The following is a 72,089-nucleotide window of genomic DNA, read 5'->3' as shown; positions in this document are numbered from 1 at the left end:
AAGTTTGCTCTGAATTATTCGAAATGTACGAATTTTTTTAAGCATTATATCGTTTCTGTGCGGAAATGATATTTGGAATTCATCGAACGCTTTCTCTACATCAACAACACACAACTTATTTCTTTCGTTAGTTTCAAATGTAATGTGTCCAGTCGAAGGAAGTAAGTTTCCTATGAGGTTGCTAAGTTCTTCGTATCTAATTTTTATATTAAACACCAATATCAGATATAAAGTAACAGTCATCATAATGTACAAGTAACACAAATGAGACAGTGAAACAGAAGCTACAAGTCGGAGTGATTTGTAAAATGCGTACAATACAGCAATTGGTAATTGTGAAGTGAATATGTGCACGAAGAAAATAATTAAAGTGTATCTTCTAATGCGTCTGTATATCAAGAGGAGCTTTCCTCTTTGGTATAACATTTGATCCAATTCAGACAAACGTAGTAATATTCGAGAAATATGAAATTTCTTTCTACTAATGAACAATACCAGACTGCTAAACACAGTAGCATAAATAGTGATACATTCCAGACAGTCAACAACTTTTATTCTAGACACATTCGACACAACAAAAAACATGTTGATTCGAAAGCACAATGTCACGGTGCATCCTATGATCCATAACCCAGAACAACATAGGTTTAAAGATACTTTTGTTTCTTTTGTTTTCTGCAGGGGATATGCCAATCCCAAGAAACTAGAAATGTAATAAAGAAGCTTAAATGCAACTTGAAATTCATCATCCACCCACGATCTCTTCATGTTGAACACCATACGTATACTAAAACAAACCACATTACAATACCTACTTTTCTTTTGAAAAATAATGTGAATAAAAATCGACTTAAGTTTTGAACTTTGTAAACTCTGTAATTCTTTGCCAGCAATCTATCAACACTCCAACTTAAGAAAACTGAAATGTGTCTCCTTTCACATGCTAATGTCAATAATCTATCAACATATATTTTAAGTTTACAAGCAACAGAAAAATATATTACGTTTTTTTGAAGATAGTTTATCAAATAACTTGTACGACTCACTATGTAAAAAGTTATGGCTATAATGTATTTCAAGCCATTTAGTTAATATGCCTTATGTTCTTCATGACTACAATATTGTCTGGACACGTGTAATAATTATTTAACTTACCATAACTAACAGTGGCTGAGTTTTAATATTAGACCTAAGCAACGTTGCTTAAGGTATACATCAACTCTAGAAATGTCAGATTTCTTCAAAAATATTCGTAAATAAAGATTTTATCTCATCTGGAAGCTCATTTCTTCCGATTCTAAAAATATATAACTTGTACCCATTATCTCAATAATTCCATAATTATTTGGGCATTTATAATATAAGTCCACTATATTTTTATACCTTATGCCGTATTCAGTGCCTGTTTTCTTCTATTTCACATTTTCCGACTTTACTATCATTCCGACGGAAAAAAGTAAACTTCCAATTGGGCAAAAGACTCCAAGTTAAAGATTAAACATGTGGCTATGTAGGAAACTAAGAGCATTATATCCAATCAATTGTTTATCAAAAAAAATATACAAATATATATATATTTTTAAAGTGCTTATACAGGGACATCATTTTATTTTTACTTCAATTTTTATTGTACTCGAGTTTTTTAATGTACTTCACTCCCACCCGTTTTACTAATGAACTTCAACCGTCCTCCACACAGATCCAAGACCGCATATGCGGCCATAGTAAACAGTACGTTCCAAAATTATGTTCGCGTTTTCCAGTGACGAAAGAGCTTTCAATATCGAATAATTTTCGCACAGGTACTGTCGTCCGTTTGCCTACGTCGCATCCCGGTTTCCCCCACATGCTTCTATTCGCCTCTCTGTAAAGGCTAGTGGCTGGACTGTCTTAGCTCTTTTCTGAGAACTTTAATTTTTGTTATGAATTGGACGTCTACGTAATATTATACCCAAACAACTGTTTAAAATAACTTAGATAAAAGGGCCTCGTTAAGTAATTAATGTCACGTGATTTCCCCCCCCCTCTTTCTACGACCCTGCAACATAACCACTTGGACGGACAGTAGATAGCATGTCTGAGTAATTTTGTCTTTTCGGATCGGGCAGAAGTGAAGATTGAATTTACAGTACGTAATGTACTCTTTTATAGAGTAGATTCAGAATTATTTCGATCTTATATTGTTAAACTGTGGGAGAGAGAGACATGGCCTATGACTAGAATAAAAGAGCCATTGTACTGCAAAGGTTATATGACAGCGGCGCGCTATGTAGTACAAGCAACTGCCGTTCTGCGAACAAAATGGTCTGGTAATAAATGAATATCTAAGTAATCACTTTTCGTAATTATTCCCTAATTGTGAAAATGTGTTATTCTGATATACACTTCAAAATGATAACTTTATAATTTTTTTATTTAGGCACACGGTAGACATATGCTGTGTTTTTAATTGGTTCATTTACGACGCTTTATCAACTCTATGGTTTCTAGCGCCTGAGTCATATGAAGGTAATAGTGCCGGAAAAATGAGTCCAGGGTCCAGCGCCGAAAATTACCCAGCATTTGCTCTTAATGGATTGAGGAAAAATCCCGGGAAAATCTCAACCAGGTAACTTGTCCCGAACAGAATTTCAACCATGGCCCGCTCGTTTCACAGTCAGGCATGCTAACCGTTACTCCACGGCAATGGATATTCTGCTATTATGGAATATGTAATACTGCTGTAAATTTAGATCCTTCAAGCGGAGTTTGTGAATTCAGTAACACTTCTTGACAATACCATATGAAACTTGAGAGAGCCATTGGCAGTCAGGTAGCTCGGTTGGTAGAGCAATTGGGGTAGGAACTGGAAGGTCCCGGGTACAATTCTGGGTGGTGAAGAAAATTTTCTGGTTGCCTAAACTTCCAGAATGGCCTCGAGATTCACTCAGTCCCCTTTCAAATTGAGTACCGTCATTTGCGGAGATAATATCGGTCGTAACGTGGTGCCGACCACCATAACTGATTCTAGTGCCAAGGTCAAGAAAGCATGGAGGTCTACCTCCACGTCGCTCAGCACCTTCATAGTGTGTAAAGGGAATACCTTTACTTTAACTTTACTTTAATTTACCTCCTCTTTTTAATGTCTACTTGCAATCAAATCCTGTACGCCAACATTGTTTCAAGAATAATGGGAATAAGAATCGATTTAAAAATGCAGTTTTAAAAACGTTGTAATTCCCTACGAGCGATCTATCATTGCTTGCAGTAAACAAAACTGAAATGTGTCTTCTTTCACATGCTAGTGACAATTTGTGAGCAATTATTTCCACATCACAAGCAACAGAAAAATGTATTGTGTTCTTTTAAAGATAATTTATAACACTGCCCATTAGCTTCTTTGTGTAATATACAGTGTGTCGACAGAAACATTCCGTGATTATAAACAGTTGTAATTCTGTAACTATGCGTATTATGAAATTCATATCGATGCCATTAGAAAAAACGGCTCTAAGAATTTCAGGGGATTTGTAAATGTAGTTGTTGGCGGAAAACAACAGATGGCACCATAATAAGAAAACGAAAATACACTCTTCCCGCTATTTCGCTTGTCATTGTGGCGTTGTTGGATAGAAGCAAATTGTGTTAAATGGCGTGAATGTTTGCATTTCATCTCAGTGTGAATTCTGTAGCATTTAGAGAATTATGTCGAACTCACAGGAACATAGTTGATGTGTATTCGAATACCATAGCAAACGGAGTGTAGTGAGAGTTCAGCGTGCCTTTAGGCGAGAATTTCAACATGAGGCATCTACTGACAAGACACTGAGGTGGTGCAATACACACCAACTACGTTCCTATGAGTTAGCCATAACTCTCTAAATACTACAAACTTTACAGAGTTAAAATGTGAACATTCACATCATTTAACATAATTTTCTTCTATCCAAAAATGCCACAATGACAACGAAAGAACGGGAAGACCGACATTTTTTCTTCTTACGGTGCCATCTATTTTTTTCGCCAAAAATTACAATTAGCCTACATATCCCCTGAAATTCTTTGAATCGTTCTTTTTAAATTATAGCAGTTTATAATCACGGAGTGTTACTGTGGACATAGTGCATTATATTTTTATTTTAGTAGGTTATTTTACGACGCTTTATCAACATCTTAGGTTATTTAGCATCTGAATGAGAAGGTGACAATGCCGGTGAAATGAGTCCGGGGTCCAGCACCGAAAATTACCCAGCATTTGCTCATATTGGTTTGAGAGAAAACTCCGGAAATACCTCAACCAAGTAACTTGCCCCGATCGGGAATCGGACACGGGCAACCTGGTTTCGCGGCCAGACGCGCTAACCGTTACTCCACAAGTGTGGACCACACATACTATGACACAGTACACGAGGGTAGGCCAACAAAGGGGAACACAGTAGGTAGAATTGAATCCGTTGTGGCTTAGTGGATAAAGTGCCAGCACGTAAAGCTGGAAACCCGGGTTCGAATCCCGGTGTCGGAGAGAATTTTTCTCCATTCTAACGATTCTTCAGCATAAAAAAAATATGCCACTTCTCTTAAAACTCTTTCACAAAATATCACAATGATAATAATCTTGCCCTAAATAATCCCTCAAAGAGGACACTATTTAGTTCCTTTCAATAAAATTGTAGATCCCTTTAACGTAGAATATCAGAATCCCTACACTGTTGGATATCACACCGCTAAATGATTCACAGGAAGGTGTGCAGAATAGAAGAACACGGTCACTACAAAATGGGAAAGATATTTGAACCAGAGTTATTAAATTCAAATCTTTACGATATCCAATATGCATTCAAGACTTTATTCTGAAATTTATAGTAATGAAAGGAAGCTGCGTAGTGTATTTGGGAACATTACGAAGAAGTGCATGCTACAGCACGGAGATACCACACGGGAAGGGCAACTGATTTAGGGTTCCCAGACGACCGACACCAGAACATTTTTTTCTTCATCGTCCAGGGTTCCAGATATGCCATATTTTACATCCTGAAACTGCAGACTAAAGCCCATAAATATTTGTAGCTGTCACCCTATTTTCATATTTATTTTTTATTCTGCTTCTGAAACATTCTCGCTTGCAGAAACGAGAAGAGATGTAGCAAGGATTTTTTTTTCTTTTTTGTAATCTGAATTTATAACACGTACAGAGATACCAACATACGTGTGACAAGTTGCTGATTGGCTACTCATTTTCTGATATATTCTTCGATCGCATCTCTTGCATGGATATTTCAAGCATATAAATGTTATATCGGGAGAGTTTTCTGGCTATTTTTTCAAGTTGTTTATGTGACAGTATGTAACGGAAGAGCAGGAACACAAAAAAATGAAAAAGGAAGAAGAGTAGTGCAAAATGCAGGAGGAGGAATAATTAAAATGAACAATATTGAAAGCTGAAAGAAAATGACGAAAAAGAACACAAAAAATACATCACACTAAAATACGAAAACAAAAACACACATAAAATTGCAACCTCATTCAAGAAATTAAATTACAACATCGCATACAGAACAAATAACACTCTACAAAAACAACTGAATACAGAAACAGCACAAAGAAACAAATACAACCACACAGACGTATACAAACTGAAAGTAACACCTGCAACAACTTCTACATAGGACAGACAGGCAGATCGTTTCAAACACGTTACAAAGAACACATCACAGCCATAACAAAATTACAAAACACCTCCATATATGCAAAACACATCACAAATGCTAACCACATCCACAGAGACATCAACACAGACATGGAAATACTGCACATCCATCCAAAAAGCCAGAAACTAAACACACTAGAACAATATGAAATATACAGACATATGAAAACACAGCCCAACGAAATTCTCAACACACAACTCAATTTCAGAACACACACTCTCTAACTCTATATTATACCACACGAACACACCCTCACAGGAAACAAAACAAGAGGCGCCAAGACCAACAACGACCAGTTCTGAGGATGACCCATAAATAGGTCGAAACATGTAAACAAGGTACGAGGCGCATCCAGAAAGTAAGTTTCCCTATTTAAAAAAAAAAAGAACACACTTTCAGGAAAACATTTATTGGCAACAGGTACAGCAATGTTTCAGCTATTTTTCAACATAGCCACCATCAGAATTGAGACAATTTTCGTATCGTGGGATCAACTTTTGTATCCCTCTGTCGTAGAACTCTGCCGCCTGTGAATGGAACCAGCGTGTGACAGAAGTCTTCAGCTCTTCGTCGTTGCCAAAACGCTCACCGGAGGACAGGAATTTCTTAAAGTGCAAGAGAGAGGGAGTGAGGGAGAGAGGGAGGGAGGGAGAGAGAGGGAGGGAGGGAGGGAGGGAAGGAGGGAGAGAGAGTGATATTCGGCCCGTAGACCTGACAGAGCTGCCGATGAATTTCAATTTGCGCAATGATTTGTTCATTAAAGAACTTTATCACCGACCGAACCTCGCAGGCGGCGGGAGAAGGAATAAGAGCTTCCATTTCGGACCACTGCTGCCACGCTACTGGCACCAGGCGGGACCTTTCCGCATGCGCAATTGACACGCCTAATTACGTTCACTTTGAAATGGAAAAAATCGGGAAACTTACTTTCTGGATGCGCCTCGTACGTTAGAATTTAACACAAGAAAGTCTTATCATACATATTCCGACATTACACAGTGTTAAACGTTGTGTAATCAAGATGTGAAAAGATATATTGAAAATCTCAGAAAATTTACCCGGGATAGAACTGTTGTACATTTTTTTATCAGACAGCGTCAACAAAATAAGTAGCACTAGGTCGAAAGTCTTATAACTGTAACTACACCGGAACTCCCTATACCAGAATAACATTATTTCAATCACTAAGAACATACGAAAATGTCATAAAGTCTCATGAAGAGAGAAGGAAGGCGTCAGCCAAGTGTGAAATATTACGTAATTTTCTCACGGATGAAGTGCAACACCTGAATATCTGAACGAAGTATTTACGGTACAATAACTCTAGAGAATTCCACAATGGAATGTAGAGAGCAGAAAAGTATGAGAACAATTCTGAGAGAACATTCGAGTGCAACAGACTACAGTAAGCAATGACGTTTAAATGGAAATATACATGTAATCTCTCTCATATACTCAACATGATAGTTTCAAATGTACATTTCTGCATCACTAAAAGAACGAAGTAATAAATTAATTAGAATTAATTAATGAAATGGAAAACTCGACTGAAGTAAGAGGAATATATAAAATAAATAAAAGCATGATCTAATGAAACGGATATTCAGTTAATTATTACAGGGTTTATTATGCACATTCATTCATTCATTCATTCATTCATTCATTCATTCATTCATTCATTCATTCATTTACCTATTTACTTATTTACTTGCTTATTTTCTTAGTTATTTTTTTATTTATTTACTTAGTTGCTCAATTACTTAGTTACTTAGTTATTTACTTACTTACTTGCTTATTTAATTAGTTCCTTATTTATTTATTTATTTATCTATTTATTTAGTTATTTATTTATTTACTTATTTATTTATTTGTTTATTTATTCTATGGTGTAGTTATGGTCATCAGGAGTTCTCGCCCACACCTCTAGAAATACTACTACAATCTATACTAATAATAAATCTGTAGCGAAAATTTTTCTGGTAATTTTCGATTTTCCAAAAATAATTGGTGTTAACATGTATAATTAACCATCCTGAAACCGAAAATAGCTTTTTTTTTTAATTTTTGTTTGTATGTCTGTCTGTCTGTCTGTCTGTCTGTATGTTTGTTACCTTTTCACGCGAAAATGGCTGAACGGATTTCGATGAAAATTGGAATATAAATTAAGTTCGTTGTAACTTAGATTTTAGGCTATATGGCATATAAAATACATTATTTAAAAGGGGGTTATAAGGGGGCCTGAATTAAATAAATCGAAATATCTCGGTTATTATTGATTTTTGTGAAAAATGTTACAAGTTTCTTTAAAAATGATTTCTGATAAGTTTTATTCTCTTGAATTATTTGCATAGGACTGATATTTAATGAGATAAATGAGTTTTAAAATTAAAATAACTGCCATCTAAGGCGGTGTATTGAAATAAAAAACAAATGACTTCGTATATAAGGGGCCTTGGACACAACAATCGAAAGCTATGAAACATAGCCTACAGACAATGTTTGTGTGTTTGTATGAAGTAATATAGGAAGCTAAATTAACCGATTTGTATAATTAATTATTATTTCATCATTGGAAAGTGTAGTTTCTCTGGATGGACATTATGCTATAATGTTATTACAGTAACTTGTGAGTGAATTGAGGACAGGTAAGATTAAAATAGCTTCTTATGCACAGAAAACTTGATAGGTTATTCTGTATATTCATTTCCTGTATTTCTTAAAATAATGTTTATGAACATATTCATTTTTATCTCTTAGAATTAACGAACAACGAGAGTGTATTGATTTAGTATGCAGTACTAGTACGTTAGCTTAGCAATCCATTATTTTTATAATTCAAATTTTAACTATGCTCAATTGAATCGTGTTAAAATACATAAAATATATATGCAATAAATGCAATGCAAAAAAAAAAATGGGTAATGAGCCAAGCAGATTATGTTGCGCTGTTGTAAAAGCTGTTCCTCCTGAGATTCAAGAGCTCCCACAACAAATTAAAAACTTTCTAATTCGAGTACATCCGTTATCAACACACTTTTTACATAATATAATATAATATAATATAATATAATATAATATAATATAATATAATATAATATAATATAATATAATATAATATAATATAATATAATATAAACATAATAATAAATCTGTAGCCAAAATGTTTCTATTAATTTTCGCTTTTCCAAAAATAATTGGTAAAAACAATTAATAACATGTTAAAGGAATTGTCATTGCACCAAATGAGTGGTCTCTGGATCAAAATGATCGCATTTTAATATTTTAAATACAATTTAAATTCAGTGACATATTAAACGATTTATCCTTCTAACAAACACGAATGTTCCCTGAATCAAACGTCCTATTTTAATTATGTAATTACTTTATATTTATTTCTAACGGGTGCAGCGGAGCGCACGGGTACGGGTAGTAATAGAAATAAAAATAAAAATTACTCCATAAACAAAGTAAAGCCACAAAAAATATACACAGGTTGCAGTCACACTAGCTTTAAATGAGTGAGGAAGGAAGAAAATAAATAAAAAGAATATAATATAAAATGACCATAAATATCTGAAAAGGTTACATTAAAATTTGAAACAATGACCAAGATTTAATAGTGAAATACAAACAAATTAATAGTACAAGTCCATGTGTGAAAAATACATTCTCAACAAACTCAGTCACTAACTGTTGCAAAAAACGTTATTGCTTTTTTTCCTTCCGGCATTTTTTCGTCATCACTTGTGTAACACAATATGCTGACTGCGGGCACTGAGGCTGCAGTAGCTGTTGTGATGCATTAAATGGCGGAGAAGCATGTAACACACGTGACCAGAAGTCAAAGCAGATGCAAATTATCGTCGTTCCTGCAATAACTCCTATGTGCAAAATATAAATTTTTTCCGTAGGAAGAAAAAACACATTTATTCATCCTATAGCAGCCGTACATAGAACACTGAATTCTTACATTTTCGAAACAAAGAAATATAATTACATATAGGAGATTTTATTATTTGCTGTATCACTATTTAAGTTATTTAATATAGCAAAAATCTAAAAATCGATAAATATGTCACATAGGCGTTATTGCAGAAACGACGAAATGAAAATTATTCTTGTAAGACGAAATCGAATTGCGTAAGCAATTTGCAGTAGGTTCTCAAATATAGACGAGTATACCGTAAGAAAAGTTCGTTCATAAGCAGAAAAGGAAAAAAATACAACAGAAATTAGAACATATCCTAAGAAATTATCAACAGACATTAAAAAGACCGAAAATGCAAGAAAACGCAAAATAAAATTAGGCTATATTAGTTGAAGTGAAACGAGTTTATATTGTATCCTGCGTTGTCTGTGAAGTCTCAGAAAAATAATATGATATTTCATCAACTTCCGGCCCCTAATATTATAAGTGAAAAGCATCAGGGAACTGACACAACGCGATGCCATCGGAAGAACATTACTGACGTCAGAGTTACAGACGTTCCCATTGCTTACAGCGCCATATTTTCACATGGGGATAAGATTTGAAACTATTTATTTTTTTGGCATAATACCACCTCTTAAATTGTGTTTGAATTGAATTTTATTTCGACATGTTCATAACGATAGTAGTTAGCGAATTTCAGAGTCTAGGCAGGGTTATTTTGAAAGAGGATGAGTACGAACAGGTGCAATGGGATAGTATACACTTCTGTTTAAATAAAGATTTCGTGTTATATGTAGAAAAATATATTTTATACTTAGTTCCCAGTAGTGTACGTAAGATTGTTAGTTCATGTTCTCTGATGGTAGAAGCAACTTAAAATTCTGAAGACTATACTTCGCACGTGTTAGACCGAAAGTGTGAAGAGACCCATGTGGATTGCATCTCTAAGTTCCTCTTGGCAAAAATCTCAACTTCTACAGCCCTCTTTCTATCCTTCTCGTCTTCTCGTCTCTTTAAAGTTCTCCACATAAGCTTACGCAGACAGGAGCATAAAAAAGTACAAAAAGACAGACGAAACGTAAGTTGTTTCTGTATTACCCTTCCCGCCACACATATCTCATTTTCATATTTATTTCATGTTTAAAAGTTGTAAAAACGAATTGAGGAAAGAGGCACAAACATTTCTTTTTTCCGTGAGTTGCCTTGAGTTGTAAAGTTCAAGAGGTGTGGTTGTTATATGCTATAAACACAGTAGGGAAATTTTCTAGCCTCGGAGACTGGGTAAGAGCTTGAGAAGTTTTCGAAATGTGGTTGATCTCATGGGGATCGGAGGGGTAAATGTGACGTAGGGAAATATCAGATTTACAGTAAACTGACTCCGGAATCTGCTTATAGAGCCCAAATGTGCTTTTAGGTTCTGTGTAGGAAAAATTTTAAGCTAGGTTTCTTCTCTTTTCAGTAGGAAGATTTTGTGACTTTTCTTCACCCGGAGATAGAAATATCAGACGTTATACTCAACCTATTACAGAGGATTCTAGTTCGTTCAGTAGTGGAATATGGTGCTGCATGTTAGGATCCTTACAGATTAGAACATATTAAGACACTGAAAAAGATTAAAAAACGGGCTCTCAAGCGTTGTCGTAATAATTCACCATTAAAATGTGACACACTCACGGAGAGGAGAACGCGAATTCGATTATGCGCAATGTTCAAAATATATAGTACAGAGGTGAGCCTGCCTGGAGAGAAATAAAAAATTGGTTGCAGCGCCAAATAATTACTCTTCAAGGAACGACCAGTCATATAAATTGAGCGAAAGAAGACAGGACGGACACTGGAAAATTTTCTTTTCTCAATCGTACTATCAGGGACTGGAATGCTTTATCCGCAGACTTACTAAAGGCTTTACAAATAACCACATATGTATTTAAAATAGGCTTAAGGAGTTACTAATAAACAGTAGTATATTATGCACAGTATTTAAAGGATGTAATTGATGTTTTGTTATTGAAGTGTTCTATGAGTGAAGTATGTTGTGCCAGTCAAGTGTGTTTGTGTCAGTGTAGTTTTATAGTTTACTAGCTGAAAGCACCCGGCGTTGCACGGATTTTCCTTTCTGCTTCTATTTTTAATTAGCCTAAACTGGTTATTATATTTTCGGAAATCTCGGAAACCTAACTAAACACAACCAAAACGAATTGTCTTTACTAAGCTAAGATGAATCTTTACTTAACGTCACTTAATGAATTGATGAACTCCTTAGCGAAACGCCTGCCAGAGTTAACTCAATATAAAACAGTTCTAATCAAGCACCGAAAAGAAAACATGTCTCATGTGGCTGACGTTCAACGGTTTTTTTAATTAATTAATTTTATTTTTCTTTTATGTCAATCATTCATTCATTCATTCATTCATTCATTCTCGTGTAGTTAAGGCCATTAGGCCTTCTCTTCCACACCGCCAGAAATACAATTGAAATAATAGAAAAATCAAGCTATGAACAAAGTAAAACCCCCAAAAAAATATGATTCCTTTTCCTCTTTCTGATCAGTTTCAGCATCGAATCAATATGTAGGGCCTACTTATTGCACGAATTATTTAGTTTTAGACTTCATGATGTGTATCAACAATGTTATTTAATTTCGTGTTATAATTTCCATGGTCTCGTGAAAGTCGATGTTCAGTACAACAGACAATAATAAAAAAACGACTATAGAAGATTGCATTTTAATATTACACATGAATGTCTGATCGTATTTATTTTTATTTTTTATTTTTTTTTTATTAATTTAACGTCCATTTGCACAATTATAATATAGCCTATGTTTTTCTCCTGGTTATGAAGGTTAAATGTACAAACTTTGGCATATATCGATTAAAGAGTGCAGATTTGTATAGAGAACATACATACATACATACATACATACATACATACATACATACATACATACATACATACATACATACATACATACATACATACATACATACATACATACATACATACATACATACATACATACATACATACCCACATTCACTTTTATATAAGTTACCTATTAGATACTGGTAGAGCAAAGTATTTGAAAAGTTGCTAAGAATCTAGGCCATTAGCCTGTCACGCCAGTGGTACCGATTCGAGTCACGGACAGACAGAAGGCAAGGAAAAGCATGGAGAACAAGGGAAAGACAAGGAAAACTGGGCGAAGACGAAGAGAACAGGGAACAAAACAAGAACAGAAAAAGAACAAGTTAAATGCAAGGTAAACAAGGGGAATACATAAAAAACATGAGAATACAGTGAGAAAAAGAAGGCAAGAAGAAGAAGAAGAAGAAAAGAAGAAGATAAAGAAGATTCGGAGAATGCAAGGAGAACCATGAAAGTAAAAGGAGAACAGGAGGAAGACAAAGCTGACAAGGTAAAGGCAAGGAAAACAAGGGGAATACAAGGAAACCAAGAGAAAGATAATGAGGACAAGGCAAATGCAAAGAGAACAGAGGAAATAAAAGGATAACAAGAGGAAAAGAAGGAAGATAAGGGAAACGCAAGAGAAACAAGGGGTATAGACCTACAATAAGAACAAAAGGAAGACAAGTAGGGGAAGAGAAATGGAAGCAAAATAAGGGGACGAGGAAGACAAGACAAGTAGGACAAGGAGAATGCAAGGATAGCAAGGGAATAAAAATAGGGAACGGAGAAGGTAAGGAGAGCAACGGGAAGCCAAAAAGGATAAGGGCAATGTAAGGAGAGGAAGGCGAAGGCAAGGGGAACACAAAGAAAGGTAGAAAAATGCAAGGATAATAAAGAAGAAAAGAGAAAGATAAGGAGAAAGGAAATAAGCTATAAATATATAAAAAGAATACAATGAGGAAAGGGGGAAGGTAAGGAGAACAAGGTTTATTCCTACCTTTACATAAGGGTATTGGCATCACGACCATGTTTTTGCCTCGGCAAATATTTTGATCTCTTTTACTTGACACCTGACGACAGAACTGTGAAATACCTTACACGAAATGTCACGACGGCATTGTGTAGACTATGGATGACAGAAATAAATGTACAGGCGTAAATCAAGAGACTGAAAAAATAAATATTGATAATAGTATTTGAAAATATTTTCTTCGGGGAAGAACAACCTAGTATAGCCATTTCTTAGACATAACTGTGTTTATAGTGAAGTTTACAATGACATGACGACGACGACGACGATAAATTACACTGGCTACTACTGACAGATCTCTGAAACGAAACGTCGTTCATTTCTTCTTTAAAATATTTGTATTTAATGTTGTCCTGTAAAGGTTTCTTTAGCACGTAATACACATCAATTTTGTAAACTTTCTTGTAGCCTTCGACACCAAAAGCAAGCACAAACAAAAAGTTATAAATGTACATACCCATCGCGAGGATATCACAAAGACAATTGAGTATCCTCAACGCCAAGAACGAAGTCCTTACCTGGAAAAAAGAAAGAAATTATTATAGTGACAATCTATTAACCGCGTATATTGCTATAGACAAATGACATACCAGATAACAGTTTCCCTTTTATTGATATTCCGAGATTAATGTTTTATGAATTAAATAACAGAGGACATTCATTTTACTAGAAATACATTTCTATTTATACATTTTGTCCCCAAATTCTCCTTTTGCCATGTTATTTTTAATAATAATAATAATAATAATAATAATAATAATAATAATAATAATAATAATAATAATAGTAACAATAATAATAATAATAATAATAATAATAACAGACCTAATACCTATAAAAATGATAGAGGAAGCAAACATTGAGTTAAAATAGAAAATAGTGCGCACGTGGATAGCTTGGAAAACACCAAAAGTCGGTAAACCTAACCCAAATTTTGGCTATACTCAATAATGACAATATAAATGAAATTCGAGACAAATTATTCACTCTTAAATATAACATAACTGTAAACCTGAAGGTGAACAGAATATTTATTAATTAATTAATTAATTTATTTATTTATTTATTTATTTATTTAAACAAATGGCGGGTACACTGAACAACAAAATCATTGTCCCATAAATCTCATCATTTTAACTTGAGCTTTCCAATATCTCTGTTCTTCTGTAGGACTTTGCAAGGCCCGGCATGTCTGAAGGCGGTGTCTGTCCACGTCGTCCCGGGAATTGCACAACATGCAGGATGGTAATGGCAATATTCCAAAGCGGTAGAGGTGTCTCCCAAGGCAGTCATGCCTATTGCTGAGGTAGAATGTTAATCCTGCTATTTTCCTTGGCTTATCTGGACTGTTATTGAGTGCAGTTTTCCAGTGTTTCTATTTAATTCTGTCTTTCAGTTCCTGATTTGTAGTATGTATGATTGTGTGTTTAACTATCAATTTTTAAGATTGATATGACAATTACACTTTTACTACGTCATGCTACTTTTGTCCGATAAAACGGTACGAAAGGACGCGTTTCAATCAATCATAACTGTTTATCGCTACAAATGTATCATTTCCCTAACATTTGTTTTTATCACTTCCCTAGCATTTATTTTTTTGTTTTTCAATATTTCAAACTGAAAATTCTTTACAGTACTATGTAACATGCTTTGCGATCGTCATTTGTTTCCCGTATAGATACTCGACTGAAAATGGCGGCTCCGATCAAACGTTTTGATGAAACTAACATTAGTGAAATAGAATTTTATTAAGTCAATTAATATAAATGTTATTGTATTAGAGTACTTTATTTCTTCTAATACTTATATACTTTCTTCTAATCGTGTAACAATCTATTAAATCCCTCGCGAGTTTGTTTTTATCTGGATAAATCAAAACTTCTAGTGAGATTACTGTTGACTATTACACTACGTCATACTACTTTTGACCAATAAAATAGTATGAAAGGACGAATTTCAACCAATCATGGCTGCTTATCTCTACAATTTTATATCTTCCCTAGCATTTGTTTATTTTTATTACCTCCCTAGCATTTGTTTCTTTGTTTGTCAATATTTCAAACTGCAAATTCTTTACGGTACTATAAAACATGTTTTTATATCGTCATTTGTTTCCCGCATAGCCAGCCGACTGAAAATGACGGCTTCGTTCAAACGTTTTGGTGAAGCTAACATTAGTGAAATAGAATTTTAGTAAGTCAATATTTTATTGTATTAGAGTACTTTATTTCTTCTTATCGTGCAATAATCAAATTCCTCTCGAGTTTTGATTTTCTCTAAATGAATCAAAACCTCTAGTGAGATTACTGTTGACAAAGCTTTTGTATAAAAAGTAAACAGAGAAGCACCTTTTATTGTCTAGTTGGCCTGCCCTTTCATTTCTAATGATTTCACAATGACCTTAAATCCATTGTAGTGGTAAAGATTTTCCATGTGAGTCTCTGAATTGATTAAAGTTGTAAACCGTGCTACCAAGCTAACAATATCTAACAGATGTTTCATTATGTTCTTTCATTAATAACTAAAAAACTAAGGATTTTCGTACATATGTTTATATGAATTTTTTTCTTGTTTTGTTGTTAGGAACATCCCCAAAAGTTTTCTCAAAGTGTTTCTGACACACTCTGTATATTATGTACAGTATTTTGATCTACTGAGTGTAATAGCCTTGGGGAGAGAGAGCCTAATTGCGTAAACTATTGAATTAATATTTACTTAAGTAATAAATTATTAACTTGACGCAGTGTTTTAAGTTAATATCTAATTAGTTTGATGTGTAATTAATTAATTAATGTGTAGTTACTACACTTAGAAATTCAAGTCCCAATGGGATAGATACAGGTTAACTAATAGCAGAGTATTGGGAAGAGGTGGGGGGTAACAGGATAGGCTTTATTTACTTTTTGCATCTTTCGGATCTATCCACTATCTGTCTGTCTACAACTGATTGGAAGTTTCGTACGTACTAGCACTGAAGCTGAGACAGTTTGTACACATCAAGTCATTGCGATGTCTATAACAATTCAAATTGAACAAATTTTAAAATATTAATTATTACATTCCTTCTACTAGAAAAAACCTTACAAGTAAAAATAAGCAAAATTTTATTCGAAAAGTTAAAATTCGTCACAAATGCTAGCAAAAAATACAGCATTAATTATGAACTAAACATTTATAATGACATGATTCTGAAGTACCGGCATCTATCTATATTAAGAAATTATAACGTATAAATCATACATAGGAGCTATTTAGAATATGTAATCTAAATAAGCATTAATATATTATCTATAATAATATTATCTATACCGTAATGTAGAGTTTAAATAAGTATCTTGAGAATTTGTGATAACGGTAGGCCTACTTCATTTTAATTCATATGGTTCTCAGTTTACTATATTTTGTTATCTGTTATGATGGCATAACTATTGCCATAAAGTTAACATTATGAAGCGATTTGCCATGCTATAATATTTAATACATCATTGTTGTCATAGCAACCTCTTTCTTCATAGACAGTGATATCACACTACCCAACATTACAAATCTGATGTTATTTGTTTATTAATTGTTTTATAATTGTGTCGCACAAAAAAAATCTTATGAAATACATTAATAATGTTATTCAATTATTGTATTCCTCAAAATTAGGATAATCGCTTCGCTCATTCCCTAAAAATTGACTCATGCCATAAAGTACAGGGACATCATTTTATTTTTACTTCAATTTTTATTGTACCTGAGTTTTTGAATGTACTTCACTCCCACCCCTTCTAGTAATGAAGTGAAACCGTGCTCCACACAGATTCAAGACCGCATATACAGTCATAGTAACCTTACCGTCACAGTACGTTCCAAAAATATGTTCGCGTTTTCCAATGACGAAAGAGCTTTCAATATTGCATAATTTTCGCACAGGTAGGCTACTGTGGTCCATTTGCCTACGTCGCATTCCGGTTTTCCCCACCAGCCTCCATTCGCCTCTCTGTAAAGGCTAGTGGCTGGGCTGTCTTAGCTATTTTCTGAGAACATTAATTTCTATTAGGAATTGGACATCTACGTAATATTATACCCATACAACTGTTTAAAATAACTTAAATAAAAGGGCCTCGTTAAGTAATTAACTGTCAGGTGATTTCCCTCCTTTCTACGATCCTGCGACATAACCACTTGGATGGACAGTAGATAGCATGTCTGAGTAATTTTATCTTTTCGGATCGAGCAGAAGTGAAGATTGAATTTACAGTACGTAAGGTACTCTTTTACAGAGTAGGTACAGAATTATTTCAACATGAGTTAGGCCTACTAGTACGAAGGACGAAACTGGTAATTGGAATTACACACATTAGAACTGAAGCCTGTATCGAAATTAACCGCCACCATTTTGAAAAATGTGTTTAAATATCCATATTATGATTATTTTTCAATTTAACTTCATTCCCTATAGTGTACGTAATGTGCTATAGACAGTATAATATACACTGTATAATGAATATGTCCATATGGACAGCTCAGTTCGTGAGTAAAAACACTCATTGTTAATACTGTACTGTATTCTGATTAAACAAAAACCTAATGAAAATGATGAAACTCAAAAGCGTGATATTTCCTAGTTTACGTAAATGGATGAACTACTTTTCTTCCCTCCTATACCTAGTAAAGTGATTTGTTTGTATATTACGCCATCGAACTCCAGTCTTGGAAGGGGGTAGCAACCTTTGATCCAAAGGTATAGCCAGGTTAATATTAGAAATATTAGTAAAAATAAAATGATGTCCCTGTATAACATTATAAACTCGTTCCATAATATAGTCTACTATTTCTTTAATTAAAAATGCTGCCTTTAACTAAGATACTTTTCAATTTCAGGTTTCCATAGATTCTGAAAATTATTATTACTATGATTATTATTATAATTATTGTTATTATTGTTATTACCATCATTGTTTTCATTTTATTATTATTATTATTATTATTATTATTATTATTATTATCATCATTATTATTGCTTTTGACTCTGAAATTGCACTCAAGTAGTTTTCACAAATCTCTGCATAGCGATAACTATCAGCTATTACTGGAATTGCTTTATACAGACGACACGAAAATCTAACGATCTCCACACTTCTAGAAGTTTCTTACGGTATCTCGTTCGCCCATTGACACAACTCAATCCCATCGAAGATGTGAATGTAGGTAGGGGAATGGGAAAGGAGGAATAATGGTATTGCATCGCTCGGACCTAGGGAATCGTAGGGGAGAAACGACCAAAAACTTAACAGAGCGCCGCTTTGGGACTGCAAGTGGCTGTAGGAACATTGGGAAACTATTCGTCACACGATCACAGTGCTCAGCGCCAGAAAACGATGGCGGTGACGTGTAGAACTACAATAACGATATCGTACCGTGACCACTTCGAAGACTATCATTAGTAAGAGATCTATACTAATAATAAATCTGTAGCCGAAATTTTTCTGGTAATTTTCGATTTTCCAAAAATAATTGGTCCTAACGTATACAATTAACCACCCTGAAACCGAAAATCGCTTTTTTGAAATTTTTGTTTGTATGTCTGTCTGTCTGTATGTTTCTTACCTTTTCACGCGATAATGGCTGAACGGATTTCCATGAAAATTGAAATATAAATTAAGTTCGTTGTAACTTAGATTTTAGGCTATATGGCATTCAAAATACATTATTTAAAAGGGGGGTTATAAGGGGGCCTGAATTAAATAAATCGAAATATCTCGCTTATTATTGATTTTGTGAAAAATGTTACATAACAAAAGTTTCTTTAAAAATAATTTGCAATACGTTTTATTCCTTGAAAAATGTTGATAGGACTGATATTTAATGAGATAAATGAGTTTTAAAATTAAAATAACTGCCATCTAAGGCCGTGTAATGAATTAAAAAACAAGGGGCCTTGGACAGCAACAATCGAAAGCTATGAAAGATAGCCTACAGATAATGTTTCTGCGTTTCTATGAAGTAATATCGGAAGCTAAATTAATCGATTTGTATAATTAATTATTAATACACCATTGGAAAGTGTAGTTTCTCTAGATGGACATAATGTTATAATTTTATCACAGTAACTTCTGAGTGAATTGAGAACAGGTAAGATTAAAATAGATTCTTATGCACAGAAAACTTGATAGGCTATTCTGTATATTCGTTTCCTGTATTTCCTAAACTAATTTTTATGACCAAATGAGTGGTCTCTGGATCAAAATGATCGCATTTTAATTGTTTAATTCAATTTAAATTAAGTAACATAATAAACGATTTATCCTTCTATCAAACACGAATGTTCCCTGGATCAAATGTCCTATTTTAACTATATAAATAAATAGAGACGTAGATGGGAGGATAATATTAAAATGGATTTGAGGGAGGTGGGATATGATGATAGAGATTGGATTAATCTTGCACAGGATAGGGACCGATGGCGGGCTTATGTGAGGGCGGCAATGAACCTTTTGTAAGTAAGTAATTACTTTATATTTATTTCTAACGGGTGCAGCGGAGCGCACGGGTACGGCTAGTAATATAATAAAAGTAAACATGCTAATTCTAAATGAAGCAGTACAGCAAGTGGACAGCTTCAGATACTTGGGATGTGCTATAAGCAGTAACATGAACTCCTGCCAGGAAGTCAAAAGGAGAATATCAATGGCAAAGGAAGCTTTTAATAGAAAAAAGGAGCATCTTGTGCGCACCTTTGGAAAAAGAACTGAGGAAGAGACTAGTGAAGTGTTTTGTAAGGAGTGTGGCACTATATGGGGCAGAAACATGGCCATTACGACCAAAAAGAGAAGCGACTAGAAGCATTTGAAACGTGGATTTTGGAGAAGAATGGACAGACAAATAAGAAATGAGGATGCTTTGGAAAGAATGGGTGATGAAAGAAGAATGATGAAACTGATCAAGAAGAGAAAAAGGAACTGGCTTAGTCATTGACTGAGAAGAAACTGCCTTCTCAACATGCACTGGAAGGAATGGTAAATGGGAGAAGAGTTTGGGGCAGAAGAAGATAGCAGATGATAGACGACATTATGGATCATATGAGGCGACAAAGAGAAAGGCAGAAAATAGGAAATATTGGAAAATAGGAAATATTGGAGAAAGCTGGGTTTGTAAGGAAAAACCTGCCCTTGTTACATTATATGCACATATACATTTTAAAATTTATTTTACATGTCTTTAAACTATCTCTATTTTATGTAGTTATTTATTTAGCTATCTATCTTGTACCGACAATAAAAACATGTTTTTAATTATTTTTAATTTGCACAATCTTCGTACCTAAGTACTTACGCGGTATTCTGAACTATAGCGGATTTTTTTTTTTTTTTTTTTTTGTAGAGATGTAGTTGATCCTATATACAAGGCATAATAAAAGCCCAAACGAACCAAACCTAACCTATCACATGTTTGTACATAGGCTATAAAGTGTATAAGCGGATTACGAAAGGAACCTCAGTGCTAGTTTAGCTAATTTTTTTAATTATTGTTTGGAATACACCATGTACTGTAATACAGTATCATAATAATAATAATAATAATAATAATAATAATAATAATAATAATAATAATAATAATAGTAATAGTAATCAGTTCATAACCTGAGTTACTGCCAATCTTTCAGCTGGAGTTACTGGGGTCTGAACAAAATTTGTATGTAATTTCACATTGTCATTTTCAATTAAACTCAAAACATAATCAAACTGGTCAGGTGAGAGTCTGAAATATCCCTTACATTTTGTAGCGTTTTTATAAAGATGTCTCATTATCAATGTGTTAAAACAGGCTTCTGTAAACCTATTCCTGAATATTTCATTAGTCTGTAGCTTTTTCCTTTTATAATATGCATGCTCGATAGTGATATCGTCATCTCCCTCTTCTAGAATAAATAGCAACTTCATTATCTTGCATTTATTCACATAATTTTTTGGTTTTGTCCGTGGCCTACATTAATTTACTTGACCATACGTAGTAGATGAAGGAATAAACAAATGAGAATCTACAGCGATGTGCGTCAATAAAGAAACCACTTCTCGGCGATCATCGCTGGCGATGTGCGTCCGACGATGATCGCCGTAAACAAACCGTACCTTTAGAATTCTTTCAGCCATTTTCCCGTAATTACCAGTTCAAATTATATATATATATATATATATATATTAACCTATTGTATCCTATTGGATACTTTGTGAATTTAAGGGTTAATTCTGTGGTATTCGGGTAAAGAGGGATAAGTCATTTTTTTGTGCAGATGGAATTTTGTTACCCAGATGAACAAACAAGTTAAATTTTACAAGTGGGTGTGCAAAAATCAAAATAATACTAGCAGTTGATGTGTTTTATTTGTGTAGAAAATTATTTACAATAAGAGTCCGAAGTTTAATTTTCACCTATCTCCAAACTCATTTTTATGACATTTCACTTTACCCGAACAACAGACAAATGGTTCAAAATATCGATTTTTTATTTTGTATGAAATCTGGAGTATAGAATTTTCCCTTTTTGTTTGTGAAAGAATTTTATAAATATCTTAATTAGTTTCCGAGTTATGGCAAAAAATATGCAGCAGGGGAGTTCTAGATAACACTGCCAGCCAATAAGTTTTTCGCTCGTTCTCCGAAACTTAAAATTTTCAAACCATTTTCCTCATAACTAACAAACAATTAAATATATAATTGCATTAAATTTTGGGTTATTGTACAGACCAAGAAACAAAATTTGGGCCACCTAATTTTACTAAGTTCCAGATACAACGCATTGCACATGTGCAGTAAACAAGAGCGCCTAAATGTATGCTACTTATGAACAGTCTTGCGAAGCTTGTTGTCTACATAGTGGAGGACTACTACCAAGAACCGGCCCATTTTTTCCTTTTTTTAATTCCGTGTATGTACAATGTGAATTAACATATTTATATTATTATTAATAAAAGAATTATAAAAAATATTTATGAGTGAAAATGTTTAGGACAATTAAAAAATTATAAAAATATTGCCGCTAACACTGCAAATAATTGAATGATATTCATTCACGGTGTTGATACAACCTTCTAGAATAGGTCGGATAATAGAGATTTTTCATGATGTTTATATTTACTATTACACTTTCACTACGTCATACTACTTTTGACCAATAAAACCGTGCGAAATGACGTGTTTTAACCAATCATGGCTGCTTATCCCATAATTTTTCATATCCCTAGCATTTGTTTCTTTGTTTCGCAACATAGTAATTTCAATAATTGTAACTTTTCAAATGATTTATGTTTATTTCATCATCCACAATTAAAAATTTTCTATCATTTAACTTGTTCATATTATTTACGTTATGTTACAGCTTCTGCTGTATGAGTTGATGGATGGTCACATATCAAAGATTCTTTAATATTGTATTCATAATTGAAGTGGAATGCAACTGTTTTAATAAAAATTAAACTGAATCAACAAAGCCTTCTTCACTAGTAACTGTCCATAGAGTTCAATGAAGATTGTATAGTAGGCACAACTGGTGGCAAGAGAACAGCTGATCATAACACACTAGTGCCATCCAGCAGAATATTTTGTAATGATGAGATGGTGCAATAATTCCTTTTCAAGACAGTTTAGTATTCTGACAAGGCAATTAATATTTTATTGTATTAGAATAGGTACTTTATTTCTTCTAATCTCCATATTATACCTTTTTCTAATCGTGTAATTGTCAATTAAATTCCACTGGAGTATTGATTTCCTCTAGAGAAATCAAAATCTCTAGTCAGATTACTGTAGGTAATAACGATGCTCATGTTGTTGATTATGACATTGAAGTTCACGAGTGTTAACATACTGTTCCATTTCACGTAATATTTACAAAGCAGATATTAAAGCACTAAGGAGGGGAAGAAGATATCATATGATGCAATATATTATAATGTGGTACAGCCTAGGGGGTAAAAATGATAATATTATGTACACAGTTTAGCATAAAAAAGCAATCCTACTGGAACAAATGTGGTATAGGCTACATTTTAAAACTTCGATAATTTATTCATAATATTCACTCAGCAGCTAAACATTTTCGGGAAACATCAAGTATCGAATAGTATGCTCACCGACAATAAATTATAAAGAATAATACTAATAGCGATAAAATTTCCTATTTCAATAACGTGACACGTTGTGACTTTTCTTAGCTTTTTAATATTAGAGGAAGAAGTGAAAGTTCTTTTTTTTATTACTGGTTCAGAAAAGTTAAATCTTTAAATCAAATCACTTTAATGAAAGTGGTGTATAGTAATTGAACTTTCCGTCGCACTTGTAACAGTCACTTGATCAGTGCTGCCAACTTATTCGCAATGAACAGTCCTAAATATAGAATTCTGTGGTGTTTGAAAAATGGAAGTAATTTTGTAAAATAATTTCCAGACTGTAAACAATATTCATATTAATTGCCTATCACTTGTTAAAAATATTTAATTTTAAAATATAAATAGAATAAAAAGAAAAAGAAGAAACGTTCTGTAGACAAATTAATAAAATGTACCACACTATCAAAATATATTAGCACGCAAGAAAGCAAGCAATCAAGACGGTATTGATAGTGAACTAATGAGAAATAATTACGAACATACTGTATAAGGAACATTCTTCTATTGTTTCTGAAAATTATTTTCTATTTCAAATACATTGAACGGTATAATGATCAATCAGTAAGTGTATTGACTAATGTTAAGTTGAAGCAATTATCATTCTCTCTATTAGTGAATATTAAGAAAAAAAAATAATATGCAATGAAAGTTCTGGAGTTAATATTTCGCATTTTTTATAAGTAACATCTGTAGGGCATACCAAAATGAGCGTCTCCAATATTCGTAAGTTGGTAATTCTTTGGTATCAACGCCACCTAGTATGACGTTAGACGTTCAACGTAACAACATGGCGATGTTATTATGGAACAACTCAACAACGGCTCCCATCACTGTCGCTGACCAGCAAGGCGTACGTCTAATACAGATTTGCTTTTATAAGTCTGGCCGACTCAGATGAAATTTTACGACAGAATGAATTATCAATAAATAAAGAAGCATATTACAGCTATAAGTAATAAGCAGTGTAATATACTAAAGTTTAAATGTATGGTGAGACTATTATTTACATCTTACCTCGCAACCATAACTTACAAAGAATATACGCTGATTTCTCCTCACTATGCATTTGTCCTAAATACTGGTGCTATTTTACTTTCTTCGAAAACATTTCTAATTGCACAAATGTACTTTTCAACACACAATATGAAGACACTGAACATAGCTAATAGAACAGCGAACATAACGGACCGCACTTTTTACTCACTGGCTTCGCTTCTACTGGGACTGGGCAGGAGAAGGGAAGAGAACTAGATTTTCTGACGTTATGTGACTTGGAGGGGATAAGAAAGCAGTTCCGATTAAACCGTAACTTTGACTACATACTGTAAACGTGTTGTATGAATATTTCACATAATATTTTTCCGATTAGAGATACTGTATGAGATTTAACAGTGAGTAAAACACATATTAATAATTGTACTATATAAAAACGAAACAAAAAACTTTAGAATAATAGTGAAAATGTCATAAATTAGATACAATTTCTCCGTTCTATTAACACAATCAACAGCATTACAATATCATTATTATAATAATCACTATCATAGTGTATTCTTCATACCACCATTATCATTACATCATCATTCATCATTAATTATCACCATCGTTATTAATATACTCATCACTAGCATCATCACCACAACCATCATTATCAACTATCATCATCATCATAATAATAATCATAATCATCATCACTACAAAGTTCACACATCACCTTCACTATTTAAATATCTTGAACATTATTAACTTCACCACTGCCATCCTTCCTAACATCTTCATAATCATAGCTGTCACTAACATCTTCAGCATCTCTATATTCTTCACATCATGAACATTATCAATATTACCTATAATATTATTGAAATTCACGAAAGATTTGAAACTCCTCTAACTTTGTTAAGAAGTAAGTTTCTAAAAAATTATTAGTTGATAAAAGAATGGGGTTCATTCAAAACTCAGGGAAAGTTTGGAGGTCTTCTAACATTGTTAAAAAGTAAGTTTATGTAATAACAATAATAATAATAATAATAACAATAATAATAACAATAATAATTTACTTACGGCTTTTAAGGAACACGGAGGTTCATTGCCGCCCTCACATAAGGTCGCCATCGTTCCCTATCCTGTGCAAGATTAATCTACTCTCTATCACTTCCCTCAAATCCATTTTAATATTATCCTCCCATCTACGTCTCGGCCTCCTCAAAGGTCTTTTTCCCTCCGATCTCCCAACTAACATTCTAAATGCATTTCTGGATTCGCCCATATGTGCTACATTCCCTGCCCATCTCAAACGTCTGGAACGTTCCTAATTATGTCAGGTGAAGAATACAATGCATGGAATTCTGCGTTGTGTAAGTTATTGCATTCTCCCGTAACTTATTGTGTAGTTTCTTAACTAGCTGTTATTTATGGTGATGGGTTCTTAGCCCTTCGCCCAACCCCCAAGCTGTCCATGACTGCTTATTCAATACATTCGCAGTTACCCTCCATATCTGGAGGCCGTCTCCTTTATAATAATCAAAGCTCGGAATTTGGGGACTTGTGTCTTTACACGTGGTTAAGCGACCGGTCCCCAATATCAACAAACTCCCGCTTCCAGCACGGAGGTACTGTCAGGTCCGATGGAAGAACATATTGATAGTATTACGGTAGGTTGAAACACGTAATTTTTAGCATATATTATATAATAAAAATAAACATGAGAAATATATCAACTTGATTGTTCTCCTCTGTACATTTTATTACAGTGTATTTGAATATTTCCGAACCCATAACTTCTTCATATGATATGAAACGAGAAAAATTTATTTCCACATCATGTGAAGTGACGAGAGCAAACTTAAAACACTGAATGTTTTCACTGTCACTGTTTTCTGGTCGATTTTCAGCCTTGCTAGCTGATCTCGTATCTGAGAAAAATAAGTAGGTCTATATCCTAAATTTTTCTCGAAAATAATTTTCAATTTGTGTGTCACTATTAGGGCAGGCTCCATGGCTATGAACAGATTTTCCACTAATTTAAGGGACTGCAATGTCTTTCAATGAATGCCTCTAATGTATGTGTGGAGAGTTTATATTTTGTAAGTTCAAAATATAAACTCTCCATTCGAAAACAAATAAGGTATCTCCTCCGAATTCCTCGACGAATTCTGTATCTAAAGTTTAAAAAATGTGTTTTTAAACTTGTATAATATCCATTCGCATAACACGTATTTTCTAATTCTTCAAACAGACCGTTTTCCTGTAATTCTCTGAATGTCACTGGCTTCGAAATGACACAGTTTCCCCATCCGTCTTCCTGTTATTCGATGTGACCACTTTCTTAGTACACACGACTGTCCCTGAGCACTTGCAGCGTGAGCTTTGTATACATCGTACCTTAAACTTACTCATGCACACGACACACAAGTTCCCAAGTTCCGAGCTTTGATAATAATAATAATAATAATAATAATAATAATAATTATTATTATTATTATTATTATTATTATTATTATTATTATTATTATTATTATTATTACTTACAAATGGCTTTTAAGGAATCCGAGGTTCATTGCCGCCCTCACATAAGCCCGCCATCGGTCCCTAATCTGTGCAAGATTAATCTAGTCTCTATCATCATCCTCAAATCCATTTTAATATTATCCTCCCATCTATGTCTCGGCCTTCCAAAAGGGTCTTTATCCCTCCGGTCTCCCAACTAATACTCTATATGCATTTCTGGATTCCCCCATACGTGCTACATGCCCTGCCTATCTCAAAGTCTGGATTTAATGTTTAACTAATCCATGGCGCCACAACCCTTGAAGGGCCCAGACCGACCATCCGGCTGCTGGCCTCACGTTCACATGCCGAAGCAGAGGTGGACGATCATCCAATCATAATGGATTTGCCGTGTGGTTAGTACGATGACTGTGGGAGTCATAGATGGCTTTCGCAAGCCGATTTAGTTACATATTGCAGCTCCCCAAGTGCATCACGATGCTGGATGGGCACCGTTCTCATGCACTTGCCAAAATTTCATGAGAAAATTTTTCCCCATGAGGCAATATCGATTTAGTTTCATTAAATATTTGAACATTCCACAAATTTCCGTTCTGCATTACTATGGCAGATCAACTCTCATTATTCTTAAATAAGCTTAATACAATTAATTTTGAAAACGCTATAATGTCGAAATTTGAATACGGAACTTGAAACTGGAATTAGGCTTTTGGGTAATCCAGCGTGTCGTGAAGCCTAAAAACTCATATGGTACTTGAAATTTAAAAACATGTTCTCGTTCTTAAAATTGAAGGAGTAAGAATGATACATACCTACGCCACAAAGATAAAATTTTACAGGAGAGCGTGTTAAATGTTTAGAGTCCAATGCTATTGGCTGCGGTACCATAAATTCTTCGGCGTATACATACGTCATTTGTTGAGTAGTTTTTATAATATTTTAATACTACCTTTTTTCATATACGGGTATGTAAAAAATAAACTTGAACAAAAAACTATTTTTGTTAAAAGTGTGGCTTTGGAATATCTCATTCTCACCCCCTTCAATTACCGGTACCTAATTTCAAAAAGAAAATGATAGAGAGACTCACAGGAACTAATATTGATTACACTAAAATACATATTTTGCAACCACAAATTCTCTAAACATTCTATTTACCATATAACTATTTGCCATATTGCATTTATTACTGAAATAACTATGATTTCATTGTTTATATGGTACATAAACCTCGTTTATATAACTGTCACATACATAATTCCTTTAGATTTCTTGGCAAGCGTGATATCTTCATTTCCTGAGCTCTTTGTGAATCACAAAGCTTGCAAAAGACGTTCTACTGAAGTGGAACGTGTTAACATCTAGGAGGTTGAATGGGGCGCGTTGGAGAGGAGATATGTAGAGAATTAAAGAGAAGGAGCTAAGATGAGAGAACCAGGGCATGACTACAAAGCCAACAACATCGCTACCGGAAGTCTATTCCACAAAGGTATGGTGTTGTACATTACAAATTACTGATGAAAGATTTTGTAAAGTACGGAGTTGTATTATCTTTCTGTTCCACGAAAGAATTAAAGCGTGTTGTACATTACCAATGAATCGCTACTAGTGACGTCATATCAATAAACATACTACGTCGTAACATGAAACAGACGGTTATTTTCGTATTTCAATCACCGAATTAGCTTATGTTTGTCTCTTTAATCGTAATGTATATTAAGTTATGTTACAAGGTTATATATAAATTTCGTAACCCTGCAATGTTATTTATTTTAGTTTACTTCATCAATAATGAAAAATGTACTTCCTTATTATCAAAGCTCGCAACTTGGGGACTTGTGTGTCGTGTACATGAGTAAGGTTACAGGTACAACGTATACAAAGCTCACGCTGTAAGCGCTCAAGGACAGTCGTATGTACTAAGAAAGTGGTCACATATACGGACGAGAAAACTGTGTCATGTTGAAGCCAATGACAATCAGAGAATTACAAATAAACGGTCTGTTAGAGGAATTAGAAAATACGTGTTATTCGAATGGGTATTATAGAAGTTTGAAAATACATTTTTTAAATTTTAGGTGCAGAATTTCGTGGAGAAATTCGGAGGAGATATATTATTTTCTACGAATGGAGAGTTTATATTTTGTAAGTTGCGCCACACACAAACTAAAGGCTGAAAACGGCATTCATTGAAAGACATTGCAGCCCCTTAAATTGGCGGAAAATTTGTCCATAGCCATGGATGAAGTCGTAGAGGAACCTGCACTAGTAGTGATACACAAATTGGAAATTATTTTCGAGAAAAATTTAGGATATACTTATCTTTCTCAGATAAGAGATCAGCTAGCAACTGCTGAAAATCGAACAAAACATTAAAACATTTATTTTAAGTTTGCTCCCGTCATTTCATGTGACGTGGAAATAAGTTTTTCTCGTTTCAAATCACGTATAACTCACTGACGAAGAAGTTATGGGTTCGAAAATCTTCGAATGTAAGTAGTCATACACTGTAATATAATGTACAGAGCAGAACAGTAAATGTGATATATTGCTGATGTTTATTTTTATTATATATATGCTATAAAATTACGTGTTTCAATCTACCACAATACTATCAATATGTTGCTTCAGCCAGAAACCCTTTTATAGCAGACCTGACAGTACCTCCGTGATGGAAGCGGGAGTTTGTTGACATTGAAGTCCGTCGCTTAGCCACGTGCAAAGACACAAGTCCCCAAGTTCCGAGCTTTGCTTATTATCATCATGTTCCGCGATTCCCGCATAATGCTCCTTGATAGTTTTCCGTATCAGCGAACGGATGCCACTAATAACGATCTTCACACCCAAACTTCGTTGTTACGAAATTACAAACACTGCAAAATTATTGAAATGGTGTCAAAGGAGATGAAATTACTTCTTTTGAAGGAAATAGAAGCAAGAAATTATATTCTATACCAAATATTTATCAAAATATAAGGCAAACTCAGTTAATTTCGCAGTACATCTATTTTCGCAGTATCTCAAACATTAATTAATTGTGGAGTTGCCCGTTTTCGTTTGAGCTTACAACAATTACATGCCAGAACCTGTCGGGGATGTTTCATGCAGGAAGATCCTATCGCAACATATTCTGACTAAAGTTATACGACTATCTGCTTTAGTAGGTGTGTGTTTGCTGAGATAGCGTGAGTGAATTTGCAGTGTTGTGTTTCTGGACATTATATCGTCGAGATATTCATAACTATAAATATCACACTATGATTAATGAATTCTCCACATTCTTATGATTAATTTGAATCCTTGCTTGTTGTTTTATCTAATATAGTTTGTTCGTAATATGCTTTTGTCGGTACTCAATTTCTTAACTAGTTTCTGCTGGTTGACAGCAGAGCAGTTCGAGTGACACGCAGATTCTAACTTCCTTTAAGAAGCGCTATGGCAGCGTTGTCAGACACAGCCTGAACGGAGCAGAGCGGTCCACTATAACTCGTTCACGCTCCGACTGGACGTCTCTAGGACCACAACCGGTTTCGGAGCTTACAACTCTGACACTACTGCGATATGGGTTAAGTATGCGCCAGCCAGAAAATCTGTCCCAACATAGAGCAGCAGCCTCAACTCCCTCGAATTTGAACGATTTTTATGATGTGCTAGGAAGTTCTATGAAAACGCAGAAGTGATTACCAAGCCTATTCTCATTTGGAATTTAGATGAAACAGGGTTTCCATTGATTACCAAACCTAACAAAATTGTGTCCCCAAATGGAGCAATGTGTGTCCACCTTCAAACAATGACAGAGAAAGGAGAAACAACAATTATCTTGCCAGCGGAAGCGGATTCGGATTGGCCTACATAGTTCCCATAATGATTTTCCTATCTTTGGCATAATGTTTAATGCAGATAGGGCCTATGTGTTACATAAATTTATTTATTTACAATTAATATGCACGCCTTTTCCTGTTACTAGTGTTAATAACTGAAGTCTAGTTGTTCTACATTTATTGCCTACTTTGTTAATGTGTGTTCAAATTCATGTGTGTAAAAATGTACAAATGTTTAGATTACATTAAAACATGTTTTGAGCTAAAAAGAGTATTCTTGAAAATTGCACAAGTGTTACTGCGAAATTGTCCAAGCAGTAGGCCTACTGCGAAGTTACACGAGTTCCTGAAAGATACACATATGATCTCATGTTTTACATGGAGCTATTTCCCTGTTGAAATACACTTAAAAATCAAATATTTATACAAATCAATAAAATTGTGTCTAGTGATTAACTGTCGCATGAAGGAAGGGTTTTTAAGCATTTTTGAGTATAACCATAGACAGAAAACCTTAATACTACGAAATTAGCCGCGTTTGTCTTCTGTTAATATTATGAAATAAATATATTTAAATCGCATTAGTACATGTAATGTATTAGTCTCCTTTCATTAGTAGAGAATAGTTGACAATTTACTAGTAAGTTACGAATACTAGTACTTCTGTGGAACACAATAATCAAACTTCTTTGGTAATCTGTAAGTATGGAGTGGTAAAGTACTACTGTAGAAAAGTATTTTGTAGAACAGAAACTCCAGTATTTTTAGTACTGCTAGAGAATTTACTTGTAATGTACAACACCAGGAAATAAAATTGCTAAAATAGGATTAATCGATCAACGGTCTTACTAATAAAAACTCTATATACAGACGTTTAACTGTCTTATACTTATAGAATGAGTAGCTCGTTTATAAGTCGTGTGTAAATTCCTTACTAATAATCACTACATACGTCGTGTATAACAGTATTACTGTTACACAGCTACGCCATAGTTCCATCATCACTTCGTTACGAAAGGTAATAGAATATCTGAGGTTCTCTATTGCATCCGGTAGAGCGCTCTAGTGTGGCGTGTTAAATATCGATAGTACAACTGGCTCTAATCGATTACCACACTACATTTTGGTCAAAGAGTACAAGCTACAGCAATATTGTTCTAATAATTCTATAATCTTTGGTTTGTTCTTCTGTGGTTACAAGGTAACCATCATCATAAAATGACAGTCGATACGAACAGCTGTTAGAGGGGCGGCCATTTTTTCGCTATATACAACGCTTAAACAAGGGGTTTCGTGTATATAACTACTGCAAAGCAATTCCCATTTTATAGTTACAGGCTGCTTATACGTCCATAGCTTATTCACGGTTTATTAGTAACGTTTTCTGTCTCAACTCAGCATAAGTCTCGTATAAAAACTACACACGGTTTATTAGTAAGACTGCAAATATGTAAATTAAAACTATTTAAGAGGTGACAATAAGACCAAATTTTATTTCTGTACATATAGATTTTATTACTATTCTTATCTATTCACATCCATCGTTACAATCGATCAAATTATTCAATTATACTTCGCATTTAAAGCCTATGTCACACTGTTTACATTATAACAAAAGTTGTTTGTAGTGTCTACGAGAGATCTGATGATGGTTCTTTGAATCGAAAACGTATTCAACATGTAAATAATTGTATATTTGTGTTTATCGCTATGTAATTTGATAAGTTTGACGGTCTTAACAATAAAACTTTGATAATTTGTACGGCTTATCGGACCCAATATGGTTTTTAAATTTTTATTTAAAAAATGAGAAAAAAAATTGCCTTTTAAAGGCTGCACTGGAAGGAATGGTGAACGGGAGAAGAAGATATCAGATTATACACGAAATTAACCCTCCTGCTACCAAGGATTACCCCACTGATTATTTTTCAATATTATTTTCATTTTTCTCCACATTTATTTTTGAAATTCCATGTATTTGTTTACTATATGTCTACTAACATCTTGAAATAAGAATAACATAAATATAATTAATCTACTTTAATAAGTAATTAGCGTTATTTAAGTGTCATGAAAATTCCAGTATAAGAAATTTACTTTGTATGTTAATCTTCTACATTTTTAGCTTGTTTGCTTCCAAATTATTTTAATTTTTGTTGTTCATATTACTATTTATATTACCATGAGTATCATGAGCTTTCTTTACAATTTTTTTTATTTATTTTTCTGCATGTTATAGTTAAAAGCGATTTTGTTAGAAATCATTATTAGTAGAGCCTTTTTCCGAGATATTAATTGTAATATAGGTGATGTTCACATATTTTAATTTCAACAAAAAGAAACCAACATCTATTTTCTTAGATTTATATTTTTATTTATCTTTAGAAATTTAACGATTTTTAAGGATTTTATTTTATTATAAACAAATATCTTGGAGATGTTCATGGATGGTTGTATATATTGTATTTCAATGTTTACATTTCAACAAATAGGTAACCGATATTATTTATGTTCTTTTTTATAATACTCTGACTTTCATTGCATATAGCTGTGTTTCTTTCACCCTGTCAAAATTATATAGCGTTCAGCAGTTTGCCTTGAAATGGAAGGAAGGCAAATTTAAGTTTACTGATATTTTTTATCATAGTGTCAGCAATAACATATATAAAGTTCATTAATTTTGTTACACGTTTTTAACAAAGTGGAAGGGAACATTTGAATCACCCTGTATTTTTAAAAAGTGGAAAATTATTTTATATTTTTACATAATGTATAGGTCCACAGTCAATAATATAGAACTATGTATTGTTAATATTCCAAGTGTTTAATCCACAAACGATTAGGGAAAACACGGAAATTTTACTTGAAGCAAGTAAAGCGATAGGTTTGGAAGTAAATCTCGAAAATACAAAGTATATGATTATGTTCGAGACCAGAATATTGACGAAATGGAAACATAAAAATTGGAGATTTATCCTTCGAAGAGGTGGAAAAATTCAAATATCTTGGAGCAACAGTAGGCCTAACAAATATAAATGACACTCGGGGGAAAATTAAATGTAGAATAAATATGAGAAATGCGTGTTATTATTCGGTAGAGAAGATGGAGAAAGTTACACAACGCAGAACTGCACGCATTGTATTCTTCACCTGATATAATTAGGAAGATTAAATCCAGCCGTTTGAGATGGGCAGGAAATGCAGCACGTATGGGCGAATCCAGAAATGCATATAGAGTGTTAGTTGGGAGACCGGAGGGAAAAAGACCTTTGGGGAGGTCTAGACGTAGATGGGAGGATAATATTAAAATGGATACGAGGGAGGTGAGACATGATGATAGTGGATTAATCTTGCACAGTATGGGGACCGATGGCGGGCCTATTTGAGGGCGGCAATGAACTTGCGGGTTCCTTACAAGCCATTAGTAAGTAAGTTTAACAATAATTGGTACCATGATTTTGATGGGGGTAATTATATTACCCTCATTGGTAGTAGTAAGTTGCGAAAAACCTTGGTAGTAGGAGGGTTAAGATACATAGATCATAGGCGTAGATCATAGGCGGAGACTAAGAGGAAGGCTGAAAGTAGGACAGATTGGAGAAAGTTGGTTGGATTTCCAGTGAAAGACCTACTCTTGAGCAGAAATCTGTGAATGAATGAATATATCTTAAAACAGGTAATTTATTGTCACTGAGGTAAACTCTTGTTCTCAATTATTATTGTTATTGAAAAATGTCTGTGGTATGGGGATGATAACAACTGTGTTTGTGTTTGAATTTAAATTAATTCTACCCCGCACGTCGCACGGTTATTCAGCAACTGGCGGTCTGTGCAGTTGAGTGGACTACTTGCTGGTTATTATGCACAATACAATGCGTCGGTGTGATGCAGGTAGCAAAACAAAAGGGGGAACACGTGTGCAATGTACTGTATACGAAATGCTGTGGATAATGGATTTTAAATTGATACAGAGTTCTCTAGTTCTTTTGTCAGAGCGGTAAAGCACTATACACGACACGTACGGACATGGATTAATTGAATGATCACAGAACTGTATTCCCATTGTCCCTTATTTATTTGATTCGGGTTTTTTTGTCATTATATTATTTTTACTTTTATTTTCTCTTAACATGAAATATAAAAGATAAAATGTTTTAAAGATACAGAACAATACACTAGTTAAACATTCTGTGTATATAGAGTGGAAGTGAAATAACTTTGGAGATTGAAAGGGACGATAGGGTACACTAAACTGAATAGAAAACCTGTAGGATATTACGTTTTGTGATTAAATGCACGGTTAATTAGAAAATCAAGTTGAAGTTTCAACAGTCCAGCAAAATCGCCGCTAATAAACTCTTCTCGTGGTATAGATGTAAGAGGTCAACGAACTCTTGTGTTTGTGTTTGCAGAGGGAGACAACGAGAAGGCAACAGAGAATCGATGTTAGCTACATAAGCGGAGGGAAGGAGCAGAAGAAAATCATCCCAACTTCAAGGACGGAACAAATGACTGTCGCAGATCAACAAATGGTAACAGGAGCGAATAGTAATGAGTTCAGGAACCCACATACTGACGTACGAGGAAGTGTAAAGGTGCTGACACAACCAGGAGAAGGTAAGTGTAACGTGATCAGGCAGAGTAAGCGGATTCCTAGTCTCCATACGATGGCGGTAAGGTTAGCGCACTCCAGAAGGAATGCTGACAATAACGGAATAAGAAACACGGGCGCTAGAAAAAAGGCGAATGGTGATAAAAAGAGAAACCAAGATTCAGGAAGTGATAGGGAAGAAAGTAGTGAAAAGAATAAGGGTGCGAGTGTAAGTGGAAATCTAGTAAGTGAAAGTGAAAGCGTGGGGAGAAAAAATAAAAGTGGAATAGAAGAAGAAATAAAGGATATAGCAGAGATATTTGATACGTTTAAAAAAATGTGGATGTGATCAAAAAGTGCAAATAAAGGGAAACAGGAAAAGATCGAGAAGTATAGGGGAGAAAGAAAGTGTATAAGCAGACGTGTAGAATAAAATATAAGGAGGCTATTTATAGGAAGTGAGACTAGTGACAATGGATTAAGTGTAAGCAGAATAGTGATAAAGTGAAAGTGAGCGCAAATAGGAATGAGAGAAAATAGTGAGAAAGGGTTAAGAGAAGTGAACAAGTGACAGCATAAAATTAGTACTAACATTTGAACGTTGGAACAGTAAATGAATACAAGAGAAAGATAGGAGAAAAGGTCAAAGAACAAATAGGACAAATTATTAAATGTATGGGTGCTGAGCAATACGATAATTTATAGAGATAATTTGAAATTGAGAGTTTAGGGAATAGTAGTTAGAGGATAAAGGGGGTGTGAAAGTAGTATAGAATATTAGATATATTAGGATTAAGGAACAAATAAAGAATAGGAAATGAAATGTAGGAGAAATACTGAAGGGGAGTTTTGACCAAATAACAAAAAAGGTACATAGTGCAATTGGGAGTAATATGTTAATGGTGGCACCGGATACAGAAATGTGAGGTCCACCATTACATGTAAAGAAGTGCTGTGACGAAATATATCATATCATATCATATCTTGTGTTTGTCGGTAGATGAGCCGTTCTTTCGCGCTGTGTTGAAAACAACTTGCATTGTGCAGGTGGCTTTAAATTAGAGGTTTTTAAAATTAAATTTACAGGAAAACCGTCCACACTACTTAAATACGCTAGAAAGATAAACTATTCTTTATTAGTTTTCTTATCAATATGGACAAAAATCACGATCACACTAGCAATAAGTTACCGAATAAGAGATTGTTAAACAATTGGAAACAAAAAACATTTTTTCTGAGAAAACTATAAACTTTCCATTACTGTGATATTATAGTTTCTTGTTATATACAACATAAACTAATCGCTCTGAAAATCTTCAAGACTGTTTCACTTCCATCCTATATATATTTCTCAGTATAACCGCTACAGTAAAATATCATCTATCTGCCTGATTATAGAGACTTTTTTTTTTCTAAAATGTCGGTTGGATTTTGATCATATGCAGTATCTTTCTACTGAATTTACATGAGAATGATGCACAATAAATATAATAATTTCAGTAAAACAAAGTTGCCTCTCTTTTTATTATTTTTGACGTAGAACTAAATTTTTCTCTTCACTGCATATTAAAGAAGAAATTGGGAAATGACCGTCTCATAAAAATACAGCCCGTCTGACCGCTACTGCTAGGCCTTGTTTTATTTATTATCTCCTTTTACTCCTATTATTCCACTTGTTTTCTCTGTATTCCCCTTGTTCTCTCTGTCCTCCTCATTTTTATGTAGAATTACATCTTTCTCCTCACTACCTATACGAAAGAACTTGGGAATTGACCACCACACAAAAATAAAACACCCACACATGTTCTTCTTGTATTCCTCTTTTTCTCCTTGTGTTTCGCTTGTCGTCCTTGTATTACTCCTGCTCTCCTAGTATTCCTTTTAATCTCTTTGTATTCCCTTGTTCTCCTTGTACTCCCCTTTTCTCCTTATATTCCATTGTTCTCCTTGTATTCACCTTATTCTATTAGTATTCGCTTGTTCTCCTTGCCTTCCCCTAGTTATCCTTGCATTATCATTGTCCTTTTATTCCCCTTGTTCTCCTTGTACAACGTTATTCTCACGTATTACCCATTTTCTCCTAAGTTCTATTTGCTTTCTTTGTGTTCCCCATATTCTCGCCTTCGCCTTGTTTTCGCGTTCTTTCCGTTATATTTCCTTCAATTCCCCTTGTTTTTCCTCTTTCACCTTGTACTTCTTGCCGTTCCCTTTTCTTCTCGCCTTCCGTTGTCTTTGTGTTCTAGTTACTCTGTTTTCTTCTTGTTTCTAGCGATGAAGGGAAGCACTGCTTAAGTATTACTCCAGGTCACAATTATAACAGAGAGCTTAGCCTTGTAGGCTTTGACGGCAATAACTTTTATAAATTTCACTATGCTGTCATTTACCTACTGCATAAGAAGTCACGTTATAACTATAATTTGAATTGCATGGATAAACAGTACTTCCATCTAGCGGTGGTTTTCAATAAACGATGGCGACCCTGGTAGTTGTTCTCTTCCACATGTTACCGATTGTAACATGGGGATGACCAATCTGTTATAAATGTGATCAGGGGTATTACCTTAACTGAATCTATTACAACACAAAATTAGTAACGTATTTCTGGACCCGGAATATACAGGGACATCATTTTATTTTTACTTGCATTTTTATTGCACCTGCATTTCTGAATGTACTTCACTCTCACCCCTTCACTAATGTCCTTGCTCCCGTCAGACGCACAAACTTACGGCCGCTATTGCATTCGAAGTCTTTAAGCAGTGAAGTAAACACTGCAGTGTATAGTGTGTTTCATAAATATGATTGCGTTTTCTATAGAAGAAAGAACCTATATTAATAATATCGTACTAAAAAATTATATTCAAGAAACGATAAATTCAATTTCAGAGAATATGATTCAAAATATTTTTAATAATATGCGTACTGAATTGAAACCTGCATTGTAATGAACGGCAACCATTTTCAGCAACTTGTTTAAAAATTCAGATTAGCTTTTTTTGAATTGAGGTGGCTAGAAGCAAAGGAATGCTAGTGACATTTGTAATAACATGACTTAAGTGCATCCAGTGTAAGCAAAAGTATCTAAAATTTTAGTGGCAAAGGGATATTTTAATCGCATCACACATTAAAATTTAAATAAAAAATTTCACCGATTTTACGGAAACTTAAATATTTAAACCCCATTTTCTCAAAAGTAACTTAAGTGCACTTACAGCCCTTTACTTATGACCCCCCTCAATTTAAATGCACTCTCTATATTGTATGATAACATCAATAATTAATATGCTAGATAAAGTAGACATTACATAACGAACATAGCCGCCTGAAAAGTTGAGTTTTTGAAAAAAAAAATGTTACTACTCTACTGTATTTTGATAAATTCCGTAAAAGTGATGATCAAACTGAAAATCGTAATATCGTATTTCCCTACAACATGAATGGATACACTACTTTTCTCTCCTCCTATACCTAGTAAAATGATTTGTTTACAAATTGCACTAGTAACATCAAACTCCTGTAATGGAAGGGGCAAACAGTGTTTCCGAGTATAGCCAGGTTAATGTTAAAAATGTTGGTAAAAATAAAGTGATGTCTCTGTACTTATTGCTTAAAGGAAACATAAAAGATTTTTTTGGAGCAGGAGGTACTATAACAAAATTCTGTTGTGCATTTTGTAAACCATTCATTCCAAAATTCTTTAAAATATAACGATAACTATTGTTAAATTTTATAATAATATGTTAAAAAACCATATATATGTATAATGTTTATAAGTTATATATGTAGTAAAATGGTAATTTCTTTGAATTATACGTTAATATTTTCCTTTTTGTTACAGTAATTAAATTTAAATCAAAAGTGTCTGTGCAACATTTATTCAAATTTAACTCTTTATTAACTATATGCTGCGTCCTAGCGGGCAATCTTTAATTTTAAGGCAGTTGTATTATTATTATTATTATTATTATTATTATTATTATTATTATTATTAGTCCCGCGCCGTGGCGTCGTGGTCTAAGGCATCCTGCCTAACTCGCGTTATGGAATGCGCGCTGGTTCCAGTCCTCATGGGGGAAGACATTTTCTAATGAAATTTCGACCAGTGCATGGGACCGGTGTCCACCCAGCATCGTGATGCAGTTGGGGAACTACGATAGGCATCGAAATCCAGTTTCGAAAGCCAGCTATAACGGCTGCGAGGATCATCGTGCTAACCACACGATACCTCCATTCTGATTGGATGCTGGTCCACCTCTCCTTCGGCATGTGGGCGTGAGGCCAGCAGCCGGCTGGTCGGCTTAGGCCCTTCACCGGGCTGTAGCGCCACGGATTATTATTATTATTATTATTATTATTATTATTATTATTATTATTATTATTATTATTATTATTATTATGTATCCAATGCCTACCCACTTCACTTTACGTGTTACGGGTTCCGCATATTGAGGATAGACGGCAGGGCTGTGACCCATTTTTATAGTTGCACACCGTTTCGAGGGCCAAGCTGTACATGATGTGTATGTGTGCAGAGTTATGCCCGGTAATAGGGTGAGTGTATGTTTAAGTGTTTGTGTAAGTTAGTATATGAAATGAGTGATGATGAAGATGAGGAAGGGATAAGGGGAAATCCGGTGCCGGTACATAGCCTATTCCTGTCGAATATCTCCAAGGCGGCAGCCAGGTTTAGCATTCCCATCCGACGGACGAATCACTACCAACAGCAACGTATTCCTTCTCTTCATATGCACAGCGGAGAGATTTGGGATTTAACCCAGGCATATCGGTGCACAATCTAGTGATTAGAAGTTGTGCACCGCCATCTCTCCTAGTCCCGAAAAGGGAAATTTTACATGAAATTTCTGACTCCTTCGGGGATTGAATCTGGACTCGCTAGCCTGGAGGGAGACACGCTACCACACAGCTAAATCGGTAATTATTATCATTATTATTATTATTATTATTATTATTATTATTATTACTAACAGTGATTTCCATAAAATTATTGTGAAGCAGGTAACAATGAAAACAATATAGAGTCATTCCACGTCAAATCGCACAAAATTATACAAATTTTGACCTTCATATTTCTGATTGCGTTTATATTTCTTTTACCAACTCTATGGGTCTCATAAACCAACAAGTGTATTTTTTATTTCCTCCTAAGTCCACATGTTTTTAAAATATTACACGTTAAAATTCGTTAAAAATGTCGCACAATGCAAAATTTAAAGCGCCATATTTCTGACGATATTGATGTTAAAATTTTTTGAAAAATGCATTTAAAAGCTTAAAGTACTGTCTTTTATTAAATATTTACTAACTAATTTTAATATAATTATTTCAAATATTTTTTTATAATTCAATTTTTAAAAGTTATATATCAATGTGAAATAGCCCTATTAAAAATCTAAAAAAAAATGCCTACTAGGTGCACTGAAGTATTCTTAATAATTCCAGAAAAAATCACAATGGGATCTCCAATAGTTTAATGGAAATTTAATCACTTACGACACAATGTGTAGCGATCGGCGCAGCAGCAGTGGACGGGAAGCGTTAAAGCGCGCTGAGAGGTTTATCTGCGCAGGATAATTGACTGAACGTTGCAACATTACACCCAGTACGGATCAAGTTACTCGAGGAAACACTGCTAATTTACTTATTATGATATCTTCAAATAATTGTACATTATGCTTTTCAAATGTTTCTTTTCATTCACACTTTAAATTTTCATTCGCCTACCTTCTTTCTTGAAACAAAATTGTTTTACTAAATCTTCGGTTTTTGACAACGGAATGAAAGAATATAATTTTAATGTACCAGTTATTGGTTTTAGATTATGGTATCTGGCCTGCAAATTTTCAGTGTGGTTTTTGTACTTATTGAATGGACAAAATATAAATGACACGTTAGAAATGTTTTTTGTGACTAATCAAACAGTTCTTTTTGGTGTTGTTATAGGATCTTGTATAGGCTAACTCTCGTGGCAAGTCTTTTAACAGTATCTCCAATGCCAACACATGGACCTTTACCATGCGACATTGCAAAGAAGTGTCATTAAGCACTAATTCCATAATCGTCTTTATGTAAGCAATTATTTTTAATTTTTTTTTTTTTCGAACTTTATCCATTGGAAAAATAGATGATTTTTTTCTTTTTTTTTTTTCCTTGGGTTATTTTACGACGCTGTATCAACATCTAGGTTATTTAGCGTCTGAATGATATGAAGGTGATAATGCCGGTGAAATGAGTCCGGGGTCCAGCACCGAAAATTACACAGCATTTGCTCGTATTGGGTTGAGGGAAAACCCCGGAAAAAACCTCAACCAGGTAACTTGTCCCGACCGGGATTCGAACCCGGGCCACCTGGTTTCGCGGCCAGACGCGTTGACCGCTACTCCACAGGTGTGCACATGATTTTTTTTTTCATATCGTTGAATTCTTGCTTTAAGAAATTGATTGCTTCGGATTGAAAAAGTGAAAGGGATCGGTGTCATGTTTCATGGTTTCTGAGATGACATTACTTTTGTAACGAATTTCTGTATCTCCTTTGAAATATACTACGAAAGGATTTATTTATTTATTTATTCATTTATTTATTTATTTATTTATTTATTTATTTATTTATTTATTTATTTATTTATTTATTTATTTATTTATTTATTTATTTATTTATTTATTTATTTATTTATTTATTCATTTATTTATTTATTTATTTATTCATTTAAATATACAGAATAAAGAATATAATTACAAACAAGAGAAATAGAAATAAAATAATACAATCAATACAAAAAAGGAGCTGCAGCAGTATTAACAAAATGTGAGACCGAATGAGCAGCGCTCGTGTTCGGTCACAGTTCAGATATAATATTAATAGGCCTATAAGAGAATATAAAATAAAATAAAGTAGGAAGTAAAATTAAAATTGTATTGTATATTGTGGCTTGGCATATGTTCCAATGCACACCTTGTATTGAATCTTGTATTACAAATGAATAATTTTCAGAAAAGTCTGCAATAACTATATAATTTTCAGGTTGTACCTTTCTTTGCATTCCGTCAAAAATAAAATATGGCTGACTTTTGAATGGATGACGATGCATCTTCTACATGAAAAACTTAACATGCTATGGAGCCTTTTACTTTTGAAACTTTTCACGGGGGTATCGTTTTGTTGTATCTTTCTTTTCTTGATAGGGGATTCTACTGACATCAAAATCTTGTTTAAATCCTCAATATTACTGATTTATAGCACTGTATCCATAGAACTGCTAGAAGAAGTACTGGGATAATCACTTTCTCTGTCCGCACTTTCATTTGATTCATGTTTATTAATATCACAAAAACTACCGGCTTCACATATAATTTCACCTGACCTATGCGGAAATCGATTGATTTTTACGGAACAAATCACATATTTGCACACTCAAAGACTCCTTTAAATTGAGCTTTATCAATAAGTCGCGACTTACGCGTCTTAATGTACTTTTCTTTTTAAAAGCGTGATTAGGAAGGTAAATGGATTTAAACACTTGTTATATATTACGCGATCTTCACCATCACTCATGTTGTATAGAAGTCACGTCACTGCGCGAAATTCAAACCCAAACTGATTATTTTTCTCTCCTGCCATCTGTTTAATGCCATAAAGTTTACTGCCTTACCCAGCCTTGCTATAATCAAACACTTGGCTATATTACAGTATAAACTGTGAAGGGCTTCCCCTTCTTAGCTAAGCTGACAATAATAAAATAATTTTAGATAAGATATTTACTGTTCCTTAAGGTATTAATCATTTGATGATTAGTATGGTGACATCAGATGCAACGGGGAATTTCCACGGGCAGCCTTCTAGCCTATGGCTGCAAGCAGTTCATTAGCTGCGCATCGCGAGCGCGTGCATGCCTCCGGAAAATAAATTGTTACAAATGTATGGGTGCCGATCCCATATTTCTAAATGCAGTAGTTTACAGACAATACATCAGCGAACAAGTCTATATTTTTTCAGATTTTTAATTTGGCTATTTAATATAGTAATTTTGCTTTGAAAAAGAAACGATTAAAAAAATAGGCCAAATTTTAAATTTATTTGTGATAGGCCTAAAGTAATAAAAAGTGTTGTATTTCGTCTTTCAAATGCGCCAAACCGAAAATCTCAATTATATGTAGACACAGAGTTCCAAGCGAGTTTATGTAACAGTGCGCGCATAATTTTCGTAACTGCAAATATTCATAACTACACAAATAATTAATAATTGTGAAAATAAAAAAATACGGGTCTCCTTATTTGATGTCTGGAATTCATGAAAAAAAAAAATTCGACCATTTCCGAGAAGGTCGTGTTTTATTGCTGTGCGATTTGACGTGGAATGACTCTATAGTGTGGTCGAATTATATGCTTTACTGTTTTCCCTGAGGTCAAACACAAAGTTTAAAGGCGGGTGGGTGTCTGTGTAATGTGTAAATAGAAATATGTAGCGGGTTGGAGGCGTCCTGTTTGCCAACTGGACGGAAGAAGAGCGCTGCTTACAACAATATCAGAGAGAGATAAACACGGAGAGAGACGGAAGAACGATTCATATCCTACCCGCGAGCAAAACCATGCGAGAGTTTCCGCGCCAGACAAACCATTGCACCCCTTCATTCATGCATTCAGCGGCAGACGACACAGATTCCCGGTGCGATTTGAAATAAAAGAACCGAGTACAACATATAGCAGTCGTTCTCTGGAATGGCGTATCCAGGCTTTGAAGTTCTGTATATCAATTACAGACATTGACGGTAATATATCATAGCTTGATCAAACAAATAACCCCAAAAGATATGAAAATCTAAAGTGTAATTTTAGAAATACGTGTATGAGATGTATGGAGTTTTATTTATTTATGTATTCATTCACTCATTCAATCATTCATTGACTCACTTATTTATTTATTTATTTATTTATTTACTTATTTATGTATTCATTCATTCATTTATTAATTCATTCATTCAATCATTCATTGACTCATTCATTAATTTACTTATTTATTATTTATTTACTTATTTACTCATTTATTATTTATTTATTTACTTATTTATTATTTATTTAGTTATTTATTATTTATTTATTTACTTATTTATCATTTATTTAATTACCAATTTACATCGTTATTATTTACTTATTTATTTACTTACTTATTTATTATTTATTTATGTATTTACTTATTTATTATTTATTTATTTAATTTTTTATTAATTTATTATTTATTTATCTGTTTGTTTACATATTTATTATTTATTTATTTACCTATTTATTATTTATTTACTTATTTGCTTATTTATTATTTATTTATGTACTTATTTACTTATTTATTAATTTATTTACTTATTTATTATTTATTTATGTCCACACCTGTGGAGTAACAGTCAGCGCGTCTGGCCGCGAAACCAGGTGGCCCGGGTTCGAATCCCGGTCGGGGCAAGTTACCTGGTTGAGGTTTTTTCCGGGGTTTTCCCTCAACCCAATACGAGCAAATGCTGGATAACTTTCGGTGCTCGACCCCGGACTCATTTCACCGGCATTATAACCTTCATTCCATTCAGACGCTAAATAACCTGAGATGTTGATACAGCGTCGTAAAATAACCCAATAAAATAAAAAATATTAAAAATATTTATTTATTTACTTTTTTATTAATTTATTATTTATTTGTTTGTTTACATATTTATTATTTAATTATTTATTTACCTATTTATTATTTACTTATTTATTATTTATTTATTTTTGTATTTATTTGCTTATTTATTAATTTATTTACTTATAAATTATTTATTTACTTATTTATTAACCTGCCTGCCTGCCCGCCTGTTCAATCACTCACTCATTTATTTATTTATTTATTTATTTATTTATTTATTTATTTATTTATTTATTTATTTATTTATTGATCCATCCATCCGTCCATCCATCCATCCATCCATCCATCCATCCATCCATCCATCCATCCATCCATCCATCCATCCATCTATCTATCTATCTATCTATCTATCTATCTATCTATCTATCTATCTATCTATCTATCTATCTATCTATCTATCTATCTATCTATCTATCTATCTATCTATCTATCTATCTATCTATCTATCTATCTATCTATCTATCTATCTATCTATCTATCTATCTATCTATCTATCTATCTATCTATCTATCTATCTATCTATCTATCTATCTATCTATCTATCTATCTATCTATCTATCTATCTATCTATTTATTTATTTCCTGGACAAATTTCAATGTTGGAAACCTCCCTGGACTTGAAAAAGATTCTATTAATTTCGACTGATAAGCGGTATTAATATGTACGCAAAAGAGTAAGCAGACAACGAAAAATAATTTCACAGTTCTTGTCAATGTATTGGAGACGCATGATCCTAAAAGTACGTGCGAAGAAATATTAAGGAAATATCTAAGGAAGTACTGTTGTTGGCTGTGGTTCTCAGTTGTTTTTGCAAATATTCAAGACCAAGAAAACTAACTGAGTAGTGATGTAAGAGAATATAACTAATCTCTAGATAAGGCGATTGAAAGCTCTGAAAATTACGTGCCATCTGGGCATTTTTTTTCTCTATTGGTACAGCCCAACTTTTGGAATCAATAGCATTTGGGTATGAAACATCTAGCTATCTAGAAGAGAACTCCAGGGAGTCGGCCCACATATTTCGTATTTTCCTCTATTCACTTAGTACAATGGCTCGCTAGAGATGAATTCGTTGTTGAATACAGTGTCAACACCCAGGATACTTTTCATAACGCCTACTAAAATCAATTTGAGGCCCGTAAATTATAGACATTTTACTCGGAAGAAGAACTGCATAATAGGGTAAATAAGGCAGTATTAGATAATCAATCGTGTATCCTTCAGCATTGTGTATGTCTTTTCACGGAAAGACCTCTCGATTACTTTGAAAAGTGTAACGCGGTATTGTAATGAATCAATGTACTTGAAACCCTGTATATTTTCTTTACAGACATTCTGTCTTTCAGGAATTCAAGTGAAAATGTCAATCGCGGTCAGTTCTCTTTTTTCAATGGTTATTAGAGGAGAAAAATTCGCTCCGGCGCCGGGGATCGAACACGGTTGTACGTACCAAGCGCTCTAACCACTGAGCTACGCCGAAGTTCAATCCACAGCACAGGATCGAATTCCTCTCTTCTAATGTTTTTCCCTTTGTGGTCTGACTCCAAGTTCGACATATATATTGACATATATTAAGTCAACTGCCATTATACAAGGAGCGCACTCAATTGAGTGATTTGGTGGCCGAGATTCCACAGTAATATGCATTTTTGAGCGAAGAATCTACGAAAAGATTAATTTTTCGTCCTACAGAATATATCTGTTATGGTGACAATGGTTACTCTTTAAGTAGTTTATTTTTTCAATTGGTTCTGATAAAAGAATAATAATATTTAATATTTTTAAATTCTTCAGTGTTTGAAGAACAGTAAATATTATCTACGCTACGTGAATTAATCACACCCATTGAAGCAATAACGTATCTGCCTCGAAGGTTACATGGCCCTGTCTAGACAGAATTAGACCTAGTGCTAATAATTGGTTTATATAATCGCCTATATTTAAAAGCAAAATAATAGTGCCTTCATTATCTTTGGCTACCCGGTATTCTTCACCTGAATTAATATGAATTTGTCCCAGGTCGGGTGTATTTCCTCGAATTAATAGCTATTGACCAAAATTTTGGAACTACAGATTATTAAGAAAAATATTTCCGATAGAGTTCATTCTTTTGTCGTGTCCATAAATCTCTTCCAGGTATGTGGACCATATGTTAGGAGTATGTATGACGACTGGACAGTCTTCGATTCTGAATTTACTTTCGATTTCCACAATACACTGCGAAAAATGATGCTCAACATTATTTTCCTTGCCGGGATTGTGGCTGCAACAGCAGAAATTACTAATACAATTGAAAATTCTCCCATACTGATTCTGAAAGAAAGTACAGAAATGGAAACGAAATCAGTAACAAGCATCTTGTAGATGAGAAAGCGAGACCTGGCATTTGAGCTGTGCGAGAGGGGAAAAATGAAACATCAGAAAGACACTTTCCTCCAATGATGGTTAGTATTATACCAATCTACAGACACGGTAGTTCTGATCGCACTTACTTACAAATGGCTTTTAAGGAACCCACAGATTCATTGCTACTCTCACATAAGCCCGCCATCGGTCACTATCCTCTGCAAGATTAATCCAGTCTCCATCATATCCCACCTCCCTGAAATCCATTTTAATATAATCTTCCCATCCACCTTCCGCCTCCCCAAAGGTCTTTTTCCCTCCGGCCTCCCAACTAACACTCTATATGCATTTCTCGATTCGCCCATACGTGCTACACGCCCTGCACTTCTCAAACGTCTGGATTTAATGTTCCTAATTATGTCAGGTGAAGAATACAATGCAACAAGTTCTGCGTTGTGTAACTTTCTCCATTCTCCTGTAACTTAATCCCTTTTAGCCCCAAATATTTTCCTAAGAACCTTATTCTCAGACTCCATTAATCTCTGTTCCTCTCTCAAAGTGAGAGTCCAAGTTTCACAACCATACAGAATAACCGGTAATATAACTGTTTTATATATTCTAACTTTCAGATTTTCTGACAGCAGCTTAGATGACAAAAGCTTCTCAACCGAATAATAACAGGCACTTCCCATATTTATTCTGCATTTAATTTAATTTTCATCTTTGCATATACACGTTTCCCGACATCATTTTCAAGCGATTCAAGTTACTAACAATATTTGTTACCAAGTGTATTTGAGTCACGAGTTCTGCACCAGATTCTTCTAAAGCTTCAATACCAGCTGGCAAAAACCCGAAATTTGACGTAATATACTTTAGATCATGTTTAATGTCTGTATTATTAAAGACTTCTTGATAAATCTTGATTGCTGCGGCATCACTTGAAGGAAATGACTGAATCACGTTCTTTACAAATTCGAAATTGTCACTATAATAAATGCACACATTTAACAATGATCCCCAACGGGTAATGACGGGACATGGAGGAATAGGTACTTGAGAACACTGTTGTTTGAATTGAGAAACACGATGTGGCGCCTTAACGAAAACTTTTTTTGCATTTGCATTAAGTCTGTCTACGTCTGGAAATTGTGCTCTCACTTCTTCTCCCAGTCTATGACATACATGTGCAAGACATGTAACGTGTATCATGTTCGGATAACGTGTTTCAAGAAACTTAGCAGATTTCTTCATATAGCTAGCAGTATAGCAACACATTTTGAATTGCACACATGATGGCCATAGCAACTCCATAGCACTATCAAAAGGTTCACATATGGTGGAATAATTAACTCTCTCTAACACTTCACTCATTAAGAGACAGGGTCTACAGCAACATTCCGCACTAAGGGCAGCCACAACCACATTTGCAACGTGACGTCCAACGGAGTCCATGCTTTCATCTATAGAAACCCATATCTTCTCATTTTGTAATTTACACTTCACTTCACGCAGACATTTCTCATATGCATGTTGCACATACTTCTTCCGCAGTGTTGCTTCATTAAGAATTTGTCTTCCAGTGTACTTTTCTAAAAATCCGCGGAGTTTCGCATTTTCTAATTTGTTTAACGGAATATTTGAAGCAATAAATGCGTCACACATCTCTTCGTAAGACGCTCGTTCAAGTAGTTGTGAAGGAGATTCCTGCTGCACCTTGCTTAAATTCTGTTGTCTGTTACATGCGCGTTTATGCTTATTGCTATTTATATGCTTCTTAACATTGCATGCCATGTCAGCTGCCAATTTCACGTGACACAATTCACAAAACAGTTCATTACCATGGATGGAAAACACATTTTCTCCATATTGACGAACATATTTCCTTAGTGATTCTTAGGCATTCTGAAGACACGTATCGATTGCTTTTGACTGCGTTGTACTAAGCTACGCCGCACTACTCCTACCTGCACAGTGATGCGTGCAAGAGTCCTCGGTTCATAAACATTAGCTATACTACATCGCGCGTTTCCCTGTAAGGAATACTTTCTCCGGGGTCTGGTTATTATTAACAATCAAATATACTGTTCATGTTCATTTTCCCTTAATCTCTTTGTGTGAGCTGCATTTTTAATGCTATGAAGGTATTCCTTACATCGTCCTCTAACTTTCCGATTATGTCTATGTCATCTATATAAGATTAAATCTGTAATGATCAAAGCTCGGAACTTGGGGACTTGTGTGTCGTGTACATGAGTAAGGTTACAGGTACAACGTATACAAAGCTCACGCTGTAAGCGCTCAAGGACAGTCGTATGTACTAAGAAAGTGGTCACATATACGGACGAGAAAACTGTGTCATGTTGAAGCCAATGACAATCAGAGAATTACAAATAAACGGTCTGTTAGAGGAATTAGAAAATACGTGTTATTCGAATGGGTATTATAGAAGTTTGAAAATACATTTTTTAAATTTTAGGTGCAGAATTTCGTGGAGAAATTCGGAGGAGATATATTATTTTCTACGAATGGAGAGTTTATATTTTGTAAGTTGCGCCACACACAAACTAAAGGCTGGAAACGGCATTCATTGAAAGACATTGCAGCCCCTTAAATTGGTGGAAAATTTGTCCATAGTCATGGATGAAGTCGTAGAGGAACCTGCCCTAGTAGTGATACACAAATTGAAAATTATTTTCGAGAAAAATTTAGGATATACTTATCTTTCTCAGATAAGAGATCAGCTAGCAACTGCTGAAAATCGAACAAAACATTAAAACATTTATTTTAAGTTTGCTCCCGTCATTTCATGTGACGTGGAAATAAGTTTTTCTCGTTTCAAATCATGTATAACTCACTGACGAAGAAGTTATGGGTTCGAAAATCTTCGAATGTAAGTAGTCATACACTGTAATATAATGTACAGAGCAGAACAGTAAATGTGATATATTGCTGATGTTTATTTTTATTATATATATGCTATAAAATTACGTGTTTCAATCTACCACAATACTATCAATATGTTGCTTCAGCCAGAAACCCTTTTATAGCAGACCTGACAGTACCTCCGTGATGGAAGCGGGAGTTTGTTGACATTGAAGTCCGTCGCTTAGCCACGTGCAAAGACACAAGTCCCCAAGTTCCGAGCTTTGGTAATGATATATAAAAAATAGCACTCCTGGTTTGGATATCTGCATTTCTGGTAACCTATCTACTATATTTCAAATAGCAAAGAAACTAACAAATAAGGGTCGTAACATAATGTAGCAGTAAATTATTGTTGTTTAAGAAATATATGTTTTGCAATTTCTTTTGCAATGTATGTTCCCATTTTACGTACTATAATAGTTCGGTCTAATATATCACTGCTTTATATAGATTGTGCTTAGTTACTTTTATTTTCTACCACCATATTTCATTTTATTATCAATTGTTGTACAATTTTTTTAAGATGAAATACATGTTTTCCACTATTGTGGTCTTGTGTAAACTTTATTGCATACTTGTCACCTCAAGTTCATATATATATGAGTAATTCCACGTCAAATCGAATATAATCAGGCAATAATTGAGGAGCGTTTTTCCAAAGGTCGATAGATGCAGAAATCAAGATTATACAGAAATTACACTACGTGACAGGATCTATCGAGTTTTGAAAAAAACATGGAAGGTTTGATAGTCTCTACATACGGTATGAATCAAGTTTTGGTAAATCTGATTTCATAGATCGATTCCGAAGGTAGAAAACATACGATATCCATATGTAACTCACTTTCGAAAATTTCTGCATCTATCGACTTTTGCAAAAACGCTCCTCAATTTACCTCAGGGTCTTCGAATTTTTCCAAACTTCATCAATGTCTTTTAATGGATAAAGTATAATGCAAATATAGTTTCGTTTGCCAGACGAAAGCATATTTTAGTATCAATTGATTAAGTTTTCATAAATTCGAGCGCACCTCTTTATACTAAGTGTCCCAAATTGATATATACACATTTTAAAACACTATTTCTCAGCAACGAGATGAGATAAATACGATTTTTGCGATTTTGTATTCCTTAAGCCCGTATATGTTCAAAATGGCCCCCTTCCGCCACAGTACACTCCCAACAACGACGTACAACAGAGCGACATACCAACTGGATTGTTACTAATGGAATATTATTACAGGCATATTCAAGCTGAACTCTCAGTTCCTCCAGTGTTTGTGGTTTTGTGGCGTACACTGTGTCCATTAGAGCTCCCCATAGGTAGAAGTCTGGAGGGGTTAAATCCGGAGATCGAGGCGGGAACTCCGCAGCACTTCCTCTTCGTCTTATCCATCTCTGGTCGTTCTCATTTAGTGCGTGGACAAGTGTCGGAATGTAAGGCTTCCATTTTTGAGCTTGAAAAATTCGATGAACACTGCATTTGCTAATACCAATCGCACGAGAAAAATGACTCATTGACTTCTTTGGAGATTGTGCAAAAGCCTGCATGACTACATCAACATCTCGTTATCTATTTCTTCCGCATCGCCCTGTCAACACAGCTTGCACCGTTCCGTCGACTTAAAACGTGTCTCGGATTCTTGTGATAGTTAACCTTGTTGGTGGTTATGTTCCAAATTCAACCCTCAACGTCGTTGAATCTAAACAACATTCTCCACTTTCCAATAACATTTCAGCATCCACTTAAGTTCGCCGAACAATAATTGCAGCGCCATGTTTCTTTATAAACGGATGAATATGTTACTATGCTGTCCACTGCCTTCTGAATCATAAACCGCAAAAATCGCATTTCTATCTTATTTCTTTGCTGTGAAATAGTATTTCAAAGTGTGTATACTAGGGTCGAGTGAATCTATACATGAAATTGCATTTTATATGTTTTCTAAGTGTAATAGTTGCAAAAGTCTGCCTTTTCACTTAACTTAGGAATGTGAAAAATATGGTGTTACTATATTTAATTTTTGAGGTGCCCCTAGGGCTTTGAAGTTTCTTAAAATTACATATATATTTTTTGCCTTTTTGTATATTTGTTCTATTATTTTGTTTTTCATTATACAGCTAGTGAAATGCTATAATATCGCATATTTAAACTTTATTTGGAAGACTTTAAATTGGGGTTGCAATAAACAGTATTTTTCTGTATTGATCATGGAAAGCATGAATCAATTGTAATGTTCTTGTATGACTGACTATCGGAATAGATGAATGTATCTAGATTTCCTTACGTTTGATAGCAACTCTTTTTTAAATCTCTCCAAAAGTTGATTCTTTTGATTTGAAGTCAGGTTTTATTTCATTTTTGATCCATAGATAATATTTTATTACGTCATGATAGTATCAGCCCCTCCAGCATTCCAAATACATGGCAGAAGATCAGATTTCTTGTTTTAATTAGAGCCATTGTTCTGATTTAAACACCCTGCCACATCAGAAGAATTAATTTCCATTAATTATATCATATCTAAGAGTTTTGTGATTATGTCCAATTTTCTTATAAATTGAGGTTTCTGTGACATTTAAGATGAAATAACAGGGGAACAAAGATATGCAGAGTCTTTTAACATACATTTTTTAACACTTTGCTGGTATCCAGTTCAGATTAAACCACTGGAGAACGTTCTCTTGCTAAAAAATCTGAACCTCCAAATTTTGTGAAAATGTCAAAATATTGTGCTCTTGTGGCACCTCTAAATATTAAGGTAGAGAAAAAAATTGTGTATTGTTCTTTATGATATCATCACACAACTTTTCCCTGGTATTACATTTTGATTTTTTAAACTTCACATTTTTACTCCATCATAATATATACATCAATTTGGGATACTTTATATCTTAGTAATGCTATGTAGCTTATATTTATTTTTAGAGCTAGATATGACATATATGAGTATAACTCTAGGAAAGAGGTCGCGTAATTTCAACGTGTTAGATAAAGTACCTTCAGAACTGACTGTTTTATTCGCTACTAAAATTGAAATTAATATAAATAGAAAATGCATTGTAATGTGTATATGTGTGTGTATATACTGTTGCAGATTCGAGTTTGTTCATAGTAACCTCTACAGTAGCAGTGAACAAAACGAAGGTTTTAAAAGTTTGCAAAGAGAGATAATAGAATCTAAACCGTAAGTTACGATATTATTATTTTTACATTTCAGCAGAATTACATTGCTCTTATTGGTCAGAATATAATTTGATTAATTGTATGCAGCGGAAGTTTATTGTAATTTATAACCAGACGACAAATCATTTTGGTATACTGGGAATATGATGATTATACAGTGTATAAACAAACACGCTATATTCAGGACAATGGTACACAGATTACTCAACATACCCATGAGCCAACAACACTACAATGAAGAAGTGAACACAATCAAATACATAGCACAAGAAAACGGTTATTTCAGAACAAACTCACTATTTGACTCAACATTATAACACACAAACACACCCTTACAACAGGCAGCGATATCAAGATGATGCTATGATCCAGTAGGCTCTGACGATGGTGTATACCCCGAAACAGCTGTAAGCCCACGTGGTTAATTATATAACACTAGTAACTTGCCCATATCAATCAACAGTCGAGCTGGTTGGCAAGTTGGTATAGCGCTGGCCTTCTATGCCCAAGGTTGCGGGTTCGATCCCGGGCCAGGTCGATGGTATTTAAGTGTGCTTAAATGCGACAGGCTCATGTCAATAGATTTACTGGCATGTAAAAGAACTCCTGCGGGACAAAATTCCGGCACATCCGGCAGTTGCGAGTGTCGTTAAATAAAACATAACATTTAACATTCAATCAACAGTCTATAACGTGTTGTTTGTGCTTCTCATATATTGTGAAACCAACCTCTGAAACGACCTTAAAATTCAAAATCTATACTAATAATAAATCTGTAGCCGAAATTTTTCTGGTAATTTTCGATTTTCCAAAAATAATTGGTCCTAACATATATAATTAACCACCCTGAAACCGAAAATCGCTTTTTTGAAATTTTTGTTTGTATGTCTGCCTGTCTGTCTGTATGTCTGGTACCTTTTCACGCGATAATGGCTGAACGGATTTCGATGAAAATTTGAATATAAATTAAGTTCGTTGTAACTTAGATGTTAGGCTATATGGCATTCAAAATACATTATTTAAAAGGAGGGGTTATAAGGGGAATTATATTAAATAAATCGAAATATCTCGCTTATTATTGATTTTTGTGAAAAATGTTACATAACAAAAGTATCTTTAAAAATAATTTGCGTTAAGTTGTATTCCTTGAAAAATTTTGATAGGCCTGATACTTAATGAGATAAATGAGTTTTAAAATTAAAATAACTGCCATCTAAGGCCGTGTAATGAATTAAAAAACAAATGACTTCGTCTATAAGGGGCCTTGGACAGAAACAATCGAAAGCTATGAAAGATAGCCTACAGAGAATGTTTGTGTTTGTATGAAGTAATATCGGAAGATAAATTAACAGATTTGTATAATTAATTATTATTTCACCACTGGAAAGTGTAGTTTCTCTAGATGGACATAATGCTATAATGTTATTACAGTAACTTCTGATATATAATATAATATAATATAATATAATATAACATAATATAATATAATATAATATAATATAATATAATAAATATAATATGTAATGTAATATTATATAATATAATTCAAGTTATTTGAAGGGTTCAGAACCATAGTGGGCCAAGCGCCATTTACTGAATACGTAGAAAACAAGGGTTAAAATTAAGTTATTATCATTACCAATGCAAACCTATAACAAGTAAAATAAAATATACACATCAAATCTAAATGATGCCAATCATCATTGAACTATGGTTGCATGTAATAAAAATTAAGAAACATGTCAAAGGAATTTTATTGTCATTGCATCAAAGGAGTATCTCTGGACCAAAATGATCGCATTTTAATTATTTGGATACAATTTAAATTAAGTAACATATTAAAGGATTTATCCTTCTATCAAACACGAATGTTCCCTGAATCAAATGTCCTATTTTAATTATTTAATTACTTTATATTTATTTCTAACGGGTGCAGCGGAGCGCACGGGTACGGCTAGTATATAAATAAAACTAAATTCATTATATTAGAGGAGTTGAAAACGAACACAGTGAAATGAAAAAAATTGATTTATATACACCTGTTATTTATATAAAAATTTAAAACTACATAGCCTATTCTGTGAAATTCATGTAACACTGTTGTTTGTAGCCTACACTTAACCCATGGACAGAGGGTAGTTACGTTTAGATGCATAGTAAACAAGCATGCAGTGCGCACAGGATTGTCTCTCAGTGGAGGTCACTTGCTGTTAGTCTGTCATTCAGAATTGTCTATAATGGAGCGTCATAAGGAGCCCAGTTCCGATTTAAAGAAAGTTATTGTTCGTCTGGCTCTCAAGGGCTATTTGTATACAAAAATAGATAAAGTAGTGCATAAAACACAATGAAAAGTACAACATATTGTAGAAAAATTTCGAAATCATGGAACTAGGAATAACTTGAAAAGAAAAACAAAGCAAAAATTGCTAAATGCATGTTTCGAAACATTCATAGTTAATCAAGTTGTCAAAAATCCAAGAACAAGTGTTCCACAATTCGAGTCATGATTGAAGAGTCTCCAAACATGAGGATCAGTAATCAAACTATCCGGCGTGTGTTGTGGAAAAATTGTTACCATGGTAGACACAAAAGAGGCCGTACATTAGTGAGACAAATCGTGCTCCAAGATTAGACTTCGATAAATAACATGTTGGTAATGATGAGGAATTTTGGAACAGAATGATTCCGTCAGATGAGACGGAGATAAATCTTTATGGTTCCGATGGCATTCATAGGGTATGGAGAAAGCCCAACACAGATAACAACAGAAACAACACATTATCTACAATGAAACACGGGGTTGGATGTATACTTTTGTGGGGATGTATGTCTGCAAATGGTGTGGGGAATATCGAGTTCAAAGATGGATTGTGTACGATAATATTTTAAGGTCAAATGTTAGACAGATTGCACAAAAAAATAGTGTATATACACTATCTACCAGAAAGTAATTGGGCAATGTTTTTGCCCCTTTTAGAATCTCGTGATACCATGTCTTGTTGCTATAACAGCAGCCACCCTGTTAGGCATGCTCTCCACTAGTTTGTGTAGGATAACCACTGGATTGCGTCGCCATTCCTCTTGCAACATGACAGTCAGTTGGACAATGGAAGTTGGCCGCATCTCCCGACACCTCAATCGCTGGTCCCATTCGTTTCAAAAGTGCTCAATGGGATTGAGGTCAGGACTTTGTGCAGGCCACTCCAACCGGTGAACATTATTGTCTGCATACCACTGCATAGGAGTCGCGGAAACATGGGGCCAACTTCCATTGTCCAACTGAGTGCCATGTTGCAAGAGGAATGGCGACGCATTCCAGTGGATATCCTACACAAGCTAGTGGAGAGCATGACTGACAGGATGGCTGCTGTTATAGCAACAAGAGGTGATACCACGAGGTTCCAAAGAGACAAAAACAGTGCCCTATTACTTGTTGTATCACAACAAGGCAACGACAATAAACGTACTACTCAAATCAATAAGGAACACTTCCTCAATCACCATCGAACATTTGTTGGAAATTTTGAAGAGGAATGTGAGAAAGCAGAAGTCTATAACTATATAGGTTATCAAACATGTAGTGAGAGAAAAATGAGCTAAAATCAAACCAGAACAGTGTAAAAACTTGGTAAAATGAATGCGAAGGAGATGCTCAGCAGTAATAAAGTCCAAAGTTTATACAATAAGAATTGTTTTTTCAAAAGTGTAAATAATCAAAGTGTACAAACAAGACTGTTACACTTCTTCCTTACTGTATCTTTTGATGTCAACATCGAGCATGAGCAAAGCGATTACCTTATCAGTAACGTATTGAATAGTGTTCCTTTAGTGGGAAAAGTCAGCTAGCTTTCCAAATTAGAAGTTTCCATAACAGAAGTTTCCAAAGAAGGGACTCCACTGTAGTTGTATAATCAACCCGCTGTGTCCTATCTTGGTCCCATTACCACGAGAAATACTTTGTAGACATCCTTCTCAGTCCGATGGTATGTAACTCAGTACAAGTAAACCTAACTCTGTCCCGTAAACGTGAAAAGCGGAGGAAGTTATGGCGAATGAAACCTATGTATAGTTTCTAATGAAATGACTTCAAACTGTTCCTACACTGCCATTCTTATGGTTGTACATGTGGTTCCCGCACACCGGCTGACCAACAAGGAGCTATAAGGATAACGAAGGGAATACAAGGAAAACAAAGAAGAACAAGGGGTAAAAAGGAAGGTAAGAAGAATAAAATGAGAACGGCTGGAATACAAGAAGGAGGGAAATACAAGGAAAACAAGGGGAATGCAAGGAGAACGAGGGGAAGACAAAATAATATAAGAAGAACAAGGGGAACAGAATAATAGCAAAGGCAATAGCAGAAGAGGAAGCAGAATACAAAGCTAACAAAGGGAAGACAGGAAAACAAGAAGAGCAAGGGGAATACAATGAGCATAAGGGGAATACAAGGAGAGTAAAGTTAATACAAAGTGAGCTAGAGAATACAAGGAGAGTAAGAAAATACAAGGAGAACAACGAGAAAACAAGAAGATCAAGGGAAATACAAGGAGAGCAAGGGGAATACGAAGACAACAGGAAGAATACAAGGAGAATAAAGGGAACAGGAGTATTCTACATGAAAAATTTCTCGTTATATTAAGAAGATATATATAAAATTTGATTTATTAATTACCATGTACCTGTATGTCATTGGCACCTACGTTCGTGGTTTCAAATACCACCAAAAACGATGGATTTAAAAATACAATCAACTCTTGATATAATGAACTCGGTTATAGTGAACGTTGAGCTATAGTGAACCTAAATCATTGGTTTCAACCCGCATACATTAAAAAGTACATTAATATTTCCGTTTATAGTGAACCCTCACTTCGGTTATAGTGAACCTTGTATCTTGACAAATTCTTATTTCAAGTCAGACATTTTTCTATAAAACTCAAAGGATATGTTGAGAACAACAATCTAAGTTTCTTACTCCTTTAGTCAAAATACAAAGGTAGGATTAGTGATTCCTAGACAATGACCTGTACTGTAAATCTAGAAAACGCGTGACGACCTTGCCTCACTCCACCGTCGAAGGGTTGCCATTCTGTTCTCCGGCACTCTACTGTTATTTAAAATCCTCCACCGTCAAAGGGTACCTTTTGTTCTCAGAAAAATTTCCATTATGACGGATAGCGCCCAAACAACGGAAAATGAAATTACTTCCTTTATTAAAAGGGGACGAACATTATGTCCAGAGCATCAATGAAGTAAGATTTCGATGGCATTCAAACCCCACCAACTACCTCCCAGTTTCCATTAAGTAACCCGGGAAATTCCAAGGCTGAGTACGCAGTCACACTATAACAGTATTTGTCATTTCTACCTGATCAGTTTGTTTCTAGTATTCCAACAGTGAACGTACAGTATAAAAATGTCGAATCGTAAAGTGTTTTCTTTGGAAGATAAGACGAATATTATAAGCGACATTGAACGTGGTCTTTCGCAAGCGGACGTGGGTCAACAGCATAGTTTAAATAAATCAACTGCGAGTAACAGTCTACAGTGTAATCCAGTCTACAAAAATGAAATATTTTATTTTCTTGTTCACAATTTCATTCATTTCACTCATTTAAGGTTAAGGGAGAGACACTTCGGATATAGTGAACGAAATATGCAAGTCCGCAGAGGTTCACTTTATCCGAGTTGACTGTACGATTAACATCTTAGTATCATTTCTCTCAAAAGAGATGGGTCTATCGAGTCGTAAATTGACTTCACGCAGAGAAAGCTGTTCATCAGTTTCAGAGCACAATACAAGGGCTATATCTTTCCAGTGTCAGAATTCTGAGGTACAAAATGGGGCCATATCTGTGGTTATATTGCATGTCAGCTCGACTCAACATATACCTGCAAGTGACTCTCTAATAATATAAACAAATATGTAACATATTACAATACAATTATATTATGTTTCAGGAAGTAAGATGAACAACGCAATTTTATATTCAAATCATAACTCTCTCCAGACGGCAATGGCAAGAAAAGTATTATCTGAATATATGGATAAGTTGAGTTGGCAACCAGGGGATAGAATTTTGGATGTTGGTTGCGGTAATGGAAATATAACTGTTGAAGAACTACTTCCCAGGGTGCCTGGAGACTTTGAGGTGTTGGCAGGGATGGATATATCGCATACAATGTTGGAGTTTGCCTCTAGCAAATACAAGCACCCAAAAATAAAGTTCATTCAGGCGGACCTCGCTGCCGAAATACCAGCTGAATCCGAACTTAGGACCCCGGGATTCGATAAGATCTTCTCCTCCTACTGTCTGAATTGGATTCCGGATCAAAGGTAAATGGATCACGAAAAATATTCATATTTTAATATAAATAATAGTTCACGAAGATTGTGCCATATTCCAGGATTTGAATTCTGACATCATTGTACGAGGCGCATCCAGAAAGTTTCCCGATTTTTTTCCCCTTGAAAGTAAACTTAATTAGTCGTGTCAAGTGCGCATACGTAACAGATCTATGACTTATCAATAATATGCCAGCCGGACAGGTCCCGCCTGGTGCCAGTAGAGTGGCAGCAGTGATTCGAAATGGAAGCTCTTATTCCTTCTCCCGCCGCCTGCGAGGTTCGGTCGGTGATAAAGTTCTTTAATGCACAAGGCATTGCGCCAATTGAAATTCATCGGCAGCTCTGTCAGGTCTATGGGCCGAACATCATGAGTAAGCAGATGGTGCGTCGCTGGTGTAGGCAGTTTTCCGAAGGTCGTCAAAGTGTCCATGAAGAAGAGCGCAGTGGGCGACCGTCCCTCATCAATGATGATCGTGTTGAGCTGGTGCGGCAGTGCATCATGGAGAACCGTCGCTTCACGATTACGGAGCTAAGCAGCCATTTTCCGCAGATATCGCGATCCTTGTGGCATGAGATTGTCACTAAGCACCTGCTGTTCAAAAATGTGTGTGCCAGGTGGGTGCCGAAAAACCTGACACCCGAACACAAAATGCAACGTTTAGGAGCAGCACTGACATTTCTGCAACGGTATCACGATGACGGCGACGAGTTCCTCGATAGGATCGTCACGGGCGATGAGACTTGGATTTCGCATTTCACCCCGGAAACCAAGCAGCAGTCAACGCATTGGCGGCATAGTGGATCTCCGGTCAGGACGAAATTCAAACAGACGCTGTCGGTACGGAAAGTGATGTGCACTTAATCTCTATATAAAATAATACAAAGACTACGCACGAAATTATTCTAAAAGAGTTACTATGCACACTTAGTCTCTCTATATATATACGCAAACACTAGATACGAAAGTTGTATTGCTACGTCTTAGCATTGAATATATATTCACATCAGCAATTCTCTTAACTAGAGAAAGCAAACGATCACCTCCATCTTCCACGTATAAATGTAGAGAAATGTTTTTTTTTTTTTTTAAGAAAATGGAAAGGGAATTAAGCAGAGTGTATTCACATCAAAAGTACCGTTAGCCAGCCGCTTGCTCCAAGATTAGCCTTACACCCCTCAAAAAAAAAATATATATATATCATCATCATCCTTCACGAATTAGGCCTTAGTAGACCTGTTTCGGCCCCATCTAGCAGTCTTCTAAAAGGTCTTCCTGCTCGACGATGTCCTCTAGGTTTATAATGCATCATAATTTTTGGGATTCTTGAATTTTCCATTCTTCTTACATGATCTAGCCAATTGAATTTGTATCTGCTTTTTTTCTTCTACTGACTCTACTTCTAATTGTTCTAAAATTTCTTCATTCCTTTTTCGGTCTAAAAGAGTATATCCTGCTGTCCTCCTGAAAAATTTCATTTCCGTTGCTTTGATTCTGTTCATGTCTTTTTTCTTTAATGTCTAAATTTCGCTTCCGTATAAAAGGGAGGGTAGGCCTAATGCTAGTGTATTATATATATTTATTCTTGTAGATTTTTGTACTAATTTAGCTTTTAATGTATTGTTTATTATTCCTAGAATTTGTGTAAATTTGGTAATTTTCTTGTTCACATCTTTTTCATTTTGATAAGATATTTCACAACTCAGATAATTGAAATTTTGTACTTGTTCGAGACATTGGTTATTGTGTGAAGAAGGGATAGTGACGCGAAACATAGGCTACAGCCTCTCCTATCCAAATGCCATCCTCACCTTCCCGTGGTCCACTCTGTTTCTACCAACGAGGAAATGGCGACCGAGTCACAGCGGTATAACTGTTTCATCAAATGCAGAGGAAATGCTGCATTACAAGCCTGTCCAGAGGCTAAAAGTGGCAGCCCCACTACTGGACTACCTAACGATAAGGCTAGTAACCTATCTTAGGGAAAATTACATTACTTTCAAGCCTCAAAAAGGCAGTATAAGGAAAATATATATCTTAATTCCTAAAAGAAAACAATAAATAATTTAATGACAAACGCAATAAACCCTTCCGAGCGACGGGCGATGTGTATATATTTTAAAGCCAAAATCACCATTAGGATCTACAAAAAATTGCAATTAAATCAATCACCCCTAACTTCTCCAAGGTTCAGGGCAGATGATCTGTGTCACCGACAGTACTCGTAGTCCTATGATAGATTTTATTAGACAGAGGTTGGAGTGGGACCGGTCTGCATAGGAATGCCTTGCAGAACACATTCATTCTTACATCATTAAGTTCGTTGCCCAGACAATGACTTTTAGAAACATATTTCCAACCTTGCAGGCAAGCAGTGAGGAATATATACAATATGTTACGCCCTGGGGGCGAAGCAGTTCTTCTTATCTCGTCATGGACACCTGCGTACAGCGCGTACGAAGTGCAGAGCAAGAAATCAGAGTGGAAACAGTACTTGAAGGTGAGGTACTCAAATTCAACCACAATATTCTTGATAGCAAATGGGTAATTCATATCCAAAACAGATTAATTTAAATCTGCAAAATATTTCAGGTCATTATAATTTTTGGTTTTCTATGATTTATTTAGGATTAGAACAATTACTTTCAAAGACCATTTAATGTGCAGTTACCAATTATATGGGAATAATTTTACTTTGCGTTTTCATGTTATTTTTGTGTGTAAATGCGTCGTAATTGTATGTCTATTTTTTTTATCAAGTCCAACATATCTATTACATGTCTATAGAATACTACGCAAGGTTTTTTTTTTAACAAGTAACATTTAAAACTTTCCATACAATGTTAAGAAGAATGTTTACATTACAAAAAAATCGAAAACAAAAAAACAAGCGAGATTAAGACCCAGTTTCACCACGATTTGTTAAATATTTAACAAGTCGTTAAAGCAGTCTAATAGTAAACTTAATAGAAGAGATGTTTTATCAACTATTATTACTGCTAACATCATGTTAAACCCATTGTTAAACTAACATCGCATAGCAAAGCAATTGAAAAATTAATTTACTTTCGTCTTTTCTAACTTTCCTCGATTCTGTTACAATGCACTTACTTCCTTTGTATCACAAAATATTCCTGGTGTTTACGGGTGACTAGATTACGGTGTTTCTCTCCGATTTATATGCGTATGCTAAAATAGCTCTTATTTGTTTATTTTATTCACTTATTTGTTATTTATTTATTCACTTGTTTATTGATTCATTCAGTTAAATACCTATTTATTTCTTTATTTCTTTCTTTCTTTTTTCTTTCTCTCCTTTTTCTTTCTTTCTTTTTTCTTTCTTTCTTTCTTTCTCTATTTATTTATTTATTTATTTCTGTTAGTCTTTATTTATTTATTTATTTCTCTCTCTCTGCACCCGCCCACCCAAACCCACCCACCTAACCTACCCTAACCTAACCTAACCTAACCTACTACCCTGATACCAATACTTTCCTTCAGCCCTAGACTAATAAGACAAAAGAAACCATAAAAAATCGACTATATTAATTTTTAATTATTGTTGTCTCTGCTTTAAACTTCAACGAATTCTGAAATTTCACACTACAATCTGTATGATAGTAATAGTGAATGAAATTGTTTAATTTATTCAGAATTAGGGCTTTTGTTGTAATCTACCGTGTCCTAGAACTTGACATTTGGAAGGTTTCGGAATTACTTACAGGTTCTAATATTAGGACAGATAAGACAGAGGGGTCGCCTACTCTATTGGAACCTCATGCTACGGTAGAAAATTACACAAAAGAGAATCAGACCTGTATATTCATTATTTAGTTATCTTAATTCGTGTTGAAGTTTTTAATAGCAAATATAAAGATGTTCCCAGATAATTTTACAACAGAGAATCAGACCTGTAAATTCATGATATAATCTTCTTAATTCGTTTTGAAGTTTTTAGTAAACGATACAGAAATGTTCTCGGAAAATTGCACAGATGTAATATAGAAATATTGACATTATCATGTCAAAGAATATTAGCTGTACTGTAAATATGGTGGCTGTCGTGCAGTCATGGTCTCCATGACAATAATGATAATGTCTATTTTAGAGTGTGTTTTGTCTTCTTCCGAAAAGCTATTAGTTCTCAAAAATGACGACAGATGGTTTTTGGAAAATAGGAAAATTATATAGAAAAACTGACGTTTCACTGACAACTACAATTTTTCTCCACGTCTTTGATGCTAACCATGAAATTGAGGAGTCACTGATTAAAATCTGTTCAGCTGTTTTCACACAATCTCCATTATCTGTTCAAATCTCTCTGACGACAAGATTTTCCAGAGCAATTGAATGGCCATTAAGATCTGTAATATGCCTTATGATTGAGAATTTAAGCCATATAGTAGCCTAATAAAATTTTAATTTCGTAAAAAGTGTTCCTTATGCTTTCCCAGCTAAAATTACTATTACTTTAATGAATATGATTCATGTCTGAGTTAATATACTTATGCCTTTGTATTTTAACCGTTTATTTATATTTCAGGATGCTTACAAATTCATTACACCCTTACAAAAATCGAAAGATGCTGCTGGAGATTTCTACAAAATTCTGCAGGATGCTGGTTTCGAAATCATAAATTGTTACACTGAGAAAGTTCAACATGATTACAACACAGCTCGTTGCTTCAAAGGTGGTGAATTTAAACTTATTTCCATATTTCACATCAGTCACACACTATTGTGCGGGATTTCTTTATTTCTGGGTATGAACCATTCCATAAGAATTACTTGTTACATTATTTTTTCGTCACAGGATTGTACGTCCATTCACATCTTTCTCATAGAAGTGTATTTTTCATAAATCACACACAGATGAGTCTCTTCATAGCAACGTAGTGAGCTTCACTTTTTCCTTATTTCGTTCTTGCAAATTATGTTATGTGCAATAAAGCACAATAAAACAGATATTAACGATAGAATAAATTTATGAAAAGAAATGGCACAATTAGGCAGTACCAAACATTAGTGTCTCAACTCTGTCTCTTTCATATTCTGAAAATATTTATTGATATAAAACAGATATTTTCCTTGACTTCTTAAGGGAAGACTGTACTTCCATATCTTACAGTGTTAAATTCCTCAATTTTCGGTACATTTTTCTCAGAAGTTATGAAAGATATAAATGTAGAAAAAAATAGTGCATGTGTAATATACCTTTATGTATACAACCTGTTAAATAAATTAAAAATGCCACTGAGCGGTTGGAAATTTTTTTTATTGATAACATTTTTTGCATTAAAAATTACTAAAAATTACAAATTTTTGTTGAAGTTAGATATAATCTTAATTTGTCTAACCTACTCTGTAAAATGCCATCACATTGATACTGTATATTAATTTCTGTCTTCTGGGTACAATATTTTCTGAGAAAAGTGAACCAATGTCACAAAAAATAAGAAAGTGCAGAAAAATGGTGTCAGTTTCCATATCATGCAATGTTAAATTCCTCAAATTTGGGGGCACTTTTCTTAGACGTAATGAAAGATACAAATGTAGGTAAAATAGAGCATATGTAACATACTATTATGTACTGAATGATCGTCTAAATAAATAAAAAATTACTATGAGTGGTTAGCCAAAAAAAAAATGTTTTTTTCATTGGTAACATTTTTTCTAATAAGAATTACTACAATATTTTTGTTGAATATAGGGCTAAAACCTGACAATTAGAAGAAATAAAATCATATTATCATTTTATACATATTAAACTACCGGAAAATAGTAAAAAACAAAATTTTATTTTTCTGTCAAAATTCGGTGTACAGACTGCCCTTTAAGTCCGAATGTTTTCATAATCGTAAGAGTTTAAAGGGATCTTATTAATATCACATTTTTTCCTCAGATTCTGTGAAGGCCTATAATCCTTTCATCGACAAGATACCAGAAGACCAACAAGAAGACTATATGCTGGATTTACTACTTGAAATGACAAAAATAAAACATGTGGAAACAGGAAACATAGACGAGAAAGTCACGATACTTCGTCAAGAGATTTTAGTCGCATATGTGAAAAAATATAAAAAATCACATTAAACAAAATTAGAGGAGACGAATCCTAAAATAGATCGCCCAATTTTGTTTCATGTTTGTAATTAAGTGGCAAAAAGAACAAACTATACCGTAAAATGGGGTAACTTTGCACCATTTTCTAGTTAAAAATTTGTTTTCAGTCTGTATGTAGTCTTTAAATGTCTAATTTTGAGGGGACACTTATCTTATACGTTCTAGGGGTATGCGGGAATGTATTTAGCCAGTCATATCTTCGATAATAAATGTCTTTTGAAATTTATAATCTGCCAAAAATAGGTGTACAGTTACCCATAGTTGGGGGTTACTTTACACCGCCAGAGTTTTAAGAGACGTGGTGCAAAGTTTTCCACTACTGGTGTTACATTGCACCATACACGTGTTAAACAATGAAAATATACTGTATTAGGAACAGAAAAAATGGAAACACAGATTCAAAAACTGCTATAAATAGTAACACGGACAAAACTTTTTGAAAAAAACTACAAAAAATTTCAATACAAGAGAATTTCATCGAAATGATAGCCGTGCAAATTTTGAATTTAAAATATCGGCATTTTAATCAATTCAAATGAACAAAAAGAAAATGTAAATTAACGTTAAAAAATACATAATGAAATTTTAAAAAAGAATATTCTGCTACAAGATTTGGTAGGTATCAAAACGGTACAAATTTATTGAAAATAAATAATATACATTGAATATTGTTCATATTCTTCTAAAATGTTGTTTAAAAATATTTTCAGTTCTTTCGAATGACAAGTCGAGATAACAGCACGTGAATAACTGTAAAAAATTATACTTATTATTTTGTGTCAAGTTCTGGAATGGAATATAAGCAAGCCCTTTCTTGATACTTTCTTGGATGGATTTACTCTCCCAATTACATCTTCCCATTAATATTCCATAATATCCCCCCCTTTCAGTTCATTTCCAGGATTTGAATGATTTTGTCACTGCCTTGATGACAAGACTGTTTGTTTTTATTGCCATGTACCTGTCCAATCCAAACCAATTGCTGACATCTTTTGGAGCACTTCATTTTGAACTTGTCCCTCAGCGATAAGCCAAGTATCCTTCTCAACATTTTCCTTTGGCATATTTGGAGATTGTTACCAAATTTGGCAGTGACAGACCATGTATGACTTTAATATGTAGTAAAAATGAAAACAAATTCAAGTAATTTAGCTGTAATACAAAGTGTAAATTATAGTAAGCGTTTTAGACTTCAATGGAAGGTCCTCAAATGAAAATAATGCAATTAAATTTTAAAAAAATCTTCGTTTGTGTTATTGTGTTTAGCCTCAAATTCACCTTGATTAGAAAATTATTCTTCAACACCATTTCCCGACAAAACAGCTGCACAAGCGAAACTAGAAAGTCTAAATGGATGAATAAGGAACAGATACACGTGTAACTTATCTTGAGATTATGCACACCATCTGTGATGAAAGATAATTAATTTGATCTATATTTCAATCAAATTATGCACACGTTCTGCTGTTAAGGTATAGAAATACCATAAACAAATTCTATGACCACGAACAGTGGAAAATTGTTGTACATATATACCATCTATTGGTGGAAGGGATGAACAGATAAATTTGGTTCACGTAAACACCCCTAGACCTATATAAAGATTTTTTCATAGATAGTGCAAAGTTACCCCTGCAGGTCCAAAGTTACCCCATTTTACAGTACTACCAAAAGCTGTCAATAAATTGTATAATAGCCAATATTTATATGCCATATTTTTATCAGTGTGGAATATGGTGGACTGAAAATGCAGGACCTCTATAAGGTAATTAAAATATATATATATATATATATATATATATATATATATATGAAAATATTGGAGTAAATTATGACGTAGACGTACTCTACGAGGAATACCAGGGCAGTTTTGCCCGAATATGCACCTAGTAAATGGATGGAAGCATAAAGGTTTATATGAAGAGACATGTAATGAATATAACTTTGTCTGGACTGTGGAACGTCACCAATGAAATGCACAGGGTGTATGCAAACTGACGCGAAATATTTTAGACAGGTAATCCTAATAAAAAGGCCATTGTAAAATATTCATATAAATATGGTCCTGAGAATGCTTAGTTTTAGAGTTATGCTGTTTTACTGATTGCAAACAAATAAGCTCATTGTACAAGTGGTACTAAGGAACTCACTACAAAAATAAAAGCTCAAAGTGACCTCCTTTTACGTCGATGTATCCTCTGAGCCTGCGCTCCATGCTTTGGCGTGGGTGCTCTATTTGAAAATTGCTGCAGTGTTTTGTTTTTGTTAAAATCCACTAAGGATACTCTCTTTCAGAATGTCAACATTAGGTATAAAATTCGCATAAGATATGGAGTTGAAATATCCCCAAAGATTAAATTACCTCGTCACCTGAATGCAAGAACTAGGTAACTCAATTTTTCTTATCTTGAGATATTGCGTATTTACGTATTTATTGTACTAAGGAATATATCTCGTTTTCTTTTACCTATTTGTTATATTGGAAAATAGATGTCGCTGATATCGTTCGATCAGTTAACTAGATATTGCATTATATTTTGTACGATTTTTGCTATACTATAACAGAGATAACTGAAAAACGCAAATTTCGAGTTACCTAGTTCTTGCATTCACAAGATAATGTATTTAAATCTGGCGATCGGGGAGGCCATTTAATGGATCCCACTCGACCAGTTCATGTTCGCAGAACATGGCGATTCAACTGGCGATGAACTCTCAGAGTAAAGTGAGCTGGAGCGTCATCAAGCAGAGAACAAATTCGGCGGATAACGTCAGGAGCGACAACACCCATTAAATGGTGCAATTCGTTTCAGAGAAACCGCAGAGATCTGGATCCTGTTAGATGTAAGAAACAGGGACTAGTAAGATGAGAATCTAACAAAGGAAAACAAATCTCATGGCTTGTTTTAAAGAAAAAGTTACAACATGAAAGCAATTTGACTTGACTGCCCTTTAGGAGTCAATGAAAAGGACAAATTCCATACTAACTCTGAAACTAATAATTTTCAGAATCATATTTTTATGAAAGTTTTCAAGGTTTTGTTGTTAGGAGTACGTCACCAATATATTTCACACCAATTTTTATACCCTTTCTATAAAGCGTTTATGAATAAATAATTTATATTGTCTCTTATTCCAAAATTTATTTTCGTTTAAAACATAAATTGACAATTAAAAAGATCCCACTTTAATCTGAGTTAGTTATACTTAAAGTCGATCTACAGCAGGTATGTATGAAACAATATAATAGTTTTAAACAATTGAAGCGCAAAAATGTTGTTGTTGTAATTTGGTGTTTAAGATTTCGAAAATATTCGTCGATCTTCTAAAATGAAAACATCGATAGAAAGATAGAAATGTTTTTACATATTTTATACAACTGATATCTAAATCCATCTTTAATCTTATAGGAGCTATGCTCTCTTAAGGGGATTCTGGCATACATACTTGCTTTACTGAGTAATAAATAGGCCTAATGCTAATAATTATTGCTAATTGTTGTAAGTTAGAATACATAAAATATTCCATTTCAAAACTATTGATGTTCTGGCTGATAGGTACAGGGACATTATTTTATTTTTACTTCAATTTTTATTGTACCTGAGTTTTTTAATGTACTTCACTCCCACCTCTTCTACTAGTGAACTTCCACCCATCTTCCGCACAAAACCAAGGGCGCATATGCAAGGTGGTCTTACGGTCTCAGTAAACAGCACTGAGTGAGTTAGTACAGTACGTTTCAGAAATATGTTCGCGTTTTCCAGTGAAGAAAGGGCATTCATTATTTAATCATATTTTCGTACGGGTACTGTACGTCCTTTTGGTTACGTCACATCCCGATTTTCCTCACCCGCTTCTGCTGGGCTGCCCTAGTCCTGTTTTGAAAATATTTTGTTAGGAATTGGACGTCTACGTAATATTATACAAGTGTTTAAAATAACTTAAATAAAAGGGTCTCGTTAAGTCACTATCACGTCATTTCCCCTTTCTACGACCCTGCGACAAAATCACTTGGACGGACAGCAGATAGCATGTCTGAGTAAATTTATCTATGCGGGTCGGGCAGAAGTGAAGACTGAATTTACAGCACGTAAGGTACACTGTTATACAGTACGTACAGAATTATTACAACATGGTACGAAGGACGAAACCGGAAATTGGAATTAGGTACAATAATCTACTGTATAGTGCAATAATATGCACAAAAGAACTGACGCCTCTATCGAAATGAACAGCCATCATTTCAACACTTTGTTTAAATATCCAGATTTTGATTATTTTTTAATTTTAATGCACTCTCTGTAATGTATGCTAATGTGCTGCAAGACAGTATAAGAGTATAATATACCTTGATTAATGAATACGTCCGCATGTATAGCTCAGTTCGTGAGTAAAAACAAGTATTATTAATAATGTATTGTATTTTTATTAAATATAAAACCTAATTAAAATTATTATCAAACTCAAAAACGTAATATTTCCAAGTTCAGATACGTAAATGGTTGCACTAATTTTCTTCCCTCCTATAACTAGTAAAGTGATTTGTTTCTGTTTTTCACCAGTATCATCAAACGCCGATAGTGGAATGGGGTAATAAACAGTGTTTCCGGTTCTCAGCCGTTAATCCAAAGGTATAGTCAGATTAATATTAGAAATGTTAGTAAAACAAAATAATGCCCCTGTACATCTATTATCAGAAGAGAGTGCATTTAGGTTTGTAAACCACAAGATTAACTGCAACATCGACTCTTATGTATGACCATGAGCAGCACGTAAGACTGTACAGTGTACTGTCCTCATACAGCCAGAAAACCACAACTAAACTTTGCGATACAATTGTTTGAGCTACATATTTCTAGTGTTCCGTGAATTCACTTCAAAATATTAAATCATATATTGCTTACAATTCACATCAAATTAATACATTTATTTACAATATGTACAATTCAGTGTGTTACAGCTTCATAATACACATATTTACAATAAATATAAAATTAACCCCATAAAGAATATGTTTATCTTACTTTCCACTACTTTTCCTTCTTTGATGGTTGCAATTGTAGCAATGAAAAACAATGTATTTTATCAGGGATTGAGACGCGACCCTCTTACGATATTCAGTTAGGCAGTGTTTACACTGTTACACTTTTACTACGTCGTACTACTTTCGACCAATAAAAGGTAACGAAAGGTCGTCTTTCAACCAATCATGTCGCTGATCGCACAATAGTCCCCCATATTGTATGTGAATAATATAAAGTGATATGTTCCAAAAAATATTCAGGCTATTAAATCTTATATTTAAAAATAAAGTCATAGAGAAAAGGTTTAGAATATCACAGTCACAATTTTGCATTGATAACAGGATATGAATATTATACTTTAGTCACAATTATTAACAAAATTCCACTACCAAACTGTAAAGTAAAATCGTAAATCCAGTTAACTTCAATCATTTCAGTGACTGCCTACAGCAGGTTCCCAACCAATTTCGACTCGCGAACCCCTTCCACAACGATATGAGTTGGGTGAACTACAGACTTTTAAATATACATACAGTAGACATGCATAAAATTTAATTCCAAGCAAAAGGTTTAATAACCTTAAATTAACTTCACCCTTAACGGTTAAAGCCTATAGTTACTCTAGTTACGGCTTAAAAGTTACACAACGTGTAGGCCTAGTTGCAGTAATAAATACAAGTTTTCATTGTAATTACTCACCTCTTCCTTGGAATTCAGTGAGAAGGTTGCGCCTGCTTTTCATGGCACAGAGCTTGGAAGTCAGGAACCACAGAATTAAATAAAGTCTCAAATCACTTTCAGCACAAAGTCTGTTTC

The 72,089-nt window shown here is 34.2% G+C and overlaps 1 protein-coding gene across 1 annotated transcript; it reads left to right on the top strand.

Moving 5' to 3' along the window:
* The first annotated feature begins 57,034 nt into the window (after positions 1-57,034).
* On the top strand, positions 57,035-66,431 carry LOC138695169 (juvenile hormone acid O-methyltransferase-like). Its single transcript, XM_069819627.1, has 5 exons — positions 57,035-57,164; positions 59,741-60,116; positions 62,494-62,626; positions 64,670-64,817; positions 66,029-66,431. The coding sequence occupies exons 1-5, from the start codon at positions 57,035-57,037 to the stop codon at positions 66,217-66,219; spliced, it is 978 nt and encodes a 325-aa protein (XP_069675728.1). The 3' UTR covers positions 66,220-66,431.
* Positions 66,432-72,089: the final 5,658 nt, after the last annotated feature.

The sequence above is a fragment of the Periplaneta americana genome, chromosome 2 (assembly GCF_040183065.1).
Source record: "Periplaneta americana isolate PAMFEO1 chromosome 2, P.americana_PAMFEO1_priV1, whole genome shotgun sequence".
NCBI classification, from domain to species: Eukaryota; Metazoa; Arthropoda; class Insecta; order Blattodea; family Blattidae; genus Periplaneta; species Periplaneta americana.
Note: the sequence above shows the minus strand (reverse complement) of the source record. Positions and strands in the feature narration are given on the sequence as shown.

Excerpts from the sequence above, each read along its gene's own strand:
- LOC138695169 (XM_069819627.1), top strand. The coding sequence starts at position 57,035 with ATGGGGCCAACTTCCATTGTCCAACTGAGTGCCATGTTGCAAGAGGAA. Across the intron at positions 62,627-64,669 it reads AGTGGAAACAGTACTTGAAG|GATGCTTACAAATTCATTAC; the intron begins GTGAGGTACTCA and ends TTTATATTTCAG. Across the intron at positions 64,818-66,028 it reads CACAGCTCGTTGCTTCAAAG|ATTCTGTGAAGGCCTATAAT; the intron begins GTGGTGAATTTA and ends TTTTTTCCTCAG.